This window comes from Emydura macquarii, unplaced genomic scaffold (assembly GCF_026122565.2).
Source record: "Emydura macquarii macquarii isolate MOO-44397 ecotype Brisbane River unplaced genomic scaffold, CSIRO-AGI_Emac_v2 contig_2129, whole genome shotgun sequence".
NCBI lineage: Eukaryota > Metazoa > Chordata > Testudines > Chelidae > Emydura > Emydura macquarii.
Genome location: NW_027132266.1, coordinates 27,712 through 99,800, shown reverse-complemented (window position 1 = coordinate 99,800; position 72,089 = coordinate 27,712). Strand labels below are relative to the sequence as shown.

At 46.4% G+C, this 72,089-nt stretch overlaps 1 protein-coding gene, 1 long non-coding RNA gene and 3 pseudogenes across 2 annotated transcripts in view; 3 read left to right on the top strand and 2 right to left on the bottom strand.

The window, feature by feature from the left end:
• LOC137160078 (olfactory receptor 11A1-like) overlaps positions 1–609 on the bottom strand; it is a 957-nt gene extending 348 nt beyond the window's left edge. Inside the window, exon 1 of the mRNA XM_067558532.1 lies at positions 1–609. This exon is cut by the window's left edge and continues 348 nt beyond it. Coding sequence (XP_067414633.1) covers positions 1–609 — 609 coding nt within the window.
• A 6,185-nt stretch (positions 610–6,794) lies between these two features.
• On the top strand, positions 6,795–7,521 carry LOC137160077 (uncharacterized). Its single transcript, XR_010921779.1, has 2 exons — positions 6,795–6,906; positions 7,003–7,521. It is a non-coding gene; the product is annotated as an uncharacterized lncRNA (long non-coding RNA).
• Positions 7,522–20,109: 12,588 nt separating this feature from the next.
• LOC137160090 (olfactory receptor 10A4-like) lies at positions 20,110–30,022 on the top strand (annotated as a pseudogene).
• Positions 30,023–33,890: 3,868 nt separating this feature from the next.
• On the bottom strand, positions 33,891–34,888 carry LOC137160089 (olfactory receptor 6B1-like; annotated as a pseudogene).
• Positions 34,889–57,147: 22,259 nt separating this feature from the next.
• On the top strand, positions 57,148–57,681 carry LOC137160088 (olfactory receptor 5AN6-like; annotated as a pseudogene).
• The last annotated feature ends 14,408 nt before the right edge of the window (positions 57,682–72,089 follow it).

The window sequence follows — 72,089 nt, the reverse complement described above, 5'->3', positions numbered from 1 at the left end:
AGCCGCTAAGGTGATCAGATGGGTGTCACTGCATGACAGCTTTACCAGTGGCATGAAGTCACAAAAGAAATGGTCGATTTCATTAGGGCCACAGAAATGTAGCCTGTAGATCCAGGCCATTATCACCGGGTTAAAGAGGAAGCCACCCAGCCAAGAGCAGGAAGCCAGCTCGATGCACACCCTCATGTTCATGAGGGCCGTGTAACGCAGTGGGTTGCATATCGCTAAGTAGCGATCGTATGCCATCACCGTTAGCAGTAAGATCTCGGTGGCTGCCTGGGAGCCGAAGATATAAAGCTGTGCAACGCAGCCGTTGAAGGAGATGGCCACGCCCTTCTCAGCCAGGAAGCCTTGCAGCATTTTGGGGACTATGTTGGACGTGTACCAGATATCCAAGAAGGACAAGTTCCCCAGGAAGAAATACATGGGGGTGTGAAGGCCACGGTCAACCAGCACTGTGACAATGATCAGGGTGTTCCCAGCCACGGTGGTGATGTACGTTAGCAGAACCAGCACAAATGGTCCCATCTGGAACGGGTGGAGGATCCTGAACCCGCGGAGGATGAATTCTGTAATGTCGCTTTGATTTCCCCTCTCAACATCTGCCATGTGCGCAGCGTCTAGGGAAAGCCCAGTGCACAAATCAAGCACAGTCAGACAATAAACCAGAAAGCTTCTGGGACTAGACCCAGCCTTTAAAGTGCAGTCCTACATCAATAAATGGCTTTCATCCCTATGGTAGCAAAACCTAACAGCACTGGAATGATGGAAGTATCTAAGGGAAGACAGCCCAAATGGAATGAAATGATAGCTACATGAGCGATTGCAGCTGTCACAGAAACGGTGGATGGGATTTTCCAAAGCTGCCCAGCGCATTTGGATACCAAATTCTCGTCAATGTTAATGGGAACTGAGCATCCAAATCTGTTAGGGAGCTTTGAATGTTCCCACCTGTATGTTTACCTGCTGTGGGCATATGGGAGTTTGTCATGCAACTTCCATTAAACTACAGAAGCCCCACCTGTAACTCATTGAGTATTATGATCCATACCGGCTCCGCTTTGCTGGTTCCCCAGACCTTTTAAGGCACCTGGGTGCTTTCGAAAATTTCAGTAGGCACCTACCTGCATCCTTAGGATCCTAAAAACATTAAAAAATATGGCCCTTAGTAACAAAATGTCATTCAGCTCTGCACAGGCATTCTTTGTAAATGACCCCTTTTCACACCCCAAATGAATCGAGGGGGATGAGGCTCTGTGCCGTGCTGACAAAGTCTCACTGAATTGAAACTGTTGCTGTGTTTAGCATTTCAGAGTCTGAGACATCACAGCCGCTGGGGTACAGGCCACCCAAGTGTGTATGTGGGGGCACAGATTTCAAATGAAGACGTATCGGAAGAGAGAAAGAGGTGACAGAGAGAGTGAGTCCAGCTGAAGTGGTGGGTTAAGAACTGGATAGTCGGAGGCAGAGAGAGAAAATTTTATCCAAACCTTTGATCTGATCCCTTGCTCCCTAAAGCTTTGGGAAGACAGGTGAAAATGCATACCGACATCCAAGGGCTACTCCAAATTCCACGGCTAAGGACGGTGGGCTGCCTGGCCCAAATTTGTCAGGGCACCCAAGACTTTTTATTTTTGTACCAATCAAATTAAATAGATAAGAAATGAATGCTGATGTTTCACCATTATTTAACACAGGGCAAGACCCCAAGCAGGTGAAAATCATACCAGTTTCACTGTGCTGTACCTGGAATTGTGTAGTTTTACACCAAATCTGTCTGATGGAAGAAGTCGGACTAGACACTCATCACGGTCCCAGCCGGCCTTTAAAAATCTACAAACGTATGAAAATCTCAAGAAAAAATTGGTGTATCTCTTCCTGCCCCTTTCCATGTCTGCAGGTGCTCTGCATGCAACACTTCGGTTCTGATCATTTTCCTTAATATAAAATAAAAAAGAAATAAGCCAGAGGGGAAGCTGGAGAAATGAAACCTAAGGAATTCAGGTGCCTAGACCAGTGGGATTTGGATGCCTAACTTTCTTTGTTTCCTTTGAAAATCCCTTCCCAAAACACTCCAATCAGTCATACCTCTGTCAACACTAACCTCTGAGTTAGGTACGTGGTGGAAAATCTGCTCTGGGTGAGACTGTGGCGCAGAAGCCGGGGCTGGTGGGGGGAAGATGTGGACTGTAAAGAGAGAAAAAATACAGTTGGATTAGAGACGATTGTCACTGGAGTTTGTGTTATCATCAGGTGCCTAAAGAGCGGGCGAAATATTCAAAAGAACTGAAAGGCTGGATTTTCAAAGGTATTAGGAGGCTGGAGGTGCAGAGAGACACCTCGGAACTTACAGCCCACAGCAATTATTTTGCATTCTCTCTTTGTGCTAAGATTAATGATGAGACAAAGTTCAAGGCAGTGGAGAATAGATAGTACAGATAAAACCAGATTTACGGTTCCACTCCTCAGCTGCGAGGTGGTGCTTCCAGGACAGTAGGAATCTTGTTCTATTTAACGTTATCCCAAGACTGACAGATTTCTGCCCATCATCCCCCCAGCAACTTGAATCAATATGTACCAGAAATAGCCACTCTTATTCTCTGTGATGAACCGAGATTTGGACTTTATATGCTCCACTGATGTCCATTACAGAACTCCCACTAACTTGAGCATGAGTAGGACTGGCCTTTTTTCCCCTCTAGAAAATACAGTTTAAGATAAAATGTTCTGTCCCTGATTCTGAGCTCACACCAGTGTAGCTACACAGATGTTGAAGGCGGTGGGATGACAGACAGCTAGAGCTAGCTAGGTAGATAGCAGAGGCGGGTCCGTAGCTGGTATAAATCAGTGTAGTTCTTGTGAAGTCAATGGATTTACACTGATTGACACCAGATGAGGACCTCACCACAGGAGTAACTCGTTTGGAATCTGCTGTTGTTATGTAATTACTATACCAATTGGGCTATGATAATATATGTAACAATATATAATAAGATACACTTCCTTCTTCTACGAAGAGTATTCCCCACCATGTGTTCGACACTTTCCAAACACTGAAGGACGACACCCCCTGCTTCGAGCAGCTCCCAATTTAAGTACAGACAAGTAGACAGAGGTCAGGTGAAGGGGAATAACCAGGGACAACATATGCACCATTTACCCTCAGTTCTGTAGTTACATCAACAAGATTCAGCAAAACCAGAATGGCAGGGCTGGGCGCTGAGCAAGGATTGACATGTGGGGAGGGCAGGAGGCGCTCAAGGAGGCTGGATTATGAGTAGGTGGCTGCATGGCAGATGGCACAGAGGTGACCAGGAGAGAATCTGACAAGAGTGGGTGAGATGGGATGCGTTAGTGGCAGGGGCTGGAGGCTTGACAAAGAGAAGTTCATGAAGGAGGGGCAGAGCGATGTGGAGCTAAGGTAGCGACAAGACACTTCAATGTGACACCATGTTGGTTGGAAAGCCAGCGGACAGGGGAGTTACAGGATCAAGGTGATGGGGAAGAAAGAGGAGTTCGGGGCAGCATTTTGTACAGACTGAAGGGGTCAGTGTGCGTGGCTGGGAGGGCAGAGAGGAAGGTGTCGCAGTGACCAAAAATGAAGTTATACTAACATAAAACGGGTGAAATGAAGATCAGAATCGGAGCCTGTTGTAAGTCAGTAAATGGGCTGTAGATTCATGTTTTCCAGGGGTGTCTCAGTCAGACAATTTCAGGTCAGATTGTGCAAAGCTGCCAGTGGAGTTACTCCACCTTAGCACTGGTCTACACCGGGGCATGCAAAGTTCAAGGAACCCCAAGGATAGGTTGTGACAAAGTGGAGATATTCTTAGGGTTTTCTCTGAATGTGTGTGTGTGTGCCTCAGTTTCCCTTAGAGTGTTACTCATATATTTCGGTGATGGGACCCGCGTGTGTGATCATTGCAGAGGCCTCAGGAGGGCAAATGAGCCTTCCACAGCCACAGGTAGGCAGACCTGGCCAGGACCCCATGAGCCGGCCCAACCAGTTGCAACAGGTTGGGGTAGGTGAAGACCAGGGGGAGTGGCCACCTAGCCCGGGAAGGAGACAAAGGACTGGGGAGGGGCTAGAAGACGGGTCTGGGGGTGGCTGTAGGAAAGAGGCCAGTCCCCCGTGAGGGGCCGCTGGGGAGGGAGCCCCGAGAATGGGGCTCTCCAGGTGGTCGCTGCTGTAATTCCTAATTAAGCTGCTAACAAAGTCCCTCTACGCTGTGATCCTGAGAACTAATAAACCCGTCTGATGCCAGGCTGGCTGTGAATCACCTTTGACTGCAAAGCGGGTCGCATGGTCCTTGGGGGGCATGGAGGAACTCGCCAGGACCTTTCCAAGGAAGGGGTCCCGCAGGGGGAGTTCCTGGCGGAGCAGCAGTGCTGAACACTGTGAGGCCAAATGGAGGAGGTGACTACGCGTTGTGGGGGGACACGGGGTGGCAGACCCCCTCCGAAGCACTAGTGTCCAGTCTGGCTGTGGCGGGAGGGGTCCAGAGCACGATCTCTGGGGACTCCCTCACAAAGGGCACTTTGGGAAATGGGCAGATTTTAATACTGTCACTTTTGCAGTAATTTCCTTCCTGCATCTCTCACACGGTGCAACAGAATAAAATAGCATGCACTGACCTGATCTGTCCCAGGCAGGTTTCAGGCTTCGCCATCAACTGAGTCACTTTCCCCTCCTATTTCATTCAAAAACAGAAAAACAAGAGAACAATTCATGTGTGAATCTCAGTAACCAATCTTTTCAGGAGATCTAATTTCACTGAGCCAAAAGATCCGGTTAAATCAGAGCTAGTTCCAGGTACTAGAAACAAAATGTATTCCAGACCTAGCGGAAGCTACTGTTCCCAGACCTACTGCCTGTGGGAGAGAGAGAAATCTAACACTCTGGTGTGCAGAAGGATCGCGTTATGATCACATGTATGGTTTGCAGGGTACGCTCTTTATACCTGAAATCACAGCATTTGAGGACAGAGTCCCTGAATCGCTCAGAGCTCTGAATCGCAGAAGGACTCATTAAATCACCTTTATATCTCACAGGAACCGGAAAGAATAATTTCTAATTGTATTGATGTCAAATGTTTTTTAAGAGCTTGTATGTTCTCTCTGTCTCTTTTCCAAGCCTTGTCCACACACAGAAATAGCACTGGGTTTAACGTACATTGTTGTTTTTAAACTGCGACCTTCTCTACACACAAATGTGCAGCGTTTTACTTAAACCAGTTTAGCCTGACTGGAGAAAACCCCAGTGTGGACACACTTATTGCAGGCTACGAGTGGCCTATCCATAAACCCATAGATTGTAAGGGCAGGAGGCCCCATTAGTAAATCAGCGCTGACCTCCTGAAGAGCTCAGGTCAATGACCTTGACCTAGTGACTCATGCATCAAGCCATACACTCTTGTACCAGCTAGAGCGTATCTTCTAGAAAGGCAGGAAATCAGCTTTGATTTCAAGACCCCAAGCGATGGAGAACTCATCACATTGCTAGATACGTTTTTCAATAATTAATTATGCTCATTGGCTAAAAAAAAAAAGCCTTCTAGTAAGACTCGTAGACTTTAAGGTCAGAGGGACCCTCATGATCATCAGGTCTGACCTCCTGCACATCGCAGGCCACAGAATCTCCCCCTATCCACTCCAATACTAGACTCCTCCCTCTTGAACTTGAACCAGCCTGCCAACAGCCCTCGGGAGGGCTCCAGCCGCTATCTGCTCCTCTGGGCTCCTGTTTGCTGTGTGAGCAGCATTACCAGAGCTGTGAGAACTGGCCGTGAAAAGTTGTGATTTTGCTGAGTTGGCATTTTATGACGGAGAAAAGTTTTGCAGAAAAATTCCTGCTCAGCTCTACTCCTAACCTTCTCTTGGCTAAACTAAATAGATGGCGCTGCTTAAATCTCTCACTTGGAAACATTCCCATAGCGCTTGTCTGCACACTTGTCACTTTCTCAACAGGGCGCTTAGGGCTGTGTAACTTACATCGCTCAGGGGGTGGCTTATTCACAACCCCGAGCAACATAAATTATACCGATGTAAGTGGTAGTGTAGACATGGTAAGAGTTAGACACCCAATTCCTGAGTCTTATTCACACTACCGACTTTTTGCACCGTTCTGGCAGCTAAAAAGAGCCGTTCAGTGAGTCTGACTGTAATTTGTGCCCACCTTAAGTGCCCACCCACCCAGCCCCGGGAAACCCTGCCTCTTTACAATGCCAGAATGAAAGTGTTTGTAAGTCTAACCTGTCCTTAAAAATCTCCAATGATGGAGATTCCACAACCTCTCTAGGCAATTTATTGCAGTGCTTAACTAATATATATATATATAGTGGCAGACAGCAGGCTTCACTCTAGTGGGTCTCACACTTCTGCCCCTTGTAGTGGGCCAAGGAGTCGCTGGTTACCCCATCTCCTCAGGGAAGTAGCTTGGTGTGTCTCCCTCCTGCCAGCTGGGGCCAAGGGTTTTCTCCTTCCCTGCTCCTCTGGCTGCAGAGAAGCCCGGTCTCCTAGCCTGGAGGAAGCTTCTCCTCCAGCTGCCACAAACCTTCTGGCAGCTTCTTCCTGCTTTGCTCCTCTCCCCTCCCCCACTTTAGGGCAGGCAGGGTTTAAGTACACCTGGAGTAGCCCTTCATTGGGTCCAGCTGTCTCTAATTGCCCTGCAGTAATCTCTCCTCTGCTTGCAGGATAAAGGGCTTTGGGCATTCTTGGGCTCACACCCGACCCTGGTATACCCTTTTGTGGCCATCTGGCCTGACTTTACCACAATATATAAACTTGGGGAACAGTAAAAACTTCCCACATGAACAGCGTTAGGTTTTGGACCTGAGATCTTCAGCTACACAGCACAAACCCATACAACCTGAGCTAAAAGCAGGATAATTTAGCTGATAGGACCAGGTAGCTGTTATTCTCTGGTAATCAATTCTTGGGTGATAGCGTAACCCACTACACTTGTATTACACAAGTACCCACTATAATTCCATTTGTTTGCAGGATTAGCGAGCAGATCCAGGCTGTTTTGACTGCAGAGCTCCCCCCTGTGGATAATAACACAGAAGATAAATATGTAGATTTGGACAGTTATGGATGCCTGGACACTGAGTTGCTCCAGTTTGAAATAAAGACTCTGCAACATAGTAGAGCTTCTCAGACTACAAAAAAAAAAAATCTTTCAGTTTATAAGAAAACAATTTGAGGGCTAAGGAAGACTCTACATAAATCTAAACAAGCTCTTATCATTACAGCAACCCAGCAAATATGAGACAAACAAAAATTATAGTATAAATCACACAGATTTGTTCAGTACCAAAAGGTGAACAGACCACAAGTCCTGTGCATTTCAGAACTGCACTTCTGATTTGTCATTTCTAGCATCATACAGTCTGAATGAGCAGCAAACACCCAGTTCTTTGAATAGGCTGCTCTTCTTCTCCTTGAGGCTATCTCCCTGCAGCAATAAGAGAAGCAGGACAGGGAGCCTCAGCCCTCAGGGGAGAGACCTTTGCACACAAACTTGGCAGTTTCAGTCTGAGAGACTGTGTAAATAATTGAAAGAGACAGGTTGTGAAGTGATGAGGCAGATGGTGGAGCAGGCTACCTCCGTTGGCACTGCCCTGGCCAGAGATTCCTGGACGTGTTCTCCAGGGGTTTTCTCTGGCTCCTGTGAGATCTCTTTGTGCTGCATGAAGAGAAAGAGAGAGCACTTGAACAGTCACTGGGCCAGAGAGAGAGATGATTCAATAGCCTGGTGCTTGAGTATGGGAGGTGGGAGAACCAAGTTTAAGTTTCTGGTCCAAGTGCTAGTTAATTATTTAACAAGGGGAAGTGTTTCAACAGGAGAGATTGAGACACACCCAGCCTTACCCCCAACTCCCTGGGCTCTGCTAACACCAAGTGGTTAGGGCATGTGTCTGAGAGATGGGAGTCCAAGGTCAGGCAGGGGGAGAAAGCTATTTTGTGAATGGCACCTCAGTCCCCGTGTGAGTCTATCCTGAAAACAAAACAAAAAAAGCATAAAACGGGGACTGAAACTACTCAGTGACTTCACTTCATTTTCAGGAATAGTTTTGAGTCGACCAAAACTGCATTCTTGTTGGTGAAAAAAACAAAATTTGGGCTGAAAATGTTTTGCCTAGCTCTAGACTGAAGGGAGAAAAAAAAGGCAGCCAACCCTTAGCCAAACACCTCCTGAAGAATGTAACCACCACGCAATAAAAGGAAATCAACATGGAGCGAACATGACATTTGCAAACCTGCCCTGTCACTGCATGTTACACCATTTCCCCACAGCCCACTGATTTATTGGACTCTTATCTACCTCACACACTTTAATGGATTTAGCCACACCACACCCCATGGCACAGAGCTGTGCTCTTGCTTCAGAGTAAGGAAACTGAGGCACAGTGAGATTAAAGGAAGGATGGCTGTAAATTCAGATGCTTGGAGCCAATTTATTTTGGATAAAATGAAAATGAGTGACTCTGATCTCCTCGGCTGCTCACTTTGAGATGAAGAGTAGGACTGACATATTGTTTAGAGTCGTAGGGCTGGATTTTTAAAGTGATTTAGGAACATAAAGGGATTTTCAAAAACATCCTTTGAGCTTTAGGCACCTGGGTGCTTTTGAACATCCCACTAGGCACACAACTACCTAAAAAAATCTGGCCCTTCAGTGACTTATGCAAGGTTTCCAGATGGATCTAGAGCAGAGCACTGAACCAAGTCCTGGTATCTGGCATTGTAGACTAGCATGCTAACCACATCCGCATCTGTCTGCTTAGATTGCAGGCTTTTTGGTGCAGGGATTTTTATGTTTGTGCAATGCCTGGCACAAAGGGGCCTCATTCTCAGTTGACTCTTGGGCATAATAAGAACTAGAATATGACTGTTAATTTTATTTTAAAATCCTGTTATGCAGTAATCCCATGTGTACAAAAATGCAAATGATAGGTAGGCTTGACAGAAGCTGATTTTTATTTTTCTTATAATTCCAATGAGGAATATTTTTATCTATTTATATTTTTACAGTTGTGCAAAATTATGGGTTTTAAGCATTATTTTTTGTGTATTTAAATTTTCACAGTGGGGGAAATTAGGTAGGGTTAAGACAATGGGGATCAGACAATAATTATTTGGTCACAGTTGCCATTCAGATTCAAAAAGTTAAAGCTTTATAACCATTAAAACATAAATGGTCGATATTACGTATCAAAATATATAGAGTAAATATCTTTCAATCAAACCATAGTAAATTCTCAAACAGAATTTTTTTTTCTGTGAGTATTTGTAAATTTCAGTTTTTCTGGATGGAAATATTTTTGTCAGATTGTGTGTGTGCAGTGAGATCAACGTTTACTGACTTTTCCTGATAAAAAATCTAATGCTTCCTAGCCTCACAATAATTAAATGCAATTTCAGGACAACATATCAGAGGCCGCTCCTGTGCCCTGAGGTCTCAATGAACGTTTTCAAGCACTCACACCCATCACAACAACAACAAAAACATTTTAATAAGATCATAGGGACTGGCACCCAGAGCTGGATTAACTCAGGGGTGTTAGGGACTGCAGCCCGGGGCCTCAGGCCAAGGGAGATCCTACAAAATAGCCCCAGGCCCACAGGAGAGTTAATCCGGCTATGCTGGCACCCCGGTCCTTACCACAGAACAACTATAAGTCCTCGAACTGAGTGAGTTTGGGCTGTCTCTCTAACCTCCTGATCCGGCCCTGATCACATTGTGTCTGACAGGCTCACGGTCTTTGATGTATTTAACCTCCCAACAGTGAGGTAGGGCCGTGATAATAATCCCACATTACAGATGGAGAACTGAGGCACACAGGATCAGGCTTAAAGAGGGATGTAGTTGACTAAAGATTCAGATAAGTGGCTAATGGGCTTTTAAAAAGCAAAGTGCCTGACTCCCACTGATTTCAGTGTCAGTTGGGGACTACATCCACAAAGGGACACAGGCCTGGTCTACACTTAAACATTAGATTGACCTAGCTATGTTGCACAGGGCTGAGAAAAATTTTGCTGCGCAGTTATGTTGACCTAACCTCTAATTTATTCGTGGAGAGGTCAATGGAAGAATTCCTCTGTCAACCTAGCTACCACCTCTTGGCAAGATGCATTAACCACAGAGGCAGAAAAAACCTTTCCATCTATGTAGGAAGCATCTACATAATGGCACTACAATGCCATAGCTGTGCTGCTGTAACAGTTGTAGCGTGGACATGCCCAGAGGCATCTAACTGCACCTTGATGTGCCAAAGTCCTACATTCAGGTGCCACTAAGGGTATGTGTCTATACTTCGCACTGAAGGTGCAATTCCCATCTTGAGGAGACAAACCTGCACTAGCTCTGGTTGTGCTAATATGCTAGAGAGAGAGTAGCAAAGGGACTACCTGTCCCTCCATCCAAGACAGGGGGTACATAGTCAGATGGCTCACTGCTGCCATAGCTGCATTCTATTTTTAGCATGCTACCTCAATCAGAGCTAGTGCTGGTATGTCTCCTCAAGCTGGGAATAATACACCCCACTCAGCTGCCCAGCACCCTAGTGCCCCATCTCTCACTTGCAAGCTTTATCCGGTAGGTGTTCTCAGAGCACACCTGAAGGCAGCTGGGGCTGAACAGTTTGGCAGAGAGGTGGGGTTCAATATTCACTGGGTTAGAGGGAAAAACAGAGCAATTGACTTTATAGCCCAGTGGACAGGGCATTCTCCTGGCATGTGGGAGACCCAACTTCAAATTCCTGCACCAAATCAGGCAGCGTGGGGATTTGAAAACAGGTCTTCTGCATCCCAGGTGAGTGCCCCAAGCCCTGGCTTAGTGGCTATGCTGCGTTTTCTCTCTCTGGTGCTCGGTTTTTGTGAGAAAGGGCTGACTTGTCTTGGGTGCCCTCTCCTGGGCACTTTTTATTGGCTAGTTTAAGCGGGTCCCAGTGCAGTGTGCTGGCTTCTGGGAATCCCTTTCCCATGTGCCATACAGTCCCCCTTGGATTGTATGGAGAGCCCAAATCAGGACTGAGGATTTCACTTGGCAGTATGAGGTCTACATTTTAGGTATTGTTCGGTTCCAATGCTGATAGCAGAGGACGAGGGAGGATTCCACTGCTGATGGCAGAGGATGCGGGACGGATAAAGCACAACAACCAATATGATTGCAAGCAGAATCGTTTATTCCATCTTGTTCTCCAGCTTATATACCTTTTTATCATCTTTGCATACATCTTTGCTGATTGGCTATTATATGATTTCACCTACTTCACACGGGAACAGCTTACATATTACTGGTAGCTTCTTAGCTCACACAACTATCTTGTTTACGACCTTGAATACTTTCTACTATCTAGTGGATGGCGGCCAAGTTCCGGGAACTCGCCGCCAGTGAGGCGCCTGAGTGAAAGTGGCCACCTTCCAGATCCCTGTAGGCAGCCTCACTTGACCCGGTGTCCAGCACCAGGCCTGCTGTAAGTGTCCACTAGGTAGCCATCAGGTCAGGGTACGAATGATACACTCCCACAAGGTATTGCCCCACTAAGCTGAGGGCCAGAATTTTAAAGGTATTTCAAAACTGAATGGGATTTTCAAAAGCACATAGGCCTCTAAACCTCATCGATCCATAAATTCCAAGGCCAGAAGGGACCTCTGTGTCCGCCCTCCTGTACAACACAGGACAGAGAACTGCCCCAAAATAATTACTAGAGCACAGCTTTCAGAAAGGCGTCTGATCTTGATTTAAAATTTACCAGGGATGGCAAATCCACCATAAGCCGTGGTAAGTTGTTCCTATGGTTCTCACAGTTAAAAATGTGCACCTTATTTTCAGGCGGAATTTGTTCAGCTTCAACTTTAAACCTCATCAATTTCAATGGGTGTGAGGCATCTGCCTGCTTTTAAAATCCTACTAGGTGCTTAAATTCCTTTAAAAACCTGACTCTAAGTGTAATTATTATCATTACCATTGATCCTTGTGGTGCCCAGTTTATTTATGGAAGGAAGGTACAAGTTCTTCTTCTTCATGGTAGATTACATATAGACCATCAGTTTCTTACTTTTTAAACTTATACTGCTAAAGGCCTCCCAACGTTTCTCAGATCCTCTTATTTTTAAGCAGAGGCACTCTAGTCTAGCCCTAGGGACCTACCTGCATCTTTGTGCACCTAAATACTTTAAAAATCTGGCTGAGAGAGACTGAATCCACGACCACACAGCACTTTGGGGAAAGCAAAGACCAGAACCCAGGGTAGCACCTCAACCACTGGACTGGTCTTCCTCTCCTTAGCTGTAGCTGTTAGTAACCTCAGTGCACCAACACTCTCTCCAAGGGAAATCAAATGGCCAACCTTAGGCTACCCAGAATTTGATGCTCTCTCTTATTCAGGCATGTCAGTTGACGCCTATTTCAGCAGAACCGAACGGAATGAGATCAGATTGTCTTAGCTCTTGCAGAAAGCTCTCAGATTACTGGCTGTCTTTCTCCTCAGGGCTTTGTGAACATCTTTGTTTCTTAGGCTGTAGATGAGGGGATTGACCAGAGGCGTCAGGACTGTGTAGAAGACTGAGAACACTTTGTTCAGGTCTCTCAGTGTATTGGTGTCTGGTAGCATGTACACAATAATTACGGTTCCATAGAAAATTATAACCACGGTGAGGTGAGAGGAGCAAGTGGAAAATGTCTTTTGCCTGCCCCTGGACGATGGGATTCTCAGGATAATGGAGATGATGCACACGCAGGACGTCAGGGTTAACTATCCCCTCCATAAATTTATCCCCTCCATAAATTTATCAAGCTCAGTTTTGAAGTTTTGAAGCCAGCTTTTGAAGCTTTTGAAGTTTTGAAGCCAGCTAGGTTTGAAGCCAGCTAGGTTTTTTGCCCCCACTGCTCCCCTTGGAAGCCCATTCCAGAACTTCACTCCTCTGATGGTTAGAAACTTGCATCTAATTTCAAGTCTAAACTTCCTGATGGCCAGTTTATATCCATTAGTTCTTGTGTCCACATTGCTTCTTCCCAGGCAAGGTGTCTCTGCTTGCTGCAACCTGTTACAACCTGTTGCAACTGGTTGACACAGGAGGGCAAAGGAGTCTGGGTATTGTCTGTGTACATGTGGCTGAAATGTTTTTTTGAAAAGTTTAGACACTGTTAAGAGAGTCAAACTCTTAACCTCAATGGGAAAGTAACGGCAAGAGGAGAATATCTAACCTCAAGAAAATATCTTCCTCTCACTCTATTTCTTTCTCTCTCTCACTATTCACGAATGATAATATGTTGAGACAAGTGGGTGACACACTAAACCCCATGTATACCCTTATGGTGTGATCGTGTATCATTTGTGTTCCCCCTTATAGTGTAACTGGGTATTGTTTAAAGCAAAGTATGTCATGTAGGGAGTTTTTGGAATGTTCATGACATACTGAACATTATTGTTATGGTAGTATGTTTCCTGCAATGTCATATGTATGGTTATGAAACTTTGCTATGTAATATTCCCAAATGTGTGTCTCACATGGCTTGAACCAAATCCAAGCAAACACTAAAAGCAGAGAGGTAATTCACTCCTCACTGAGGCATGCATAAAACAACCTGGCTTTTTCAGGAATAATGGGCATGCCTAAGCATCTGATAAAGTGATGCTCATTGACTCAGGATGTGGAGAAGACCATGCAGGGATACTGTTGGTCACCCGACCCAGAAGGGCAGAGGTGAGGCCCCAGAGGGGGCTCATGGACATTTGAAAAAGGAGGGACATTTTGTTCTCTCTCTCTCTCTCTTGCATCCTAGCTATAAATAACATCAAGCAACTGAAGCATTGACCATAGGGGAGAGCACTGAAATGGGTTACCTAGGGAGGTGGTTGAATCTCCATCCTTAGAGGCTTTTAAGGCCCTGCTTGATGAAGCCCTGGCTGGGATGATTTAGTTGGGGTTGGTCTTACTTTGAGCAGGAGGTTGGACTAGGTGACCCCTTGAAGTCCCTTCCACCCCTCATCTTCTATGAATCTATGATTATCACCACAGGAACATGCGGTTCCCTTAAGGAAATCTCTAAGTGTCTAGCAAGTGGCTGGCCGGGTGAGGGGTCTGGGAGTCCATGAGGTTGGGCTGCAGGGCTATAAAACGGCAGTGTAGATGTTGTGGCTCGCTTTGGAGCCTGGTCTGTGAGAGCCCATGATGGGGATGGTCCCTGGTTACCAACAGGCATCTTGCAGTGTGTAGTGCTTTTATAGCCATCATTATCCACACTCAGCAGTGATTTTCAAAACATCAGCAGAGCCCAAACAGAGACACAAACTCATCGGGTTTATTATTAACTAATTTTCTTACTTACTGATGCTAAATTGTCTTGATAATATAGCCGACTTATCCTAAAACCTAAAGACTAATTTGGCTAAGCCAGATATTTTACAGGCCTAAGGGTGCAGGTTTCTTGCATTTCAACTATCTTTTACCTACTGCCTATCAGGTGTTTGTCTCTTATATCCAGCACTTATAATAGATTCATTTATTAGTTACAAGCTGCTCCTGTACCAATAAGTATCCAGAGAGATGAAGAGAAAGACAGTGAAATAATTTTGTAGACAGACTCCAGATTATAAGAAAGCTTTTCTTGCTTAAAAAAAAAAGATTGGTCCCCTTAGCGGATGTGCATGAATGTTTAATATTGTAGAATGCTGAGGTATTGGGAATGATCAGCACATGTATTCTGGTGCAGGGCTTTGTTTGTTTGTTATGCTGGTCATTCTCAGACTGGACAGAACATTGTTCAGACCTGGCTAATATGGAAATGCAGTATGCCTAAAATAACAGATTTTAAGACCAAAAGGAACCTTGCTGATGATCTAATCTGATCTCCTGCATAACACAGACCAGGAAATTTCACCCCAAATCCCTGCATCTGGTTTTACAGCTTGTGTTTCAGTTAGAGTTTTTAAATCAAAATTGGACTTCTTTCTAGAGATATTCTCTAAGTGATGAAGAATTTAATCCCTTGGTAAATTGCCCCAATAACTGATAACTCTCACTGTTAAAAAACTGCCTCTTATTTCCAGTGTGAACTGCGCTGGCTGGAATTTACCATTGCCTCAGCAGCCAAAGCAGAAAAGGTGGTACAATTATCCGGTCCCTTTGAAAATCTGTGCACTGATTTGATTTCCTGGGAGAATTCACTCCCTCTACACTTGGAAATAAAGGAACAGCCGTCTAGCTCAGAGACAGAACACAAAGGGTGGGAGTAAACGGGCCATTTCCATCACTGGAAGTGAACCAATGGGCTGACACAAACCTCTGTACTAGATTGGTACCATATAGATTAGACAGGAGCTGTAAGATTTTCAGAGGAGATAGGGAGAGATTTCTAAAGGCATTTAGTCATCTTAAGAACCAGATAACTGAGATAAGCACCAGCTAGGATTTTCAAAAGCACCTAGGTGCCAAACTCTCATTGAAACCAACAGGAGTTCAGCATCCAGGTGCTTCTCCAAATCCCTCTAGGCACCAATCTGCTTCTTTAGGTGCCTGAATAGCTTTGAAATTCTGATCCATAGTCCCACTAAAATTCAAAACCCTCCTCCTCTAGGACTTTTGAAATTCCCAGCCCAGAAAAACAGGAAGGGCCCTGACAAAGCACACAGGGTAAAGGATGGTACAGAGAAGGGGGCGCTGCACAGACATGAAATGCACTAGATCTAAAATGGATGAGACAGAAATGATTTTTCACATGTAAGGCAGCAGCCCATCCAGTATAATTGTCCCGCTTTCCCCCCCCTGCCCTTTAAGGCAGTGTTAGCCCTGAGACTTACTACCACAAACAATCAGCTCACCCTGCAGAAAAAGACTGAGCATTTACATGGATAACTGGAGCAGCCAGAGTTACAGTATCCAGAATTCAAAGGCAAAACAAAGATAATATCCAGAGTTTTGGAAGGGGCCATAAATCCTCCTGCCTCAAAGGATGAGCCAAAGACTCATTAAACGTGGGGGTTGGGATAAAGTTGTTCTGTGCACCTCCCGCTCAACCAACTTGTGCATGCCACTGCTGGAGACAAGACAATGGGTTGACCAATGCCCTGATCCAACATAGCCATTTCTGTGGTTCTATAATATACTATTTCAGGCTGAGATCCTGAAAGGTAAAACCCAGCACTGAGCAAGGCAGATGGACATTATCATCTGCCAGGGCTTGTCCATCTGCAGTTCTGATTTAACTGAAAGGCGTAATGAAAGGGTTATTTTTACCTCTATACTGGGTCTGTTTCAATCTGGAATCATTCGCTGTCACCCTTTCTCTCAGCATTTCAGGGGCCAGGTGCAGGTTCTACAGTCCATCTTCTAACGCCATCTCACCATGTAGCTAATTTCCTTCAGCAAAGGGACTGGAACAAAGGGTGTCCTGATTCTGCTGCCCAGCTTGGTGTACATTGTGCCTTGTATAAAAGTGACTCTCTCTGTTGTCTTATAATTTATCCTCCATGAAGGAAGGTGAAATCTCCCTGGACATTTCTGCAGATAGGAATTTTCAATTAATGTCAAGGAAATGCTAAGCCATTGTTATGTGAGTCAAACTCCTAACCTCAAAGGGAAAGAAATAGAGTGAGGAGAATGTCTAATCTCAAGGGAAATCTCTTTTTTCCCCTTTCTGTTTGTTTCTCTCATTACCAGGTCTATATCAAGTGTGATACTGTATTAAAAGTGAAATAATAGCCCAAGGGATAAAGTTTAAACTCCTATATCTTTTGTGCAATTAATCCTGACTTCACCATCACAAGTGAACCCCTTCCCCATGTTACTAATCTCAGGTGTCAAGTGTACGCCACCTACCCAGGAAAAGAGCCAATGCATTGAAATATTTTGCCAATTTTAAATCAGCATTAACAAGATTTTTTTAGGCATTGGATTGGCACTGGAGTACAGGAGGATAAGGTTTTTCTAAAGAGTCCAAAGGAATTAGATACTCAGCTTACAATGAATTTAATGGAATTTGATCACCAAACTCCCATAGGCTCCTTTAAAAATCTCAGATCCAGGTTATACATTTTACAGCAATAGCATCCTCTGCCGGCCATGGACTCCCCGTTGGCTAGGGACACGGCAGATTCTCCATTACTAAACGACTTTCACTCACTATGGGATTTGTTTCGAATAGAACTGCTGAAGTGCAATGAGACGTTATGGGCTGGATGTGGCAATCAGTGGATGAAGTTCTCAGGCTTGTGTTACACACGAGGTTAGACTGAATGATCATAGTTAGGCTTGGCAAAAATCTGATTTTCTTTGATAATTTTGATAGATAATATCGATGTTTATTTGTAAACATTTTTTATTTTTATTGATTTAAATTTTCATCATTGTGGGAAATCAGACAATCATTTAAAGACCATAGACTTTGAGGTTCAAGGAGTTGCAGCTTTATAAACAGTTAAGGCACAAATTGTCAACATGTCAAAATACAAAAAGTAAATAGTTTTAGATTAACAAATCAGACCTGTTTTTACTATTTATTTGCTAGTCCATTTGCAACAATTCATATTTAGAAGCCTCAAACACTGGATTTTGACTCTAAGAAGTTCTTAGGCAGCATTTTTTTGACCTTGCCTATTCGTAAAGTTTGGCTATTACCGATGGAAATGTCTGTTTCTGTGTGTTCTGCAAAATCGACATTTTCTGATAAAAGTCTAAGCCTTCCAAACCTAATACTAATGTCCCGATTGGGTTTACAATCTATGAAAACATGCTAGCTAGTTTGAAGATGGTACTTGGTAAGTTTATGAACAGGACGTTATGATGGGTTTGCCTGTGGGAGAAGGGTCTGAAGTTGGTGACCTAAAAGATTCCAGATCTATGTTCTAAAACAAGAGGGCCTGCAGCTGTTGGTCAGATGCTGCCTGTATGGGGATGTAATCCAAAAGACACTGGGCAAGCCAGCTGCAGATGGGGTGATTTGGTAATAGAAGGAATATGGGCTCCTAAGTGTGCAAAAGGAATCTAAAAAAGGAAATAAGAGAAAGTGGGGGAAGGTGGGAAGAACCTCTATGTTCTCATGTTGTCACGGTTACCCAGCTGGGAAACTGGAAACCAGTAAAAACGTTCGAGAAGAGAAACAATAGTTAGGGGTGGAAGGGTAGTGTTTTCACCACTTCCCCACGTTTTTCCCAGTTGGCAAACAGGCCAAGCTCTGAAATGGTGCTGTTAGAGATCAAGTTTTTAGCAATTAACAGTGTTTCATGCATTTCTTGCTGTTTCCCAAATATTCCAGGTAAGAAAGTGAAGAAATGTGGGGAGGAGTGGGGGAAAGAGGACTGGAAACAGCAATTTAAGAGTGATTTTTTTCTAGTGTCTTTTAAGAAAAATATATCGGTGTGAAAATGTCAAGGTTCTGCCCAAAAGAAAATAAAACACAACAAAATGTGTCCATTTTGTTTCATTTCTATTAATTCTTAATGGGAATTGGGGCACCAGATGTCCCAGGCAACTTTATGTCAGCCTGAAAGCGCGCAGCTAGGCAGCACACCCTGACTACTTGAAAAGTGAAGACCAGGGCAGACACAGAACTGAGATCCTTCTTCTCCAAACATACGGGATTTTACCTGAGTGTTGTTAAGTGCTGAAGGCTGGACTGTTATTGCAGATTGCTTAAATATGTGAAGGAGACTAGTCTAAGTTGAAGACTGGCTCTAATATACGGACAGACCTTAATCTTTAAACACCTTAGCTTGCACTTTTAATTCCAAGTTTACCAACTATTATAAAACAGTATTTTCTATCTGAAATCACCAGTTTAATAATCATTACTGTCCGTTTGCCATGTCCTATGACCAGCTGTCACCTAGAGATCATTAGAAAGGATACATCAAACATTGGCCATATTAACATTGGCTGCCCCCTAGCAACCGTTATACAGTATAGTCACCCCTTCCCATCCTCCACCACAGCCCCAGGGAAAGCAACAGTCTCCCTTACAACCTTTCGCCCTGTGCTTAGTGCTCTCACCCCAGGAATGGGAGATGCAGGTTGAACTCTCCCTTCTGCAGACAAGGGATTACAACGTGGGTTTCACTCCTCACAGGCGGGTGCCCTAAATCACTTGACTATCATAGAGTCATAGAATCATAGAATATTAGAGTTGGAAGGGACCTCAGGAGGTCATCTAGTCCAACCCCCTGCTCAAAGCAGGACTAACCTCAGCTATATCATCCCAACCAGGGCCTAAAAGCTTAAAAACCTCTAAGGATGGAGATTCCACCACCTCCCTAGGTAACCCATTCCAGTGCTTCACCACCCTCCTAGTAAAAAACTTTTTCCTAATGTCCAACCTAGACCTCCCTCCCTGCAACTTGAGACCGTTGCTCCTTGTTCTGTCATCTGCCACCACCGAGAACAGCCTAGCCCCAGCCTCCCTGGAACCCCCTTTCAGACTATGAGATATTCCTGTATCAGGGGATGGGGGATGCTCTCAGGGTCTTCTGTTGAAGTAATTCATGCACTGGGCCAAAGGGAGAGAGGGAAGGACTGTGTAGCCCAGTGGGCAGAGCACCCAAGAGACGGGAGACCCCTCTTCAAACCCCTGCTCCACATAGGCAGAGGGGAAGTAGAACACTGTTCTCACGTCATCAGGGTGCATGCCTTGCTGGGGGGGTCACAACTGGGAACACTCCAACACTCTCCTCCCTCGGGTTTTGTGTTCCCTTCTATTAAATGAGTGGAATCTGCTGTGTGGTGAAGCACCGCAAAGCTCAGCATTGCCATGCCTAAACCCCTTCGTGTATTGAGAGGCAGATTTTAAAAAGTATTTAGTGTGATCCAAGCATAGCTAGATGCCAACTGGCTGAGGGATCCCATGGGTTCACCAAAAGGGGTCATGTAAGGAGTCTAGAGTGTTCATCATAATCACTGTGAGGAGTTAAGGATATGCTGGAAATTATGTTCTCTGGGCCTTGTAGTTAAAAGCAGGTCACTCAAAAGCAGCGTCCCTTGAGACAAACTTCTCCAGACTTTGGATGGGAGCCACTTATCTTCCTGGTGCACCACTGTGTATTGCGTATCCTACAAGAGAAGTCTATTAGCATACTGAGTCCAATGCCAATGAAGAGCTTGTGGAGACCGATGAAGTTTGCAGATGACACAAAAATTGGAGGAGTGGTAAAAAAGGAAGAGGACAGGTCACTGCTTCAGAGCGAACTGGATCACTTGGTAAACTGGAGACACGCAAACATATGTCTCAATGTAAACAAAGAATGTAGGCCATAGCTATAGGATGGGGGATCTATCCTGGGAAGCAATGACTCTGGAAGAAGATTTGGGGTCATGGTGGATAATGAGGTGAACATGAGTTTCCAATGTGAGATGATGGCCAAAGAACTAATGCAATCCTTGGATGCATAAAATCATAGAATAGTAGGACTGGAAGGGACTTGAGAAGTCTTCTAGTCCAGTACCCTGCACTCATGGCAGGACTAAGCATTATCTAGACCACCCCTGACAGGTGTTTGTCTAACCTGCTTTTAAAAATCTCCAATGATGAAGATTCCACAACCTCTCTAGACAATTTATTTTAGTGCTTAACTGCCCTGATCGTTAGGAAGTTTTCCCTAATGGCCAACTTAAACTGGTCTTGCTGCAATTTGAGCCCACTGCTTCTGATCCTATTCTCAGAGGTTAACGAGAACAATTTTTCTCCCTCCTCCTTTAAGAACCTTTTATGTAGTTGAAAACTGTTATCATGTCCCCTCTCAGTCTTCTCTTCTCCAGATTAAACAGACCCAATTTTTTCAATCTTCCCTCATCGGTCATGTTTTCTAGGCCTTTAATCCTTTTTGTTGCTCTTCTCTGGACTTTCTGCCATTAGTCCACGTCTTTCCTGAAATGCGGCACCCAGAACTGTACACAACACTCCAGTTGAGGCCTTGTCATTACTGAGTAGCGTAGAAGAATTACATCTCGTTTATTGCTTACAACACTCCTGCTAATACACCCCAGAATGATGTATGCTTTTATCGCAACAGTTTACACTTTTGACGCGTATTTAGCTTGTGATCCACTATGACCCCCAGATCTCTTTCTCCAATACTTGTTCCCAGTAAGTCATTTCCCATTTTGTTTGTGTGCAACTGATTGTTCCTTCCTAAGTGGAGTACTTTGCATTTGTCCTTATTGAATTTCATCCTATTTACTTCAGACCACTTCTCCAGTTTGTCCAGATCATTTGGAATTTTAATTCTATCCTCCAAATCAATTGCAACCCCTCCCAGCTTGTTATCGTCCACATACTTTATAAGTGTACTCTCTATGACATCATCCAAATCATTGATGAAGATATTGGACAGAACCAGAACCAGAACTGATCACTGCACCACTCAATGTGCCCTTCCAGCTTGACTGTGAACCACTGATAACTACTCTCTGGGAATGGTTTTTCAACCAGTTATGCACCCAGTAAAACATGAGTAGGAGTAGAGAGGCTATCTCTGTATTTTACACTGTTGTGATCACTGCTGAAATTTGACATTCAGTTCTGGTGTCTGCAATTCCAGAAAGAAGATACATTGGAGAGTTCAGAGAAGATCCATGGGAATGATTAAAGGATTGGAAAACATGTCTTATACTGATAGACTCAAAGAGCTCAATCTACTATTCAGTTAAGAAAGGTTTAGGAGTAACTTGTCCATACAGTCTGATATCTACATGAGGAACAAATATTTAATAATGGGCTCTTGAGGCTACCAGAGAAAGTCTAACATTGTCCAAATGTTGGAAGTTGAAGCAAGACAAATTCAGACCAGAAATAAGGCATAATTTTTTGACGGCGAGGGTAATTAACCATTGGAACAATTAACCAAGGGCCATGGTGGATTCTCCATCACTGACAATTATGAAATCAAGACTGGATTTTTTTTTAAAAAAAGATCCGCACTAGTGATTACTTTGGAGAAGTTCTATGGCCTCTTTTAGTTAGCAGCACAGACTGGATGATCACAATGGCTGCCTCTGGCCTTTGAATCTATGGCACTTCCGAAGGAAATTAACAGGAAGAGGTAAACAGCTGGGAGGATCCTGTTTTCAGGTGGAGATCCAAGGTCTGGTCTGCTGTATCCAGAGGTGCAGAGAGATGCTCTGTCATCCTTCACTCTGTGAAGACAAACTGTGTGTTGGCTTTGATCTTATGAAAGTGGGAATCTCAGACACCCTGGTTGAAAATGCTGGGCAAAGAACAGGGTGAGCTATCCTGTAGGAGTCAGGGAAATACCTTGTAAGTTAAGTTTAGTCTCTAAGAAGCATGTTATGATTTTGTTTTCTATGGTAACCATTTGTTTCCAATATTCTGACTTTCGAACCCCTGTTCATTGCTAATAAACCTATTCGTGTTTTCACTATGCAAAGATCTAAGTGCTGCATGTAAAGGAGAGTGGGGATCCTGAGCTGAATTTTGCACGCTACTGGGTACCATTCCTTTGGGAGTTGTGCATCTGAGAGGACTGTGAGTGTCCAGTGGAACAGGGCCTGGGCACTCCATAATGATGCTCAGAGGGCTCAAGGGTTGTTTTTTGCCTATAGGGATAGGATACAGAGTGACTTAGACAAATTGAAGGTTTGGGCCAAAAGAAACCTGATAAAGTTCAACAAGGACAAGTGCAGAGTCCTGCACTGAGGACGGAAGAATCCCATGCACTGCTACAGACTGGGGACTGACTGGCTAGGCAGCAGTTTTGCAGAATGGGACCTGGGGATTACAGTGGACAAGAAGCTGGATATGAGTCAACAGTGTGCTCTTATTGCCAATAAGGCTAACGGCATATTGGGCTGCATTAGTAGGAACAGCAGATTGAGGGGAGTGATTATTCCCCTCTATTTGGGACTGGTGAGGCTACATTTGGAGTATAGTGTCCAGTTTTGGGGCCACCACTACAGAAAGGATGTGGACAAATTAGAGAGTCCAGGGGAAGGCAACAAAAATGATTAGACGCTGGAGCACATGATTTACGAGGAGAGATTGAGGGAACTGTGCTTGTTTAGTCTGCAGAAGAGAAGAAGTAGGGGGTATTTGATAGCAGCCTTCAACTACCTGAAGGGGGGTTCCAGGGAGGATGGAGCTAGGCAGTTCTCAGTGGTGGATGACAGAACAAGGAGCAATGGTCTCAAGTTGCAGTGGGGGAGGTCTAGGTTGGATATTAGGAAAAAGTTTTTCACTAGGAGGGTGGTAAAGCACTGGAATGGGTTACCTAGGGAGGTGATGGGATCTCCATCCTTATTGGTTTTTAAGGCCCAGCTTGACAAAATCCTGGCTGGGATGATTTAGCTGAGGTTGGTCCTGCTTTGAGCATGGGGTAGGACTAGATACCTTCTGAGGTCCCTTCCAACCCTCATCTTCTATGATTCTATTGTTACCCTGTACAGAGAAAGCGGGGAAAGAGGATTGCTTGTGTTGCAAAGGCTGATGGAGTGAGGGAGCTGACCCCCTGCAGGCATACACAACTCCCTGATGCTAAGATTATGTGAGAGCAAGGTGCCTCATAACCCTGAATCCCCCAGGGAAGCATCATAGTTAGGCACCTAGTGGGGTTTTCAAAACCTAAAATTCACTGATTCCAATGCTTATGAAAATCAGGAGATTGGCTGAGAAATCACGTGTTTGTTTTTGTGTTAATTTTGTGTTCATTTGATTTCCTTCTGGTTTCTGAGCCTTGAAGGCTGCACTTGTGTCATGTTCTCAAGCTTTTCTTCAATGTCATGAGAGCTAGAAGCTTACTTTTAAAACAAAACAAGAAAAAAAAGATAAATAATAATAAAAAAGCTGAGATTCTCCTCTGACCTCCTGCCTCCACGAGCTGGGGCGATACATTCAACGTTAAAGCTGGTGAAGCTCATAACAGAATAGCAAGAGTTGGCAAAAGAGTGGTCACTGACCTCCCATTCCCCAGGAAAGCAGCTGAGACTCATTCACCCTTCCTTTCCTTAGCTCACACTCCTAACAGGACACTTCATGGGGATGAAGTGCAGAGACCCCTCTGCCAGGTAACCACGGAGAACTCTGTGGGGTTGAACCTCACTTCAGCAATGTACACTGCAATGCTCTGCCTGTCTCTGATACGCTGTTAAACTTTACAAGAATTTCAGGTCAAATTATTTGCAAATGTATGGTGACGGATCTAGCGCCTTCTCTAAATTCTCCTGGGAGAAATGTTACAGCGGACTTCCCTTTGTCCTTTCCTTTCCTTGCACCGCACACCACCAAGCCTGGGGTTTTCAGAAGAGCCAAGAGAGTTAGACACTCAGATTCCAGTCCCTTAGGCTGCTTTCTAAATCCGGACTGAAATGTCTAAGTTACAAATGCTGGACCAAGTGTACAACATTGCCTCACAATTCTACTGCCCCTCTACTACAGGCTACACTGTGAGAGCCCGGCCTGTCATACTTGGCTCATGTGACTACATCTTACTTGGGTATGTTGTGCCACTGAAGGGAATTTGACTCCTCAATGAGAAGGGAAGACGTGTCTGTTCTGGGACAGCAGGATCCAGCCCTAGATCACTGGAGCAGGACCTTTCAGTCATGCAACACAGTCATCCCATGGAGAGGGAAGAACTCCTCTGGGCCCGGCAGACTGGTTTTATCAGGTCTGTTGTTTGGGCCATGTGTGTTGCAAATGCAGCAGCAGCTCCCCCTACAGCAGAGAGAAATTCCCTCAGGCGTAGCATCAGGGGACACAACCCTCTCCTGCAGAGGATACAAATGTGAGGAGGTGAGGGCGCTGTCAACAGAGACGACAGGCTCCAAGGCCAATCTCGGCACCTGCTTGTCTCTTCGGGGGGGAAGCGGGTCTGCTTCCCGAAAACCCAACTGCTGGAGAGAAAAGAGAGAGAAGAACCTGAATCCTGCTCACCAAGCGCATCGACTTGAGGCAGACGATCCTGTGGTCTCAGGTACATGTTATCCCTCCTGCTGCTGCTGCTGCCATGTGCTGAGACAGAGACAGGGGGTGTATGGACCCCAGGCTCTTTCGGCCATTAAAGGGTTAATAGGAGCTGACTGGTGGCCTCTCAACAGCTGCGGAGGACTGGCAAGGTGGGCTGGTGGCCAGAGCCTGAGGGGCTGCTGAGAAGAGCTGTGGATGGGCCAGGAGCTGCCCCTGAAGTCAGACTTCCAGCGGAGAAGGACCAGAATGTGAGACTGGGAAATGCTTCCAGAAGCAGCCAGGCAGTGGGGGTAACTGGTTCCTGCTGCTCCAAGCAGGGCTGAAACCCAGCACAATGGACGGGCTTCGGTTCCCCTCCTGCCTCCAGCAGAGGAGGCAATGGGGACTTGAGAGCACAGAGGTCAAGACCCTGTGGGGGCCTGGAGCTGTTGACCCTTTTCTGGGGTCTTGGGATTTCTATTTCACCAGACTCTTTATTGCCCTAGAAGGGGGGAGTCTATTAGCCTCTGGCTGGCATCATAACCAGAATCTGCCACACAGAGCTCAATGGTTCTCATTGGGATGGAGTCAGAACTAGCTCCACACCCGGCCCCATGGCGAGAGATGGGCTGAAGGCAATCCCAGCTATGCACACAGCGCTATCAAAGGGCTGCGTGATTAGCAGTCAATGAGGAATCGCTTTCCCCCAGCGATGGCAGTCAGTGCCCTGTAACCATTGAAGAGACTGTGGCAGAGAGGGGAAACGTTTGGCTGTAGATCGTGTCATTTGTCTGTGCCGGGAGCTGGAACAGAATTATAGACACTAAGGACCAGAAAGAAAAACTCTGTCCCCTCCAGCCCCTCTCTGCCAGCACCGGAATGACCCCTGCTGTACACATCTTAGTGCTTGGTCCTCTTCCCCTTGCAGTAACCCCAACCATGAGACTCATAGGGATTGTTAGGCTGGACCAGACACAAGGTCCACCTTGCCCAGTCTCCTGTCTCTGAGAGTGGCTCACGCCAGATGCTGCAGACCCTGCAGTACAAAAAGTGGGACATTCTGCCCCCACGTTAGGTCCCATCCCAGTCTCTAATACTTAGAAATTGGTGCAAGCCCTGGATGATGAGGTTTAATATCCCGCCCGGAACTAGGGTTATCATGAACGGTGAGAACTCTGGGTGTTCTTGTGACATATAAATGTCCTGATCCTGTCTGAACTTCGCTTGGTTCTTGACTGAACAACTTCCTGCCACAGTGAGCTCCACTGTCTAACTCACAGGCTTGCAAGCAAAACAATTTCACAGACTGATACGTCTCGGTCACGCTGAAATTATCTCATCTCAATTTTCCCTTTCTTCATTTCATCCCTTTACTTCTGTATATAGGCTCTGTTAATTCTGTCAATTAATTCCTAGGACACTTGCTGACATTTGAAAGCTGTTTCTCTTAATCATGAAGAAATTTACACTTTTTCAAATTGTCGGTGATTGTTTTTAAACCCCTGGCTGCAGTAAAAGAAATAGTATAAATGCCTCTCACATTTTTTCACTTCTTTTTATTCCTTTTTCTTTTTGCCACTCAGCAACTTTCCAAATCTTCCGCAACATGTGAAACAGTGCAGACTTTAATTGTCCCTCTTACTTTTGCAATTCTTTCCAAGTTGTGGAAGGTCAGAGTGGGAAAAGGAAAAAAAGAGAAAATGGAAATGTGAAAAAAAAATCCAGACCCTTCGATGTGTTGGGTGGCATATTTTCAGAATCATGTAAGTTTATATCCCTTGTAAATGTACAACTATGCTCCTGTGGATGTTAATGGAGATGGTATTTCAGACTGTCACTCAGCAGTTTGAATCAATAGTATTCTTTGACCAAGAAACCCAAAAAATAATACATGATGGTCACAGCAGTATAAAAACTGATCTGCAAGGTACAGTTCAGTCAAACAATTGCCAGCCTAAAGGGGCATAGGAAGCACAGTTTTGAATTGGCAAAATCTCATTTGTGGAGTACTGAATTTTGTGTTGGGGTGAGAGAAGCTCTCAAAGTCCAAATCAAAGCAATGTTCAGGGTTTGCCACCTCAGCTGGCGACTCTGGTGTGCAGGGAATCCAGTTCTCTTACCGCTAGTTGCCAGACTCTTCAGGGGACCTGCATATCCATGGCAAACCACGAGCACCAGCTCTTTGGAGCAGATTCTGCAGAGCAAGGCTTACTGTATTGTTAATCAGATGCATTAGGGTCTTTACACAAACCTGCGTTTGGCTTAGCAGCACATTCGTGTTTCAGTTATGCTCAATTTTCATTAACAGGGCTGAGCAAATCAGTTGGGTTTTTTCAGTTCATGGGCAATTTTGAAAAATAGCATGTATCTATATTGTTTTGGCACAAGCCATAAAACACTTGTCAAATTGAAAAAGAAAAAGGAAGTTGAGCTGAGACAAATCGAAACGCTCCAGCATTACCGAAATGGAACATTTCCAGGGCAAAGGTTTCAGTAATGCTGAAACAAAAAGACTGTTTCATTTGTCCCAGCAAATTGTGTTTTGAGAGTCAGGAATTTTGACAAGAGCAAAGCAAAGGATTCCCAAAGAAGCAGAGGCGGTGGAAGTGGCTTTAGTCCAACAGGCAGAGCCTCACCTGCACGGTAGGAGACTCAGGTTCTGTTCACCCATCTGCCTCAGTAGAAGCAATTTCTAACATTGCAAGCAAATGTCCTACATAGTGATCTAAGGGGTGTTTTCAATCTCTCCTCTCAGAACTGTTCTGTTACATTGGAACAGGGACTCACCCATATCCTAGGTAAGTGCCCTGGGCTCTAGAGACATGCTGACCCTGACCCAATGACTATCCCTTGGCGTTCATAGTCTTTCATAATGACAACGAATAGTAATTTCTCCAGAGCAGGAGAGTAAAGGCTGGTCTACACGACAAAGCTCGGGCTGTGAAAAATGCCATGCACTGTACGATGTAGTGTTAGTAAATACAAACCTTTTCAGTACTCATTCTTCTATATTAAACTTATTTACATATTAACTGTTATCCCAAAATTGTTATGCTTTTAGGAAAGAGTGTTTGAATTCTTAGGCCCAGAACACTGGCTCTAAACATGTGAGTGACCTGTATTCAGGATTGTATATGATTGAGTGTTGGGCTGTATTTAGTTATTCTCAGCATCTTCGGATCTGTGGAAATCCAGGTGTTCAGGGAACAGAATCTCTAAACTACTAAAAATGTCTACGGAAGTATAAATAAGACTCTGTGGTAGATAGGGGATCCTGCTTATGGCAGTTATTTTCTGTAATGGACTAGGTGATCTAAAACGGAACATTTAGTACAGATGGGTTCTGTAAGGAATAAAACAACGACCTATTGAAAGATGGTTTTAACTTATTAAGAATTGTTGGGTTTCTCAATTGTCAGTAATAATGCTGGGATAGGATTCCCTGTAGCTTATCAATCATGTAACCTAACAATACCATGAAAGAAATTCCATATGTAATCAGGTAAAATGAAAATGTCAAAAACTGAACACACGGTGAAATTAACCATGGGAAAGTAATTTTCCCTCCAAAAAGGGGTTTCTTTGTGTTATAACCTGTAATAAGACAGAGGTGTCAGGAATTCAATGGGACGTACAAACTGCTGGCCTCCACGAGGTACAGAGGAGAGAGACACAGAGGTCAGTTCTTTACATTGCCACCTGTGGTGTAATTATTCTTTCTGTATTCTGTATAATGCTGTATTAATCTTTGATTAAATAATTCCACTGGAGCTGTCATGTGACAAACACGCAACAGACCCAAGTCCTGGTGTGGGCACTGCTAGGTCACTGGAAGAATTTTTCCATCAACCTGGCGACTTGCCTCTTGGAGAAGTGGATTTACAACAGCAACAGGAAAACACCTTCCATTGCTACAGGAAGTGTCTATGCTACAGCGGCAGCGCTGAACCATGTAGTGTTTCTAGTGTAGACGTAGCCTTGGAATGATTCCACAGCTGGGCAGTTCATCATCACGGTCCATGTATGGATGCCACTACCCCACTTTGTGTTTTGTAGCCAGTATTTGGGCTGGTGGACTGACGGACAGAGGGCCTTTGAACGTTAATGCTTTTAAATTGATAATGTTATTGAGTGTAACCCAGGCTGTATTTTCATTATAGTGTTGGGTTTGTTTTATTTCCCGCAGGTACAATCCATTGCAGACACAGAGTGGGGAAATCAAACGACCATCACTGAATTCATCCTCCTCGGATTTGGGCATCTCCCTGAATTGCAGTTTCTTCTCTTCCTGCTGTTTCTAGTAATCTACGTAGTGTCGGTGGTCGGGAACATCTTCATTGTTGAGCTCGTTGTGGCTGATCACCACCTTCACACCCCCATGTACTTCTTCCTGGGGAATTTGTCCTGCCTGGAGATCTGCTACACCTCCACCATCCTGCCGAGGATGCTGGCCAGTTTTCTGACTGGAGACAGAGCCATTTCTATCCATGGTTGTATGACACAATTTTATTTTGTTAGTTTCTTTGGTGCTACCGAGTGTTATCTCTTAGCTGCAATGTCTTATGACCAGTATTTAGCAATATGCAAACCGCTGCACTATGCAGCCTTATGAATGGCAGTTTATGCCTCCAGTTAGCAACTGGGTCTGGGATAAGTGGGTTCTTGGCTGGCACTATTTCAGTGTCCTTCATGTCACCATTACCTTTCTGTGGCCCCAGTAAATTTGATAATTTCTTCTGTGAATCTACGCAGATAATAAATCTCCACTGCAGTGACACCGACCCGCTAGAGGTTCTAATTACCATTGTGACTGCTATATTCACCCTGCCCCCATTTGCATTAACCCTGACTTCCTATGTTTATATCATCTCCACTGTCCTGAGAATCCCTTCCTCCACCGGGAAGCACAAGGCATTTTCCACATGCTCCTCTCACCTCCTTGTGGTGACCATCTTCTATGGGACCCTGATCATCGCGTATCTGCTACCAAAAAACCCGACACTGAGGGATTTGAACAAAGTCTTCACTATCTTCTACACAATTCTGACTCCTTTGGCCAATCCCTTCATATACAGCCTGAGGAACAAAGAGGTCAAGGAGGCCCTGAGAAAAATTGTCAGTAAATGACTTGATTTTATGAGAATTCAAAAATCTCACTCTCTTTTTGTTAGGCAAAATGGTGATGAGGACAGCTTATTTACTGTTTAATACTCAGCTGCTGCATCACCCTTATTTCTCGCTTGTTCTTTGGTGAGGTACACTTATAATATTTCAGGGTGTGCAAAGGTTTGAAACTGGAAGAGGAATGAGCATCAGAATATGCTTGACCAATATTTTACTTGCTGAATGTTGGTAGATAAAGATAGTTTGGTGAATTCCACACACTATAACCAATTTAGAATATAAAGTGAAATTATTATCTAGGGTTAGGTCCACAAAGGAGTTTAGGAACTGGAACACCTAAGTGCTAGTGTCTTGCCAGCCAGTGGAACCCTCGTTCTGTGATTCAGAATCCAGGCTCACTATGCAATGCTGCAATGGACAGGGAGACTGGGGCCTCGTCTGCATTATAGAGTGTTGTCGATGCAAGTTATGCTGTATAGTGTATAGTGTATAGTTCCTTGTATAATTGCATCTTTTTTTCTTTAAGTCTAATGATTCTGTAGGAAAAAACATTTAGCTCATGATTAAATACCAGCTGACATTTTTGAGAGATCCCTGTCCAAGGTGCTGCCATGAACTTGCACTTCCCCTCAATTAATTGTCCATATATGCTGCCATCTAATGGGCATTAAAGAAAATACCTGCCCATACGTCATGCTTACAATTGGCTGCCACCTACTGGGCATCTTGTCATATTGCTGCCTGTGACGTTCCCTCCCTGCAATCTGACTGGTGTGTAGCTGTGTCACCCCAATTCTTCAGTCTTGGGCCCCGACTTATCCTGCTTTGCTGTGTGAACTACCCATTCCTGAGTCGGCCCACACCCAGCCTCCTTCATGTAATTGGTCCCTCACCTAGTGAAGGAGCGCTTCTGGCCACCACTCATGGGATAAACCCCCAGCAAACACCCCCGCTCCCAGAAGCAACTCTGGGAACTGCCGTCTTGCAGGTTCAGTACTGCATCCTGCAAGATCATTTACGCTTGTCGGTCAATTTATCAAAGAACTTGATATGCACCAGCACTGTCATTCTAAGTGAGGTCTCTGCACACACTCAGTCCACATGCACTGCTTTAGATAAAACAAACAAATACATTTATTGATTTTAAGTGAATCTAAGTCAGAGTATTAATAAATCAAGGAGTTAATCACAATTAACTAAAAGATAGCTCACATCTTAACCTAAGAATAATATGTCAGTCTGTATTCAGCTTACCACACAGGCTGGTTGCGATGCCTCTTGCAACGAGGTCCCCCCCCTGTGGTTAGGTTCTCAGTCTTTGGTGTTGCTTAGAAGATGGATTCCAGGGGAGACAGAACCAAGAGACAAAGATGCCTCACCTTTTAACACGTTTCCCCAACACCCCCTGGGGTCGGGTGATCGGCCCTGTCCAGCAAGGGGCATGATTTCTTCCACTTGGCCAAAGTGCTCACAGGTGCTTAGGCTAGTCCATTTTTCCTGCATGCCTGCCTCTGTGGGGCACAGAAACACAGCTTTGTGTTTGTCTGCATCTATTCAAGCCACATAAGACTCACATTTGGGATATGATATAGCAGAATTTCATGTCTGTACACATGTATGACACTGCAGGAAACATGCCAGCACAACAATGATGTTCAGGATGCCACGAGCGTTCCAGGAACACCTCACCTGGCCCACTTTGCATCAGACAATGCACAAATCACACCGTAAGGGTGTACATGGGGTACAGCGTGTCACACTGCCCTTTTCCATTATTTCATTGGCTACAGGAATCTGTCGGTCACTGACCAGTATAGCTGACCTCCTCCCATTTACTCCACATGCTGGTGCCCTCTAGTGTCGATTTCTGTTACCCTGTTTGTATCCTTGACTCGCCTCAAGTGGATTCTTCTTTTCACTCCAGCTGCCTCCTTCCAATTCTTGACTCTCTTGTGCCATCAGGTGGCCATTATTGAGTGTAACTTCCCATTTCTCAGTCCTTAATGTCGACTACTATCCATAGTTATCCATAGCATAGGGGACCTTCTCTCTTCCATGCTCTTCCCTCACCACTTGTACACTGTTATACAGCTTCACCCCCTTCCACTGCCCTCTCTTGGTCCTTTGGCAGCATAACTCTTCCTTTCTGGCCCTTCCATTTCAGTGGCTCTACATCGGCCTTGAGGCAGCAGGGCCACACTTGTCCCATTCCTCTGCCCTCTAGTGACCCTAGGCAGCACAATCCCATCTTTCCTCATTTCTTACCCACTGCTGGGGGTGCGCTGGGCCAGATTAGAACCACTGGGAACAACCGCACACACCAGCCCAATGGTGACAGCAGACACTGCAGCAGCAGTGGCTCTGGAAGGTGAACAGGGGTCTCCCGTCAGTCCAGTGTAGGTCTGTGGCTGTGGGAGCTGTTTCCAATTGAAATGCACAGACTGGACCTAGAGTGACAGAAGCCCAGTGGCTCTCCAAGCTGAGATTCCAAGGGATTTGGGTGCCTGACTCCACTGGGCTCCTTGGGAAATCCCGTCCACAGAGTTGGAGCCCTTCAGTTCTCACTGGCGCCCAGCTCTCCCACCTCTCAACAAGCCCTGACGTGCTCTAGTCACTGAGCCAGCGCTGCCGTGTTTGACCCCACGGGAGTTCTGCCTCTTAGTAGAAGGTAGCCGCTTCCTCTGGCCATGGGTTGCCTCACTCCCTGAGGAGGGGGCCCTGCGTGGAGCAGAGCTGTCTAAGGCACCTGGGGCTGATGGTGTGGTGCCGCTCTGTGCAGTTGGCAGCAGCAGAGCAGTTTCCGCCCTGCAGTGCCACATGCTGAGTCCTTTCGTGGTGACCATTGACAGCCTTGGTGGGTTCTACATGTGTGCATCTCCTTGCACCCTGGCGAACCTGAGCTCTGCGTCTGCCCATGCCCTCTGCACCTGAAGGCCAAGTGGCCCCGGTGCTGCTGCTTTGCTGGAGCTGGTCCCAGCTGGGTTTAGCCCAGATCAGAGCTATAAAGCTGTTCTGGCGAAGGTCGTTGCTGGGGCCCGGCTGTTTACATCTGAACTGTGGGAATGTAGTGAAACTATCAGGTTTGCAGAGGGGATATGGTGGGGATGGCAAGAGGTACAATTTCAGGGGTGACAGATGTCCCAGGTTTACATCCCCGCACAGGCTGCACCAGGAGTTCGTATTTTTATTGTCAAAACCTTTGTTGTTATCAAAAATGAGAATAAAAAATTGCTGAAAATTTTGTCTCCCCTCTGACCAGTGCCTAGTTAAAAATTCCATGATGGGAAAATGGTTATGGTTGCCTCCCTCACTGCTCCGTCCTCTCTAGATAGACAACACTGACCCCAGCTCTGGCTGGATTCTCCTTTGTGTCCTTGGGGGCATAAGAAATGATTTGGAAAACAAACCTTACAAATCTGTCACCCATTGTGTTTTATTTGTAGCAGGTTATCGGAATTTGATTATCAGATTTTATTGTCCAACACAGAGAAATAATGAACAACAGGGGACATGCACAGGGATTTGCGTTAATAGTCAGTGGAGTTTGTGCCTTACACAACATCTCAACTCTGCACATTTTCACATGCAATACACACTCCTCATCCACAGTGAACGTTTAGAGATCGCAGAGAAAAACACCGTCATCCTCTATGTATCAGTGCTGAGAATGACAGGCTGTTAGCGCTGTCCACAACCTCACTTTCCTGTATGCTGTGTTACAAGGACCATGAACCCTCTGCCTCAGTAACTCCATGCAGATCATCACGACTGATTTTTCACATCAGTGCTGAGATATTCAATGGGCATTTTCAACTTAATTTCAGTGAAGGAATTTTGCCTAAATCACCCAGGCAGCTTTGAAAACCTCAGCCTAAGTTATGATCGAGGCATCTCTGCAATTTTTTGGGAACGCCACGTATTGGCTGACTGCTTTGCTCAAGGCTTCCCTGACCTCTCTGTTTCTCAGGCTGTAGATGAGGGGCTTAACCAGGGGGGTTAGGACCGTGTAGCAAACAGAGAGCAGTTTCTTCAGGCCTTTCAGTGTGTCGAGAGGCGGTAGCATGTAGTCACTCATTAGGGTCCCATAGAAAACTGTCACCACAGTGAGATGAGAGGAGCAGGTGGAAAAAGCCTTCTGCCTCCCGGTGGCGGAAGGGATTCTCAGGATGGTGATGATGATACAAGCGTAGGACGTCAGGGTTAGCAGGAATGGAGGCAGGGTGAATACACAGGCTAGGATGAAATCAAACACTACTATCAGGTGTGTGTCTACGCAGGAGAGTTTTATCAGTGTGATGGGGTCACAAAAGAAATGGTCAATTTCATTCGGACCACAGAATATGAACTGGGACATGTACAATATAAAGATGGTAATAGCCAAACAACCGTTTAACCATGACCCAGCAGCCAACTGGAGACAAAACCGGGTGTTCATAAGAGCTGAATAGTGCAGGGGTTTACATATGGCTAAATACCGGTCGTAAGACTTCGCTGCTAGGAGACAGCATTCCGTAGCTGCCAGAACGGCAAAGAAGTACAGTTGTGTCATGCAGCCATTAACGGAGATGGTTCTGTCCCCAGTCAGGAGACTGGCCAGCACCTTGGGCAGGATGGTGGAGCTGTAGCAGATCTCCAGGCAGGACAAGTTCCCCAGGAAGAAGTACATGGGGTGTGCAGGTGCCGGTCAGTCACAACTAGCACAATGATGAGGGTGTTCCTGGCCACAGTTGCGATGTAGCTCACTAGAAATATCAGGAAGAGAGAAATGTGCAGGTCAGGGAGATCCCCAAATCCCAGGAGGATGAATTCCATTATAGCTGTTTGGTTTCCCCAGTCCGTGTCAGCCATGGGTTGAATCTAGGAACAATAAAACAAACGGTGCTATCGAATCGGGAGGGGATAGAGCTGAAAGTTAATCAAGTGTTTCAAATTAATTCCATAAATGTTCATAAACTCCTCTCCCTCTCCTGGTCACCGGCTGAAATTGTAAGGCTAAATGTAGACTTCAGAGCACAGTGCCAGGATTTTCAGTCTGAGAACAGAGCAGTCATATCCCTGCAGACCACGTCTGTCGTATCAGAGCAATAAAGTTTTTTATTGAGTAAATATTTCAAAAAAATAACAAACAGGTAACCCATAGAGTTTAAAGGGGCAAAGTTATATAACGTCTAGGGACTATATTCAGGTTATCGGGAGGTGTGGGGAGTGGCTGAAAGCCTGGGGAGAATAACAAGGGATAATCTGCGGGGTCCTGGATGGGGGGGTGATGGTATGGGCGCTAAGAGATACAAGGGAATATATGGGAATGGGGGAACGTCACTAAGTGTGCTTATGGGTTACTTTTTGGGGGTTTTAACAAAATAGAGTAAATAAGTCCATACAAAAGTGGTGCGTCCCTCATTAAGTCCGATGCTTCAGCAGTCGCCGCGTCCATTGGTGTGTCCCGCACCGCGTCCGTTGGTGTGTCCCCCGCCGCATCCGTTGGTGTGTCCCCCGCCGCGTCTGCCGGTGCGTCCTCCGCCGCGTCTGTCGTGGTGGTCGTCGGTTGGGTCCGCCGGTCCGGAAGGAGGGTCCTGCGGTGGCGCTCCGTCCCTCTCCTCCTGGTACTGTCGGTGGCCGGTGACGTGCTCTATGTAGATGTCCCGAGACCACCGGATGGAGTCCGAGACCATGAGGCGCCGCATGAGCTTGGCGTAGCGCCGACCCACACCGCAGGCCCAGAGCACGGGCTCGTTGCGGGGGTCCCAGGCGCCCAGGGCCCCGACGATCAGGGCGTGGATCTGCACGTCATAGCCCTGCTCCCTCAGGGTGTCAGCGAGGGGGGCGTATTTCTCCTCCTTGCGGGCTCGGGCGGCGTGGAAGTCCGGGCTGCGGTTCTCGAACGGGACCGTGACGTCCACCATGACGATCTTTTTGTGCTCCTCGTTGGTGATGACGATGTCGGGTCTCAGTGGGCTGTCGGTCCCGGGGATGGCGGAGTTGATGGCCACCGTGCCCCGGTGGGCCGGGATGGCCTTCGCCAGACGGTCCTGGACCGCGTTGTGCCTCAGCTGCCAGGCTCGGGAGTGGGGCTTGCAGCTGCAGAGGACGTGGGGCAGGGTCTCGTTGACGTACCCGCACCTCCTGCAGCGCTTGTCCCGGTTCCCGTGGCTACATCTGTGGTAGCCCAAGTACTGACATGACAGATCAGACCACTTCTTTCTCTGCTATCATAGCCCTTCTAGTGACATAGTGGAGCTTAATAACAATGTTTCAAGGCAGCAGTCCATTTGTGGCAATGCCCAGTATCATGGCGTGTCTCGGGAATAATCTAAATCAATAAATATAGTAGCTAAAATCTTGGACTGAGATTTCGACTGAGTCTGGTATACTGAGGCACTGATCTTCTCTCAGAAGTCATGGAAAGTAATCTGATAACTGATGTTGGCATATTCAGCATTTTAGTGTCCTATAGGAAGAGGAATAATTACTATTGCCCTCTCACAAAGTGATCCGTTTATGTCATAAAATATGAAATGGAGTCAAACCTGCCCTAGTTCATGTGATAACAGTGATGAAGATGACATGTTGAGGGACTGGCAAAGCCTTTTCTGTTTCAGATGAGAATTCCTGAAACTAACTATGTAGCAGGGATAAAATACAGCTCTTCTGAGGGTGGATTTTAGAAAGAGGCAAAACCAGGCTTGATCTGCAACTCTAGCCATGGAGGGACCCTCTGAGCACCATCACAATTGTGAAAAACCAGGAAACAGACAGGCACTAGAGAAAAAAGATGTTGCCCCTGAACTCTGAGCCTCTAAGCTCCCTAGAGATTAGGACTCACCAGCACAAAGTGGCACCACACCCTGCCAGAACAGCAGAGGCAAACCGTGCTGACTTATCTCCACTGCTACAACAATTGACACCTCCCCCAATACACCACATGCCTATCACAGCTTGTGGGGTACCTCATCCAATGCCCAGTAACAACCGTGTGGGTGAAACCAGACAATCACGATGCCCTCAAATGAACGCACACAGGAAAAGGAAAAAAGACAGAAACACCCTATCACAAGTGGGTGCACACTTTTCACACAGCAATTGCTTTGTGTCAGACCCGTCCGTCCTTATCCTCAAAGGAAACCTGAGCAACGCTTTTGAAAGGCAAACCTGGGAGTTTAAATTCATAACTTTGGTAGGCACTAAAAACCAGGGTCTTAATAAAGACACTGCATTCATGGCTTATTACAACAATCTGTAACCCACTAAATGCCCCCTTTTATCCTCTGACTGTGGGTGTGTTAAAGGGCCACTTCATCTTGAATGGTCCCTTACAACACGTGCTAATTATTAATGCTAAACTCTCTGTTCATAGCTGTGAGGCTCTGAGTACCTATCGCCCGTGCTTACTTTGTGCCAGGGCTGAGCCCCGGCACCTATAGACTTGGCAGTTCATAGCCCCAGCTGCTCTGGGCTTGCCACATCAGCTATGAATGTAAAAAATATTGCTTGAACCCCGACATCTCTTTCATTACAAATTAAGTCTGTCCATTGCCGACCTGCAGTAGAGCTCTGTGTAGCTCTGTCACTTGTCTCTCTCACCAACAGAAGTTGGTCCGATAAAAGATATCACCTCCCCACCTTGTCTCGCTAATATTCACAAAGCACATTCATGTCCCTGTTTCAAAGGTGCTCTAGGAAGCTTACCCGGACAGCTCAATCTTGAAGTGATCAGCTCTTATTTCTCAGGGTTTGGTGACTAGGATTCAGGTTCCTCAGCTGCGGTTCTTGTTTCTCATCAGTCTTCAGCATCTGGATCTTCTCAGCAAGAAACCTGCATCTACCTGAATGGAAGAGCAGCTGCCACATTCTGTGTTCGAACATGCTCTTCCCCCTCCAACCACAAAGGGCAGAGGTATCCTTCTCCATGGCAGGCTGCATCTCCCTTTATTCTACCTCTGAAGGACTGAGCCTAGGGAGTTAGTGCTGTGTTTTCTGTGCAGACAGTACAAACTGCCCTGATGCAACCAACCTCCCACACCCAGAGGAATCGCCTTTCTGCTACCTGCTGTATGAGATCACTGCTCTGCAAAGTTAGAAAACATTTTCTAGGGTTTTGGGAAGGCGTAAATTTTCGGACACTTTTCTCCTCTTTTTCCTCAGGCTGTGTATGAGGGGGGTGACCATGGAGGTCAAGACTGTGTAGAAGACAGAGAACATCTTGTTCAGCTCCTGCAGTGCATTCATGTTTGGTAAGATATGGACAATCGTTATTGTCCCTCAAAATGCTGTAACCACAATGAAGCAAGAGGAGGAGGCGAAAATGCCATTTGCCTCCCATTGGTGGAAGAGGTTCTCTGGATGGTAGATATAATAAAACCATAGGAGATAAGGGTTAGCAGAAACAGGGGGAGTATGGATACAGAGCAGAGCATGAAACCCACAAGTTCCAACACCTGGCTGCCACTGCAAAACATGTTTACCTGTGGCGTGAAATCACAAAAGAAATGGTCATTTTCATAAAGAAGCTCATTGAACCCTTACTGGTACAATTATGCTAATTGCAACAAATCCACTTATCCCAAATCCAGCTGCTAGCTGGAGGCAAAATCTGCCATTCATAAATGATCCATAGTGTAGTGGTTTACACACTACTAAGTACTGATCATGAGCCATCACAGGAAGGAGATAACATTCCGCGGATGCTAGGGAACCAAAGAAGACAAATACATGATGCAGCCACTGACAGAAATAGTTCTGTCCCCGGCCAGGAAACTGGCCAGCAGCCTGGTAGGATGGTGGAGATGTAGCAGGCAGGGCTGGCCCTCAATTAAATGGCACCCTAAGCGAGGAGCGTCTTCAGCACCTCCCCCTCTTCAGCTGTTAAACTTCTGAATACCCTCTTGTTACTGGATTTGTAGCTCATTTCACAGCTTTGATGCACGATTTGCATGAAGGATCGATCCCTGTCTTCTAAGACAATACATTTGCACACTAGGATCTGTAAATCTATTTATTCGTGCCATGTATGTTAGCAATTAAAAATAGTTTCTTCTAAGTTTAGAGGAACTTTTTAAAGTTCAGAATAACTGAAATGTACAAACATCAAGAAACTGAACTGTGCACCCGACATTCAGTGGACCAGTATTAAAGAGTGTTACAGCAGGTGACAGCCTTCAGATGTTAACCCTAGTTCAAAAGGTCACTGTTCTTGCCTTTGCCCTTGTGAACTGAACACAGAGTCAGAGAAATCCAAAGACTGGCCAATGGCATTTTCAAGCATCTCTTGCTGGCCATCATCAGTCGAAGATATCTTCTAATGATAATAATAAGATATGTTCAAAACTTCCTTCCAGGATTAGACAAAAAGCCAGAGCAGGGGAGCATCCAGAACCAAGCAGCTGGTGCTCTGACACAGCTCAGTTTCATTCTGTTTGTTTTCCTTTAAAAAAATCCTTGGAACTTCTGGATGCTTGTGAAACCGTATATCTCCTGAGAGCTTTTCTCAGGGTCTCTTTGACCTCGCTGTTTCTCAGGCTGTAGATGAGGGGGTTGGCTATGGGAGTCAGGACTGTGTAGAAAACAGAGAAGAGTTTGTGTAGGTCTCTCAGTGTGTTGGCATCTGGCAACAGGCAAGAGAGGGCAATAAGCCCTAGTGGAGCAAACACTGGCCTGCTGGGTGACTTGAGCAAGCCTCTTCCCTTGGCTCTGCCTCAGGTTCCCATCTGTAAAATGGGGCTAATGACACCTGCTTTGCAGTGCAGTCTGAGACCTGCCGATGAAATGCACCCTAAGAGCTAGGGATTATTATTCTTAACTTAAAAATCTTTCTCCAAATACCCCCTGGATACATTCTATTACGATGGCTATGAGCATAGCGCAAGGAGCCGTGTCATGGACCAGCACCCCCTCAAAGGGAGCAGTGATGCTGAAGGTGAGTCAGGCCGCAGCTTTCCAAGGACTCAGTACATCGCTGGTATGTCCCTGGCATCCGGACGCAAACAGCGGCATGCGCTGGTGCAGGATGCAGGGGGAAAGGGGCTGCAGGGCTGGGTTCAAGTTTTCTGCCTGACCTGGCCAGTCAGGAGCCTGCCTGGCTATAACACCCTGGACTGGCCAACTCCACTGATTTCCCTGGAGCTCTAGGGCCAGTTTATAGCAAATCCCCTCTGCACACTTCGGTTCTGTCCTTGCCTCACCTCCTGGGCTGAGGTTAGCGGGTTTTACTGTCTCCTCTGCCTCACTCATCCTCTGCCCTGGCTATGTCCCCTGCCTCGTCTGAGGGCTCAGGCCCAGCTGGGCACCTCAGCTCTCCTGGTTCCCTGAGCACATGAGAGACACATTCACACTTTCTCCTCTTTAGCCCAGACCCACACTGGACACCACCCTGCTGCCCATCAGGGTGACCTGACGCAGCTACTGCAGCCTGGCCCAGCCTCAGCTGCCGCTGCAAAATGCCCTTGGAGATGGCTCTGGTTGGGGGTGACCTGACACAGCCCCCCACAGCACTGGCACAGCCCAGGGCCAAGCTGGCTGGAGTGGCTCATGAACATGGGTACCAACCTCTCAGCAGACAGATACCAGCCAGGGCACAAACCCCAACTGGCTGCATGACCTATAACTAGATTTCACCAACCAAGTACCAAGTGTGAACGCCTGAAGCACTATAACAACCTCAGCATGGGGTCACAGACAGTCCCTTGGGCACCCCGGCCTATCTTGCCACCCAGGCCAGCTTGCTTTTGTGATGGACAGTTCCTTACACCAAAAATCACACACTATTCAGGCTACTCCCAGTCCCAAACGACCAGTCACTTGCCCCAGGTCAACTGGAGCTTAGACCTCCCACCAAAGACAGCACTTCTAGCCAAACCTGTAATAAACTAAGTAAATGTTTATTAAAGAAGAAAAAGAAACGAGAGAATTATTTACAAGGTTAAAGAAGATAAACACACACTGACTAATGAGTCACATCCTAGGTTTCCAAAGCTGCTGCAATATGCCAGCTCTAGGTGTCCTTTAGGGCTAACCGATGCTGAGAAGCTTGGGGATCCCTTGCTTATGCTTAGAAACATTGCCCTCTCCAAATTCTAAGCAGCACAGTGATACAGTTCCTTCTTTTCAGGGGTTTTTATTCCCTTCTTCCAGAGGTCAGACTGATGGGACAAGTGTTTGCTGCCGTCGTCTCTCCACGGGTGTGTAGGGTTTATCAACAAAGTCTTTGTCCTTTGGGGTTTCACAGTGGCTAATCTGGTTTCAGTGTGTCTTCTTGTGCATGGGACAAGGAATTTGCTTCAATCAATGCTTCTTTCTTCTTTGGTGAGTTCCACAGTTACAGAAGTTTACAATGCAGACACTCACTATATCGTTCTACCATGGGAAACAGATGCTATAGGTGAGATTAATACATGCAGGGCCCTACAAGGATTTCATAGAATCATAGAATATTAGAGTTGGAAGGGACCTCAGGAGGTCATCTAGTCCAACCCCCTGCTCAAAGCAGGACTAACCTCAGCTATATCATCCCAGCCAGGGCTTTGTCAAGTCTCAGCATAAACACCTCTAAAGATGGAGATTCCACCACCTCCCTAGATAACCCATTCCAGTGCTTCACCACCCTCCTAGTGAAAAACTTTTTCCTAATGTCCAACCTAGACCTCCCCCACTGCAACTTGAGACCGTTGCTCCTTGTTCTGTCATCTGCCACCACCGAGAACAGCCTAGCCCCATCCTCCCTGGAACCCCCTTTCAGGTAGTTAAAGGCCGCTATCCAATCCCCCCTCATTCTTCTCTTTTGCAGACTAAACAAGCCCAGTTCCCTCAGCCTCTCCTCATAAGTCCTGTGCTCCAGCCCCCTAATCATTTTGGTTGCCCTCCGCTGGACTCTCTCCAAAATGTCCACATCCTTTTTGTAGTGGGGGGCCCAAAACTGGACACAATATTCTAAATGTGGCCTCACCAATGCCGAATAGATGGGAATAATCACTTCCCGTGACCTGCTGGCAATGCCCCTCCTAATGCAGCCCAATATGCTATTAGCCTTCTTGACAACCAGGGCACATTGCTGACTCTTATCCAGCTTTTTATCCACTGTTACCCCCAGGTCCTTTTCTGCAGAGCAGCTGCCTAGCTCGTCGGTCCCCAGTCTATAGCTGTGCATGGGATTCGTCCTTCCTAAGTGGAGGACTCTGCACTTTTATTTGTTGAACCTCATTAGATTTCTTTTGGCCCAATCCTCCAGTTTGTTTAGGTCACTCTGTATCCTATCCCTACCTTGCAAGGTATCTACCACCCCTCAGCTTAGTGTCATCCGCAAACTTGCTGAGGGTGCAATCTACCCCATCTTCCAGATCATTAATGAAGATGTTGAAAAAAACCGGCCCCAGGACCAACTCCTGGGGCACTCCGCTTGTGACCGGTTGCCAGCTAGACATGAAGCCATTGATCACTACTCGTTGAACACTATGCTCTAGCCAGTTCTCTATCCATTTTATAGTCCATTCATCCAACCCATACTTCTTTAACTTGCTGATAAGAATACTGTGAGAGACAGTATCAAAAGCTTTGCTAAAGTCAAGGTATATCATGTCCACTGCTTTCCCCACATCCACAGAGCCGGTCATCTCATCATAGAAAGCAATCAGGTTGGTGAGAGATGACTTGCCCTTGGTGAAGCCATGCTGATTGTTCCTGATCACCTTCCTCTCCACCCAGTGCTTCAAAATTGATTCCTTGAGGACCTGCTCCATGATTTTTCCAGGGACTGAGGTAAGGCTGGCTGGTCTGTTGTTTCAGTTGTAGATGGGTTGATCCAGAGGTCGGGGGCAGGAATGAAGACAAGATGGAGATGGTGCAGCTGCATTTTACAGTTTCTGCCATGAAGCTGGTACTTCCTTTGTCCCAAACACAGCCCCACACACAGCACATGGCATGGAAAAGCCTCAGAGTCCCCTGTCTAGAGGCATGTTGTTACATGTACTGGTGACTCATAAGGTGCAGCCCCTGGGACCATGACTCTTTCACCGGATTCATTGTATGTTTGAGTTCCCTTGATGGGGCATTTAGCAGGCTCAGTGCTGCTGCCCTCCTGTCTGGGGGTGTCACCCAGAAACACAGCACAAGTTTGCAATACAAATATACCAGCCATATTTAGAGCTCATAATACAAAATGGATACCTAAATATGAACAATATTATTATACTTAGCAAATTCTAACCTTTCCAATGGTACCTGGTACATCATATTTTGCAAGATGTGTTGCAATATTGATATTAATAATATTATAAATTATTACATATTCCATACAGCGTCACACCATCCTCCCAGAGTCAGCCGGTCAGAGCCACCCTCCTAGACCTCCCCACAATTGATAAGCACCTGCACTTTGCAAGACCTACAAAAACCTTATTTTGTTCTTTTCAAACTAATGTAACCCTTTATATACCTATGTAAACTTACAGGTCCTAGATATTTCAGTTAACAAATGTCTCCTGAAAAAAGAAAAGATTTTTTTCAATTTAAAAAAACATTGCAACCAGCCCTAACAAATATCATTTCCTCCTCTGCATTGTGCTGTGTCCTGATATTCAGACTCAGCGTAAGGGAACCGGGTAAGGAATTTCACTGAATTTGGGGCTGTGGTGGATTTTTCAGCAATGGCAATTTTTAAATTAAGGCAGCCAAAAGCCAGATGTCTGCTTGAAAGTGGTGGTGACATGCCATACTGCTACAAACACCCAGTGCAAATCCTGTTTACACAAATGTTCAGGAGAAGAGATCTAAGGAGGGCACAATGGATTTTCCTATACAATAAACTAATCTGTAAAACGAGGCTAATAACTTTGACCTGTGTAAAGTGCTTTGAAATTACTGATGAACAGTGCTGGGTAAGAGCTAGGTATTTTCATTTCTGTTATTGGAAAGAAAGAAAGAAAGAAAGAAAGAAAGAAAGAAGCCAATGATGTATTCCCACTTAGCATGTGTGTGCATGTGTTAGTTGAGTGGCAGTTTCCACGGAACTGAAAACATCCTGTTGCATACGGTTGAATACAATTTCTATTTTCAATAAAGAGGAACTTTTCAAGCTGAGAGTCAGGAAGATTCAATTCTCCACAGGTCTGAAGGAGCAGACCCTAGGCAATCAATCACTAATGCTGTGAGAGAGCTCATAGACTCATAGACTATAAGGTCAGAAGGGACCATTATGATCATCTAGTCTGACCTCCTGCACAACGCAGGCCACAGAACCTCACCCACCCACTCCTGTAATAGACCCCCAACTTCTGGCTGAGTTACTGAAGTCCTCAAATCATGATTTAAAAACTTCAAGGTACAGAGAATCCACCAGCAAGTGACTTGTGCCTCATGCTGCAGTGAAAGGCGAAAAACCTCCAGGGCCTATGCTGATCTCTCCTGGGGGAAAATTCCTTCCTGACCCCAAATATGGCAATCAGCTAAACCCTGAACATGTGAGCAAAACTCATCAGCCAGACACTCAGGAGATAATTCTCTGTAGTAACTCAGAACCCACCCCATCTAACATCCTGTCACAGGCCATTGGCCATATTTACCGTTAGTAGCCAAAGATCAGTCAATTCCTAAATTAGGCTGTCCCCTTCATACCATCCCCTCCATAAACTTATTCAGCTCAGTCTTGAAGCCAGCTAGGCTTTTTGCCCCCACTGCTCCCCTTGGAAAGCTGTTCCAGAACTTCACTCCTTTGGTTAGAAACCTTTGTCTAATTTCAAGTCTAAACTTCCTGATGGCCAGTTTATATCCATGGTTAACTACAGTCCTGGAGCCAGATAAACAGAGTTGGTTCAATTCTGTTTGGCAGGAAATTCAGAGAATTTTTTTTTTCCATTTTAGGATGAAAAGTAGAATTTGTGACATTTCCCATGGAAGGGATTGGGAGTTTTTTGGAAATACCTGAAATTTTTCATTTCCAAAATTTCATAATGAAATTGAGCCTGGGTGGCCCCGAATCTTTGCTAAGCAGGGGCATCTAGTTCTATGGCCGGGAGTCTGGAAGCTCTGAGTTACCTGCGTCAAGCTAAGGTTCTCAGGGCTTCTAGACTCCCTGCTGTGGACCAATACCTGACTGCTGCGAGGGGGTAGCCCCATTGTCACAGACCCTTGAAGCCTGGACAGCCTTGACTTGCTCCTTAGAAGTTCATGAAAACCAACACATCACCTGAATACATGTCGCCTAATCAAATCCTGGCCATTGCAGGCGCCTCGGTACCTCATACTCTCTGCCTGTGATTCACAAGAGCTCAGTATCTTGAGGGCTATAATACTTACGTCTGTTTTTGGTGTGCTGGGTGACACTGGTGAGATATCCTGAGATATGCAGGAGAACAAACTAGCTAATGTATATAATTACAAACTGGAGGATTGAGCCAAAAGAAATCTAATGAGGTTCAACAAAGAAAAGTGCAGAGTCCTCCACTTAGGAAGAAAGAATCCCATGCACAGCTATAGACTGGGGACCGACGAGCTGGGCAGCAGCTCTGCAGAAAAGGACCTGGGGGTAACGGTGGATAAAAAGCTGGATATGAGTCAGCAGTGTGCCCTGGTTGTCAAGAAGGCCAATGGCATATTGGGCTGCATTAGGAGGGGCATTGCTAGCAGGTCACGGGAAGTGATTATTCCCCTCTATTCGGCATTGGTGAGGCCGCATTTAGAATATTGTGTCCAGTTTTGGGCCCCCCAATACAAAAAGGATGTGGACAAGTTGGAGAGTCCAGTGGAGGGCAACAAAAATGATTAGGGGGCTGGAGCACAGGACTTATGAGGAGAGGCTGAGGGAACTGGGCTTGTTTAGTCTGCAAAAGAGAAGAGTGAGGGGGGATTTGATAGCGGCCTTTAACTACCTGAAAGGGGGTTCTAGGGAGGATGGGGCTAGGCTGTTCTCGGTGGTGGCAGATGACAGAACAAGGAGCAACGGTCTCAAGTTGCAGGGAGGGAGGTCTAGGTTGGACATTAGGAAAAAGTTTTTTACTAGGAGGGTGGTGAAGCACTGGAATGGGTTACCTAGGGAGGTGGTGGAATCTCCATCCTTAGAGGTTTTTAAGCTGCGGCTTGACAAAGCCCTGGTTGGGATGATATAGCAGAGGTTAGTCCTGCTTTGAGCAGGGGGTTGGACTAGATGACCTCCTGAGGTCCCTTCCAACTCTAATATTCTATGATTCTATGATTCTATCTCAAATAACTCATCAGGCTCAGAATACTGAGAGCATCGTAGACAACATAGCAAACACATTCCACTAAAGGAGCATTGTTCTTTGCGGACGTCTGCACCACTATGCATGTGCAGAATTCCTGTCCCTGACTGCAGAATATAGATTCTGCTGGAGAGGCAATGCCCACCAAGGCGTGCTGTGGCACCAGATGAGACAGCAGCCAGCCAGTGGAGCGGCTGCGTTCCTCACAGTGTGGCCAGGTGAGGATACATGGGATGGACAGAGCGGGGCACATGGGGCTGCTGGGGGGGTCACAGACTGGGGCATGGACTCAGGAACTACTGGGGTGACAGCATTGGGCCAGGGGCTGAATTGGTGGCGGGCCTCAGTGCCACATGCAGACGGGGCAGTGGGGGCATTGCCATTTAAATGAACTGTTACTGAAAGTTCTGTATTAATATGCCCAGTAAGGAATCGATGTGTCAAAAAATGTTTTCTGACACACTTGCTGACAGCTATTTTCAAATAAATGCCCAAAATAACTGAAAATGGTGTGATTTTATGACGTTATTTTGACAAATAAAACATGCAGAATTTTGCAGAATTCTGAGGCACACAATTTTTAACGTGTTGGCGCAGAATTCCCCAGCAGCACAGCACAGACTCAGGCTCTCGCTCCCTCCGACTGTTGCCAGGGTCAGCGCCAGTGACTGCATTGGAGTTACTCCCGGTTTACACTGGCAGGAGTGAGAGGAGAACAAGTGCCATTGACTTTAATGGCATTACTCCTGGTTTACCACAGAAGAAGTGAGAGCAAAATGAAACCTGTTCCAATGCGCTGAATTTCTAGCTCTGACTATCTGATTTATTGCTTTGGGAATCTCAGTGCACTTTCCAGCCCAGATGCAGCAGCAATTAACCCGGAGATCTCCAGCAGAGAAGGGATTTGGTGACTCCTCTGATATTAATTGAAAATAGTAGGCCAGGTGTCAGCTGATGTAAATCAGTGCAGTTCTATCGACTTTAGTGGAGATACACCGATTTACACCAGGTAAGTGTTTGGCCTGTAGTGTCTGTTGGCACCCTTTAGAACGAGGGACGTATCATCTTGTACGAATCCTTAGCAGGGTCTGCAAACATCAAAGGGGTTTTGTTTGCTTGCGTTTCGCCAATAAAGGAATGTTTGTTCATTCTCAACTCCCTAACTGAGGGGTCATGCGGATAAGATTTCAATCACAGGGGTTGTTAGAATTTGCACCATGTTTGATATTCATCCCAGGCACTGTTAAGTTTCCTTGTCTTGATCAGTATACGCCACCCAATTTGAACTGCAGTAGGCAAGGAAAAAAACACGATAGAGACAGGTTATTAGTATAGGGCCACTAAGCACTTTCCAGACACATATGGGTTCTGCTCTCTGTGCAACGCTGGAATAAGTCCAGTGGCTGTGGTGGATTTACTCCAGCTTTAAACTGAGGGCCATGGCTAGTCCATGTGTTTCAAAATGTGTCAGTTATCCATAAAACTGAGGAGCCCGATCCTGCGACCTTTAGTTCCTGCTCCCGTTCTGTTCTCACTAACATTGGCATAAATGAAAAGTTACAGGATTTGCCATGACATTAAATGGGCCATTAACTGGGTAGATCTGATTCTCCTCTCACACCTGGGTCTGTTGGGTTACGAGTGACTGTGTTGTCGTCATTGGAGTTGCACCATTGTAACCACGTGGTTAGATTCAGGTTTAACAAGTCTATTAAAAAATCAGGGTAGGGCAGCAACAGGTAGCCCAGCAGGGAAAGGATTGTGAGTCACCGCTGAGGCTAATTAAATACCACTACTCTCAGAATGACTCCAATAAAATCTGACCAAACTGGTGATATAGAATCTGAGAGAATGGCAGAGAAATAAGTGGGGGGAGGGGAACGTGCAAGAGACTGTGCTGTGTTTACTCTGTCACTTATTCCATGTTTTACATCTCTGTGACGTCACTGGCTTCCATGAAGTTACTTCGGATTTACGCCACCCCTCGTGAGATCAGGACTTAATGTCAAGTCTCTTGTCTGACTGACCACTCATTGGTTATTGAGCCATGCTGTCAATATCCGGACCGTCTGAAAGGGCCATATCCTGAGCTGGTCGAAATCTGGCCAACTCCTTTGACTTCAGTGGAACTACACCAGTTTATTCCAGCTGAGGAACTGGCTCAAGAGTCTTTTGGGAGTCTACTTAAAATCTTGTCAAGAAACACAGTCCTCAGATTATCAGTCAGTCAGAAATACCCCAGTGCATATACTTGTCCAGATATATGTGGTCCAAAAACTTACTCCCGGTAGTACTTCACGGGGGTGGATTCTAGACCTCAATGAGGAAACTCCAGATTTCAAAGTAGAGTCCAGATGATAATGTAGTGACTCTGGAGTGGTGTAAATAAAAGCACAAAAGTCCTTATATAGCTAAGGCTGGATCTGCATGGAGCCCCATGTGGCTTTTATAATATTGAGGGCTTGGTGTTATGAGTGGTATGTTGAACCATATTAACCTGTGCCAAAGATTCACGCTCCCTGTGGTACCAAAATGAACAGGTGAGACCCACTATTAGAAATATCGTTACGTCTGAAGACTCTCAAAGCAGATGTGGAATGATAGCAGTGACCACAACAACATTCACAAGTTGTCAATCTTCCCTTTCTTAAAAGCTTTAATACACAGATAACAAATGCAACAGTTATTGATCCATGAACGAAGATGGAGGAATACCGTAAAATGTCCAGCATCAATGTTTTCATACTGACATCCCCAAAGGTACCAGGGAGGTGGGTGGATCTCTCAACAGGTGGTCATCTGTGGAGGGTCTCCTCATGCGGTCTTCCTCACCAGTGCTGAATAGAGGGGAATAATCACTTCCCTCGATCTGCTGGCAATGCTCCTACTAATACAGCCCAATATGCCGTTAGCTTTCTTGGCAATAAGGCCCCGGTTGACTCATATCCAGCTTCTTGTCCAATGTAACCCACCGGTCCCTTTATGCCGAACTATTGCCTAGCCATTTGGTCCCCAGTCTGCAGCAGTGAATGTGATTCTTTTGTCCTAGGTGCAGGACTGTGTACTTGTCCTTGTTGAATCTCCAATTTATCTAGGTCACTCTGTATACTATCGCTACCTTCCAGCATATCATAGAATCATAGAATATTAGAGTTGGAAGGGACCTCAGGAGGTCATCTAGTCCAACCCCCTGCTCAAAGCAGGACTAACCTCAGCTATATCATCCCAACCAGGGCTTTGTCAAGCCTCAGCTTAAAAACCTCTAAGGATGGAGATTCCACCACCTCCCTAGGTAACCCATTCCAGTGCTTCACCACCCTCCTAGTAAAAACCTTTTTCCTAATGTCCAACCTAGACCTCTCGCCCTGCAACTTGAGACCGTTGCTCCTTGTTCTGTCATCTGCCATCACCGAGAACAGCCTAGCCCCATCCTCCCTGGCCGCTATCAAATCCCCCCTCACTCTTCTCTTTTGCAGACTAAACAAGCCCAGTTCCCTCAGCCTCTCCTCATAAGTCCTGTGCTCCAGCCCCCTAATCATTTTGGTTGCCCTCCGCTGCACTCTCTCTAACTTGTCCACATCCTTTTTGTAGTGGGGGGCCCAAAACTGGACACAATATTCTAAATGCGGCCTCACCAATACCGAATAGAGGGGAATAATCACTTCCCGTGACCTGCTGGCAATGCCCCTCCTAATGCAGCCCAATATGCTATTAGCCTTCTTGACAACCAGGGCACACTGCTGACTAATATGCAGCTTTTTATCCACTGTTACCCCCAGGTCCTTTTCTGCAGAGCTGCTGCCCAGCTCGTCGGTCCCCAGTCTATAGCTGTGCATGGGATTCTTCCTTCCTAAGTGGACGACTTTGCACTTTTCTTTGTTGAACCTCATTAGATTTCTTTGGGCCCAATCCTCCAGTTTGTTTAGGTCACTCTGTATCCTATCCCTACCTTCCAGGGTATCTACCACTCCCCTCAGCTTAGTGTCATCCGCAAACTTGCTGAGGGTGCAATCTACCCCATCCTCCAGATCATTAATAAAGATGTTGAACAAAACCGGCCCCAGGACCGACCCCTGGGAAACTCCGCTTGTGACCGGTTGCCAGCTAGACATGGAGCCATTGATCACTACTCGTTGAGCCCTATGCTCTAGCCAGTTCTCTATCCATTTTATAGTCCATTCATCCAACCCATACTTCTTTAACTTGCTGATAAGAATACTGTGTGAGACAGTAGCAAAAGCTTTGCTAAAGTCAAGGTATATCACATCCACCGCCTTCCCTACATCCACAGAGCCAGTCACCTCATCATAGAAAGCAATCAGGTTGGTCAGGCATGACTTTCCCTTAGTGAATCCGTGTTGATTGTTCCTGAGCACCTTCCTCTCCTCCAAGTGCCTTAAAATGGATTCCTTAAGGACCTGCTCCATGATTTTTCCAGGGATTGAGGTGAGGCTGACTGGTCTGTAGTTCCCTGGATCCTCTTTCCTCCCTTTTTTGAAGATGGGCAATAGATTTGCTCTTTTCCAGTCCTCAGGGACCTCCCCCTGTTGCCACGAGCTTTCAAAGATAATAGCCAATGGCTCTGAAATCACCTCAGCCAACTCCCTCAGCACCCTCGGGTGCATTGCATCCGGCCCCATGGACTTGTGAATGTCCAATCCTTCTAAATAGTCTTGGACCCATTCCTTCCGCACTGCGGGATGTTCGCCTCCTTCCCATTCTGTGCCACCCAGTGCAGCAGTCTGAGAGCTGATCTTGTCTGTGAAGACAGAGGCAAAAAAGACATTGAGTACCTCAGCTTTCTCCACATCCTCCATCACTAGGTCACCTCCCTCATTCTCTAAGGGGCCCACACTTTCTCTAATCTTCCTCTCGCCTGTAGAAACCCTTCTTGTTCCCCTTCACGTCCCTTGCTAGCTGCAACTCCAATTGTGCTTTGGCCTTCCTGATTTCATTCCTGCACGTTCGAGCAGTGTTTATATAATCCTCCCTAGTCATCTGACCAAGCTACCACTCCCCACAGCTTGATGTCATCCAGAAACTTTCAGAGGAAGAAGAAGTCCAAATTGAAGAAGAAGCCCAAATTATTATGAATGCTTCAAAGTGGTTTAAACAATTAAATAAATTCTCAAACAGTGAGGTAGGGGCAATAAGTAAACTATAAAAGGGTGAGCTCTTTAAATTGTTGTTAGTACCTGCCTTACTAAGTTGGAGCCAGTTAACATGGAGTTAGTTGGGTCTAGTCCTGGCTCTGGTCCTTTTGTATTTGACCACTGCCTACCTGCAGAAATTAAATTTGTTAGTCTTTAGAGTGCTACAAAACTCTCGTTGTTTTTGCTGTATACAGACTAACATGGCTACCCCTCTGGAACTTTTTACCTAAAATGTTTATTACTGGATGGGTGCAGTAACTGCTTATTATTTAGGTTCCTAGAAATGTTTAGAGCAATTGTACAAACATCATTTGGCCTCTGGATTTAATAAAGGAATCTGACTTAGTATCTGAGCGTACATGTGTATTACTAATAGCTATAACCATCATTCCAACCATACAGAAACAGAAAGAAATATTTCAACTCAGAAATGCTGCCACGGAGTTTCGTGGGAGATGAAGTGCTGGTGGCTCAAGCTCCCACTGCATGCTGCAGGCTGGGTTGTGGTCAGACTACATTTCCCATGATGCATCATAATTTCATTTCTTGGAGGGAGGATGTGGTGCATCATAGGATTTTAATTGCTGGTGATGAGAAAAACAACCCTACAGAAGAAGCAGGAAGCCCAACTCCAAGTGAGAGTGAGAAACTACCCATAACCCCAAAATGTGCTCTCTTCCTCCAGGATTAGACAATAAACCAGAGCAGGGGAGCATCCAGAACCAACCAGCTGGTGCTCTGAAACAACTCAGGTTCACTATGGTTTATTTTTTCTTTAAAAAAATGCTTTGAATGTCATAATTCTTGGGAAGCTTTAAATTTCCTGACAGTTTTTCTTAGAGCCTCCTTGAGCTCTCTGTTTCTCAGGCTGTAGATGAGGGGGTTAGCTATGGGACTCAGGACCATGTAGAACACAGAGAACAGTTTGTGTAGGTCTCGCAGTGTGTTGGCATCTGGCAGCATGTAGACAATGATCAGGGTACCATAGAAAATTGTCACCACAATGAGGTTAGAGGAGCAGGTGGAAAATGCTTTCTGCCTCCCAATGCTGGAATGGATTCCCAGGAGGGTGATCATGATATAAACATAGGACATCAGAGTTAATATAAAAGGAGGCAGTGTATATACAGAAGCCAGAATGAGAGCCAGAAGTTTCATTAAATGGGATTCACTGCAGGAGAGTCTTATAACAGGGGTGAAATCACAGAAGAAGTGATCGATTTCATTGGAACCACAAAAAGTTAATTGTGACATGAAAAATATCGTTACGGAGCTAGCGAGAAATCCACTGATCCATGATCCACCTGCTAGCTGGAGGCAAAACCTGCCATTCATAAGGGCAGGATGGTGGAGGTGTAGCACGTCTCCAAGCAGGACAAGTTCCCCAGGAAGAAGTACATGGGGGTGTGAAGGTGCGCATCGGCCACAAGTAGTGCAATGATGAGGATGTTCCCAGCCATGGTTGCGATGTAGATGGCTAGAAACAGCACAAAGAGAAGGGTCTGCTGCTCAGGGAGATTCCCGAAGCCCAGGAGGATGAATTCCATGACAGATGTTTGATTTCTCCACTCAGTGTCTGCCATGGGATGTATCTGGATAAACAAACAGTGCAATATAATGTGAGTGCCATAGTGTTCAACTTTAATATAATGTAGAAGAGTTCCAGAAGGGTAGCCGTGTTAGTCTGTATACAGCAAAAACAACGAGAGTTCTGTGACGAAGTGAGCTGAGCCTCACGAAAGCTTGTGCCTGCTAAAATTAAATTTGTTAGTCTTTAAAGTGCCACAGAACTCTCGTTTTTTTAATATAATGTGATCACCTGAGGCTGCAATTTCCAATGCATCCTAATGGACGTAGGCACCCAGGAAATGATTGGCAAAGGCTGATTTGTGCCCAAGTCCCAATCACAGGAACTAGGATGATCAGAGGAATGGAGAACCCAGTTTACAAGCAGAGTCTTAAGGATCTTGGCTTGGTTAGCCTAACCAAACGAAGGCTGAGGGGAGACATCAGGGGATAAATACCAGGGAGAGAGAACTGTTATTTAAATCAAGGGACAACGTTGGCACCAGAACAAATGGATGTAAACTGGCCATCAATAAATCAGTGAATTTCTGGAACAGCCTTGCAAGGGAAGGAGCGGGGGCAAAAATTCTAAATTGTTTCAAGACTGAATTTGCTAAGTTTATAGAAGAGATGGTATGATGAGACTGCCTACAATGGCATGTAACCCACAAGAGACTGCTATTTGCCATTATCCCCAACGGCTGGATACGGGACACTAGATGGGGAGGTCACTCACTTACTATGGAGAATTAGGGGGCAAGACTGCAGTGTGGACAGAAGGAGACAGGTCTGGAGTAGAGAGGTAGCTTTGTGAGTTATCAGTTGGCGAGGTTGCGATTAGAGAGTAGGAGAAGAACCAGGAGAGGACAGAGCCACAGAAACCAGGGCAGAACAGGGTTCAAAAAGAGCACAGTCTGTGCTTTCAAAAGTGGCTGACAGATGAAGGTGGCAGAGAATGGAGAATGGAGAACTGACTGTGAGATCTGGCTAGGAAGAGGCCATTTGAGACGTTGGTGAGAGGGGTTTCAGTGGAGTGCAAGGGATGGAAGCCAGATTGGAGAGGGACTAGGATAGTACTGGAAGACAGGAACTGCAGTCAGTGATTGCAGACAGCAGCACGTTCAATGAGCTCAAAGATGAAAGGGAGATGACGCAGTCATTTTACAGATGTGTAACTGACAACACATGTCAGAAAGCAGGGGAGAATCGAGCCGCGACTTCTAATGGATACAACAGTGAAAAGTGTTGCATAAGAACCCGTATAGAATAGCACATAGATTGTAATAAACTATTTAATGCAAAATGAGTTGGGGTTGAGACAAATTACAAACCTAAATCAATTTGAAAAAAAAACCCTAAAAACAATGGGTAGCCCTGACTGGAAGGAGTAAAAATAGTGCAAGGCAGGAACTGTCGGGGATAGAGCTTACCTGAAGCTCCAGAATGTTTGCAGTTGAAGTGATGCCCTCTTATTTCTCAGGGTTAGGTGACCAGGATTAAGGACCCACGGCTCAGTTTAATCAGAACGAGGATTCTCCCCATAAAGAGCCCAGGTATCTAGGGAGGGATGTTCACGTGCCGCAATCTCATCTGGAGCAACATGCTGCTGCTGAAGTGGGGATTTTTGTACCTTTTCAGTAGCAGGCTGTCTCCCCTGAACGCGCCTGTGAGGGACATTTAAATGACTGAGTCTGGGGAGTTCCTGCTGGGACTTTTGTGTCCATGGCCCAAACAACAGCTGTGACGCAGCCACCTTTCCAAACCCACCTGACATCTCTCTACTTCCACCTCCTCACTGGGGCTCGTCAAACGTTTTCTGTCAAAACCTTTTTTGGAAGGAAAATTGGGTTTTTGACACAGGACAAAGTTTACACTAATTGTCTGCTTTCCTCAGAAAGGTTCTTGGAAAAACTAAAAATGTGTCCAAAAATTGGTTTTTGCACTAATATTTTGCTTAAATTGCTTTCTTTCTTTCTTTCTTTCTTTCTTTCTTTCTTTCTTTCTTTCTTTCTTTCTTTCTTTCTTTCTTTCTCTAGTTTTTGTTTTGGTTTGTTTCCAAAATATTTTTACGTTTTCAGCAGAAAATGTTAGGTTTCCAGTTTCTGGTGGACACTCAGCATTTACATCAAAATTTAATTGAGGGAAAAAATCCTCTAACCAGTTTTCCTGCTTATATTATCAAGGTTATTTATTATTCGTGTTAGGGTAGCACATAGGAGCCCAGTTGTGGCCCAGGACCACGTTGTGCTTGGTGCTGTATAAACACAGGCTGAGCTGCTGGCTTTGAATGTCTGAAATGCAGCACTGAGTACTTTTAGCTCTCATTCCAAGCTATCCTTTTTCACTCAAGAAGTTCTTACTCACACCAGCACCTCCCCTGCATATCACGGGGCCCCTTTCCTGGACATGGCTTACTTACCAGAGTGAGGCCGCAGAAGATGTTTGTGCCGAATTTAGCACAGGCCGTGAATTGGAAAATTGCTTATTGTCCAACCTCTGTAAAGTTCCAAAGGGTCTCAGAAGCACATGGAGATTCACGCTGAGTATTGATAAAATGAGGAGCCCAGGAGGAACCACAGCCATCTCCATGAGAGTGGTGCTGGCAGATCAGGCATCAGCCCATGTCAGGGCCCATAGGGCTCACTGGAACACTGGAACCCAGCCTGGCTCACCTGTGGGTTAGCATTGCTAAAATCAGTATTAAAATGATAGAAATGTATTTAGTGTTTAGACTTTCTGAAATCCTTGTAAGTCCCTGCATGTATTAATTTCACCTATAGCATCTGTATCCCATGGTATAAAGTTATAGTGAGTGTCTGCTTTGTAAACTTCTGTAACTGTGGAACTCACCGAACAGGAAAGAAGCGTTGATTGAAGCAAAGTGCTGGTCCTGCACACAAGAAGACTTGCTGAAACTTAATGAGCCACTGTGAAACCCCAAAGGACAAAGACTTTGTTGATTCCCCATACACAGCCATAGAGAGGAGACAGGAGCAAGCACTTGTCCCATCAGTTTGAACTCCAGGAGAAGGAAATAAAGATCCCTGGCCAGAAGGAACGGTAGCAGTGTGCTGCTTGGAATTTGGAGAGGGCAATGTTTCTAAGCATAAGCAAGGGATCCCCAAGCTTCTCAGCATGGGTTAGCCCTATCGGACACACAGAGCTGGCATATTGCAGCAGCTTTGGAAACCTAGGATGTGACTCGTTTGTCAGTGTGTGTTTATCTGCTTTAACCTTGTAAATAACTCACTCATTCTTTTTCTTAGTTAATAAACATTTACTTAGTTTATTACAGGTTTGGCTAGAAGTGTTGTCTTTGGTGGGAGGTCTAAGCTCCAGTTGACCTGGGGCAAGTGACTGGTCCTTTGGGACTGGGAGTAGCCTGAATAGTGGTGTGATTTTTGGTGTAAGGGACCATCTATCACAAAAACAAGCGAGCCGGGTGGCAAGATAGGCCGGGGTGCCCAAGGGACTGTCTGTGACCCCATGCTGAGGCTGTTATAGTGCTTCAGGCATTTACACTTGGTACTTTGCTGGTGAAATCTAGATTTCTTGAAATTTAGAACATGCAGCCAGTTTGGGGTTTGTGCCATGGCTGGTAACCGTCTGCCCGGAGGTTGGTATCCATGTTCATGAGCCACTCCAGCCAGCTTGGCCCTGGGCTGGCCCAGTGCTGTGGGGGGCTGTCTCAGATCACCCCCAACCAGAGCCATCTCCAAGGGCATTTTGCAGAGGTAGCTGAGGCTGGGCCAGGCTCCAGGAGCTGCATCAGGTCACCTCGATGGGCAGAGGGGCAGTGTCCAGTAGGGGTCTGGGCTAAAGAGGAGAAAGTGTGAGCGTGTCTCTCTCATGCTCAGGGAACCAGGAGAGCTGAGGTGCCCAGCTGGGCCTGAGCCCTCAGACGAGGCAGGGGACAGAGCCAGGGCAGAAGCTCCTCTTCCTGCTCTTTTTAGTTATTTACATCATCACCCTGTGGGGGAACATGATGATCATGCTGGTGATAAGAGCTGATTCTGCCTTTGCACCCCCATGTACTTCTTCCTGCTCCATTTATCCTCGGTCAATATCTCCTATTCCTCAGCCATTGTCCCTCAGATATTGGTGATTCCCTAGAAGAGCACAAAACCATTTCTGGGAATGGCTGCATTGCCCGGAAATTCTTTTTTTCCTTGCAGCTAGTACAGAAATTTTCATTCTCTCGGCCATGGCTTGTGACCGCTACGCTGCCATCTGTGACCCATTACGTTACATGGAGACAATGAGAAAAGCGAGCTGTGTTGAGTTGGTGAGTGGTGCATGAACCATTGGATTTTTCTATGCCCTGTTTAACACAGTTTTTGCCCTCAGGTTGCATTTCTGTGGGCCCAATCAAATCAGCCATTTCAACTGTGAGCTCCCTGCTCTGCTACAACTGTCCTGCACTCAGACCCTCACCAAGCAAGTGGGTCTTTTTACTTCTATTATGGTACTGGGATCAAACGCCTTCCTCCTCACCCTGGTCTCCTACATTCACATCATCTCCTCCATCCTGAGGATTCGCTCAGCAGAGGGCAGGTGTAAAGCCTTCTCCGCCTGCAGCTCCCACTGGACTGTGGTGGGCTTATTCTACCTGACAGGTATTCTCCGGTACACAAAACCCAGCTCAGTCTCCTCTGTGGTGCTGGATGAAATGCTCTCCATCCAGTACATCATCTTCTCACCCATGCTAAACCCCATCATTTACAGCCTGAAAAACTAGGAAGTGAAAACAGCTCTAGGGAAAATACTGGTGCAATGCAAGTCTCTCAGCGAGTGGCGATGCTCTGATTTTGTTAAAACTGGAGAGCATTGAACTGTTGATAACTGATGTGTTGGACTGTCTCAGCTCAACGTAACCCCTAAACATAGTAGAACACAGCACTGGCATGCTGCACACAAGTGTAAATCACCCTTACTGACAGATCCCCAGCTGGTATACTAGCTGAGGATCTTGCCTCTGTGTCTAAAGATGTGCCTCAGAATGCAACGCTTGTAGTCAAAGTTTGGCTGAAAGAGGATGTGGACTGGGGTAAATGAGGGGTCAACCAATAGGCTGAGGTTTTCAAAGTGCCGACAGCAGTTAGGTGCCCAACTCCAATTCAATGAGAAAGTTTAAGTCCCAGAAACGTGCCCACGGCTCAGCCATAAAAGGCTGTGGAGAGCCGGACACCGGAGCTTGATCGGCCCAGTCCCAATCTAAAGTCTACAAGAACAATTCCATCTGTGTACCCACTGCTAGTGCCATATCTCTTCCCATGATCGGTTAGTGTTCATGGAATAACCCCTGTCCCAGATAACAATTCTCCCATTTTCACTGGCAGAATTTCTTCTTTCACACACAAAATGAATACAGCTGGTTGAAAAATGGGACTATTTTAAGGAGAAACCTGTCTCTCTTTCTCATCAATGTTCACAACTTCTACCCTCTCACCTCCTGCTTTCGCAGGCTGTCCTACGCCTCACTCTGTTGCACTGTAAATTCTTCATGCCAGGAGTCATGAGTGTTTTCATGTTTCTTAGTTCTGCTCAACAATTTTTTTTCCCCAATCTGAATATTTGGTTATATCTTGATAGAAATTTTCTGTGGGAAATCTGAATTTTGAAGAAAAAGTTGTGATTTTCCTTGGGATAAAAGAAGTAGAAATAGTAGTAGAAGAAGATTCCATTTCAACTTGTCCTCTCAACAGGAAATGTTTGTTTTTGTTTCAAAATATCAAATTGAAATCACAACTTTCATTTTGAATTGACGTTTTATCGCCAATTGAGAATGAAATGACTCATCTCCATGTCATTTTAAGTCAAAATATTCATTCCAAATGAAATGTTTCAAATGAAACGGACACTGGAAAAGGAAATGTTTGGTTTCAGTGAAAAATATCAAAATGATATGCTTTAGACCAGGGGTGTCAAACATCCGGCCCGTGGGCCGCATCCAGCCCGTGAACCTTTTTGATCCGGCCCGTGTTCGGCCAGTTTAAGTGAGTCATGCTGCCACCAAAAGTGCCACTTTAAGACATTTCTGTGTGTATGGCATTGCCACTTAAAGGGATTTGTCGGTGGAGGACATTGCCACTTTAAGAGAGTCTTAAAGCGGCAATACCTTCGTTCGCAAAACCCAGCCTCCAAAAAGGAGGTGGCAGTAAGATTTCTCGGCGGAGGGCATGGACCACTGGAAAAAAGGATTATTGGAATGTGGCCCGGCATTGCCAGCGAGTTTTGAACGCGGTGAGTTTTGACGGCAGCAGCCAAAGAAAAGGGGAAGACGCCCCGAATTTTTCAGCGGAGGGTATTGCTCCTAGGACATGGTCCTGCTGAAGTGCAGTTTATGAAAATGTGGCCCGCCACCATCAGTGAGTTTGACACCCCGCTTTAGACATTTCTGCAGCCAAACATTTTAGAGTTCTTTGTTTTGTAAAAATGTTCACATTTCTTCTTTTGGGTCTATTTTGGGATTTAAAACAAATACTGAAATATAGAATTTCCTGTCTGATGGAAAAAAATTTTCCTGGGGCCATCTCCAATGTTTGTACAGAACCAAATCACTAATTTTGGACTACTTTATCATCATCATCATCATCATCATCATCATCTCCAGTGTCTCTATCTGTTATATTAAGCACTTTGAGTCATAAATTGTCTTTAATTTCATTTTAAGCACAGAGACTAACATTTTGGTATTCTCATTTAATCTTTTTCCAAATGTTGCTCCATTTATTTGTCTTAGTGTCTCCCCTTGTTGGTAATGAACTCCATAGTCTAATTATATGTCTTCTTTGTGCCAGCCATCTAGATAGATAGATAGATAGGGCAATCAAATTATATTTTCTCTGCTTGAGAAAACGATAATTTCAAGGGGCCTTTACACATAACAGTCTGGAGCATTTATGGATCACCCAACTCCTGATTCTGTGCCTATACTTCACATTCTTGAGTGACATCAGAAATTTCGTGGGGTCTGATCATGTTCTATTTTTGTCTGTGTAGGTGTTGGTGCTGAAGTGTTTGAAAGTTGTGTTTCTTTTTTTTTTACTCCATTTGTTTTAATACAACATAAAATAAAAGCCCTGAAGAAAAGACAGAGACTTCATTGTTCCACTGTGGCTAGATGATAAGAGAGTTTTTTGGCCACAAGGAGAGAGAATGAAAGAGAGAAAGAAAATGAGAAAGCAGCTCTAGAGTCTGTTCACTAGAGCGAGGGGCCAGGTTGTCATGGAGGCAGGTGCTTGATGGAGTGGGGTGGGCGAACGGCCTGTCTGGAGGGGCTGAAAATCTGTCAGGGCAGGGGGATGGTCTGCAGGGGCTGGCCAGAGGTGGGGCTGAGAGGCCATCTGGGGCAGGCTGTCGGGAGGCAGGTCTGGCTGGAGGAGCTGGCTGGCGAGGGGGTGGCAGTAAGGAGCTCATCTGGAGGGGCTCACTAGAGGGGTAAAGAGACTGGCTCAAGGGGTGGACAGAGTGTGAGGGGTCTGAGCAGTCTGGCCTAGGTGGGGGGGTTGAGATGGGGCTGGTGGGAGTGGATGGCTGGTGGGGGGAGGGGATCAGGGGCCTGGTGGGAGGGGCTGGACAGAATATAAAAGAAATAAAAAGAAAATTAAAATAATTTTTAAAAAGTTTAAAAATGTAAAATAAAATTTGAAACTTGAAGTAAAGAGTAAAAAAAATTAAAAAAAAAAAAACAATAAAAAAAGTAAATTCTGAAATTAAACCAACACCTGCCGGGTGAGAGTCCAGATGACCAGTGCTTCCCCATCACATGTCAGGAGCTTCCTTTGCCTCTGCCCAGGCTGGGCAAGAAATCCCTCTGCCCATCCTGGAACAACCCCCTGGGGACTCGGGTCCCAGAGGGCAGTTCCAGGAGGGCAGAGGGATTTCCTGCCTGGCCTGGGCAGAGGCAGACGTGCCCTTTTCACTCCCCTCACTCTGAAGGCTGGGCCCGGAGCTGTGTCACAAGGCTGTGTGAGCTGGGTACACGCTGGGAAAAGCCCTGAGTGGGGGGACTCAGGCTGGTGCAGAGAGATGAGAGCTCGCAGGCCCCCAGCCTGGCTCTCTCTCTCCTTCCCCTCTCCACCTCTGGACCTTGTGTACCCAGCTGCAGCTGGGCTGAATCTCGCCCCGGGGGGCCCAGCCGAGGGACACCGTGTCTCTCTCTCGCTCTATCCGGGGTCTCTCCCGGGGTCAGGGTCACCCTCCACTGACGGAAGAGGTACCTGGAGGTTGCGCAGAGTCTCGCTTGCTCAAGTGGGGATGGCTCCGTCAAAGACAGAGTCGCGCCTGCCGACATTCTCCGCTCCCGCGGGGTCTGTCCGCCAGCTACCTCATCCCTGGAGCGCGGGGTGTCCCTCTGCCCCACACGGAGGGAGCCCTCATTGCTCATTGTACAACAGGGGGGTCACCTAGCCTCCTGCACAACAAGAGCAAGAGCCTTGTGTCCGGCAAGTATAAATGGGCGTGGTTCCCCCCGGGCTTTGTCTGTGGGTCTGGGAGCCCAGGAGGGGGCCACCCCTCATTCCCAGGCTGGGGTGGCCGCATGGCCGGAGTGAGACTGCTGTTAGCCCTGCCCTGGGGGGCAGAGAGATGGGGGCAGTCGGAAGCTCCTGACGTGTGATGAGGGAGCTCGTGTTCCCTTGACTCTCACCTGTCAGCTGTTGGTTCAATTTCAGATTTTACTTTTCTTTAACTCTTTATTTTGAGTTTTAAATCTTATTTTTCATATTTTTCAACTTTTATTTACTTTGTTTCTTTTATGTTCTGGTCAGTCCATCCAACCAGCCGGCCCCGTCTGCACCCCCTCCCTCTGACCACCCGACCTGCCAGCCCCGTCTGCACCCGCTCCCTCTGACCACCTCTTGAACCTCTCTGCTTTGTCACAAGGACTTATACCTGAAACTGAAAATGTTTTTAAACATCTGGCTTCACCTGCTGATCCGTCTATTCAGCAATTATCTTTGCTTAAGTCAGCTTCTTCTCAGCATGGGGAAATTTAACATCAAGGTTTTTAGCTAAGCAGTGTCACTTGAATGAATCAGATGTAGAGAAAATAACTGACCATCTTTTCGTGACTTCCAGGGGCAAGTTCAAAATTCCAAACTGGGACATTTTCCTCTGTACCGAGGGACCAAATAGTTTTATTTTAGCACTTACAACTTATAAATCTCCACTCGTTTTAGAAAGTTGAGTCAGAATTACTACCATGTTATGGAATCAGAGGCATGGAGAAATGAAGTGGTTTGTCTCAGCAAAAACAGCAAGTCAACTGACAGAGCTAGAACCTAATTCATATCCCAAGACACCCATTTTCTTTCGTTACCGAGGAGAACAGAGATTTTTCAAGTTATAGCAGGAACTTGGAGAAGCAAAATTAATGCCAGTTGGGGATACAATTCTTGTAGGCAGCCTTAAAAATTCTAGCCAAGATTATATCAGATTTAGAACCCACGACTCCTCAATCAAAGTACTATTGTCTTAAAAATGAGGAAACACTCATGTCATGGAGACAGTAATAGAAGGCAGGAGTCCTGGCTTTTGGCACCCACCGCTGCTCTAACCACTGGAACCCACTCCCCACCCAGAACTGGGATACAACCCAGAAGTCCTGACTCCCCAGGCCTGCTGCTCTAAGCACTTGACGCCACTCACGAGGCCCCAAAACAGCAGCCAGTGCCATCTCCTCCCAGCAAGTTCTCCATGCCAGCAGGATTGAGTCAGAAACTTTTAAAGACTCCACAAACTTTTGAACAATTCCTCTTATGACTTGTCCATATGAAGAACCAATGTAGCCCTAGATTTTCAAAGGTATCTACTGGAACCAAACACCCCATTCACACTGACGTTAGTGGAATTATGGGTTTCAAAATCCTGTAGGATTCTTTGAAAATCTGAGCCTCCCTTGGGAGACAGGATGCGAGAATGTGTATACTGTCGCTGACACGTCTACTCACAGCAAAGCTCTCCCAATTGCACCATGCAGAAGAAATGATTTAACCAGTACAACTGGGTGTTTCCACTAAGCTCCAAGGGAGTTAGGCACAATAATGTCAATAGGTTTTTGGACCCTAAGCCTCTGTGATTTCTACAAATCTTGTGAATTGTGTTTGACAAGATTTGTGAATACTCACCGAAAGTCAGTTCTGGATTTCATAAATGTTCTCATGTGCCTCAGAATCTCAAGCAGTGCAGTCAGAGGGGAGGTATTATGCCAGGTTGATGTATCTCACTGGATCAGGGAATTGCATGATACCTAACTAGGCAGTCCAACCAACAGGGGAGTTGGAATTCTGTACACTTTCTAAAATTGCCTTGCTTGTAAAAATCCTGATTCACTCCTGATTGTGTTGGTCCACTGATTTCACTGGAATTACACTTGGGTGAAAATGTAGTGATGCAGACAATGGGCTTCTAAGAAGTTGGGATCATTTCAGACAGACTGAGTTTTCAAAGGTCAAGTTTGCCCTTCTATAGGCACCTTTAAAAATCTCAAGTATAATCAAACTTCAGGCTGGGATTGTTTTTCTATTCTGTGTTTTGTGCAGCATCTAGCACAAGGATGTCCTGGTTCATGAACGGGGCTCCTAGGTGCTGCTACTACTAATATAATATAATATAATAGTGATTCAAGATGTATTAATGGAACACACAAACAATGTCACAATGTGAGGAGTGGGCGTAGTTGCAAATATTTTATTTTTTTGTCTTTGCAAAATGAACCAAAAGAAAATCTTGGATATTTTTACTCAAGAAGCATGTTTTCATTTAAAAAAACCCCAACAATTTTAAAAAAATGAAAATTCTGCAGGATTTCAGTCAGATGGGCTGGTGTTTGGTTTTTTTTGGTTTGTTTTTTCCCGCAAATTGTAGTACAAAAAAAAAAAAATTCAAAATAGATGTCTCCCTAAGGAATGTCCTGGTTGTTGAAAGAGCCATTTTTCATGAAGAAATGATGGAGAAATCAAGAAATCTTTTCAACATCAAGAAGTGTTTTGAATTTTAAAAAAATCACATCCAGCGTCTAAGTTATTTAGTATAAATTAGTTGCCTGGGCCGTGCTGTCTTGCTTTTATTGAATTGAAAGCAGTAGATTAACATTTCTAGCTGTCAAACACACAGAATTTGCTTGTTTGTTTAAATAGATAGATAGATAGTCATTATGTCTTAGGGAATTTTCTTCTTTTATGTGGTATTTCTCTACATTTTGTATTGATAATAAAAAACAAAGACAAACAAATATAATTTTCATCCTTTTATATAATTTTATAGTAAATATCCAAAACACTGCAGCTTGTAATAGGGATACTGCAATAATTTTGACCATTGCTATTCAACAGAGAATTCAGCCCTATTTCCTAATACTGTATATTTAGCTTCCCATACCTCCTTTTCACCTTTCCATATTGATATATACCAAGACCACAGCACTCTCTGGAATCTCTGCTGGGGAGTAAACCTCTGTCAACTACATCCGCTTGAAAGTTTACCAACATAAGAGTTTTCCATCTGAAAATGATGATTAATAAAAAAAAGTGAGTGTACCAATTTTGTCATATTTTTGACTGAAAATTATAATATAATATAATATAATATAATATAATATAATATAAAGTGTTGAAATGGTAAAGTCAAAATAAGGGGCTTTAAACTTAAAAAATGAAACACATTGACCTGATTGATTTGAAATGTTTTGGTAAGGTCATTTCAATATTTCTAAATGGAGGGAATTTTTGGTTTCAAAAAGTCAGAATTTCCTGTGGAATAGATGCTAGGATGCCTATGCTACTAGGCAAGTAACCCTCATTGCCCAGCTGTGTGCATTCTGTCCCACTCCATCCATCCATTGCCTGTTGTTATCTCCCCAAGCATCTTGACTTGCCATGATCATCTGTGTCAATAGGCTCTGAGGAGCAAGAATCACATCTTTACTCCCAATGTAAAGCACCGTACACCCTGCATAGCTCTCAATACACAGCTTAAAGAACAACGTGAGAAAATACCACGATCAATTCTCTAATAAAATGAAGAAAGTCTCTCACCGTGAGGGCGAAGGGCTTTTGTTCAGTGGCTCATCAGGCTGCTATAAGTATGAGCTGCAGAACGTGTTGAGGGACATCACCTCTACGGGTGATCTCACCGGTGTCAGGAAACAACTGCAGCCTTCCCATGGCACAGTTCCTAGCTCTGTTTGCCAGACGCTGGGAATGGGTGACAGGGAACAGCTCACTTGACAATCACCTGTCCTGTTCATTCCCTCGCAAGCACCTGGCATTGCTCATTGTCAGAAGACAGGACACTGGGCTAGATGGACCATTTGTCTGACCCAGTATGGCCGTTCTTATGAACATATAGTGTAGACGGGCACTAGCTGGGTTCCAGCTAGGGCACTAAAAATAGCAGCATGGAGATTGCAGAAACTCAGAGTGAGCTGCAATATCCACTGACTCACACAGGTATTAGTTACTCGTGCAAGTGCTTATAGCACAGCCGGCGTGGTCACTTGAGTGAGTCATGGTTATTCATGTAGAGAGTGGCAGGGTCTGGCCCACACAGTGCAGGATTAGGCCCACGTCAATAACACTGAATGAACTCGGAGCTGAGCGCGGCTTGTCCAGCCATCAGGAGCACAAAGCTTGCGTTGCTTCTCACACAAACAACTCTATGGAATAGTGTAATGCAGTCCTCTGTACTGGACCAACTTGTCACCTGCAAAGGGCTGCATTCAGTAGAATGAAAACAGTGTGATTCGTGCAAGCCTTATGCACCCAAGTGGTCAAGTTCTCATGGATTGATCTGAATCAGAATAAAACCAAATTTAAAAAAAACCTAAATTTCCCCCAAACCAGACACAGAATCATAGAATCATAGAAGATGAGGTTTGGAAGGGACCTCAGGAGGCCACCCAGTCCAACCCCCTGCTCAAAGCAGGACCAACCTCAACTAAACCATCCCAGCCAGGACATCCTGGGTTTCAGCCAGCTTTAGCTAAAATCGCATCTGCACAGAGGCCCAGGAGGGACAGATACATTCTCCCACAATCCACTGCACAACAATTTACAGAGCAGCACAGCTTAGTGCAGAACCATGGGATGTGCCCCAGAAATCCAAGTGCTTCACCCCATTATTACAGTGCCAATGTGGACATGGCTAGATGGGCATGACTTAAGTGAGGCTTAGAGGTGTGGACACTCACCCCTGGGACAAATTGACCTGGGTTCCATACCTGGGTGCCTGGACCCAGGTTAACTGTGCAAAGAAAATCTAACCTGTGTCTGAGACTTATTTCCCCATCTGCGCAATGTGGATAACATCACTGACCCGCCCGATATAGGTGTTGTGAGAATAAATGTATTAAAGATTGTGAAGTTATCCTCTACTCAAGTAGTTGTGGGACTCTGAAAAATTTTTACAAAACACTGAATTTTTTTACAAAAGTGCTTTCCATCTCCAGGTTTTCATTAAGAATTACGAATTATCCACCAGATTGTAATTATTATCCCCATTTATCAGACGATAAATTGAAGAATGATGAGGTGAAGTGACTGACCAAAGTCAGAGGAATAGTTGGGATTGGAACTTGAGATGTTCTGGCCCCCTAGCCCTTTAATCATCATCATCAACATATCTTAGAATCAGGGAAATGTCACAGTTACAACATAAGGAAGTTGAAGAAGTGAAGAAAGAATGTTAGAGATGAAGAAGAACAATTCTAAGGACAAAACTCGACAAAAAGAATTTGATCCACGCCTATGTGGGCGATACCGGTAACATGGCGCAATGCCTGAGTGATCATGTGGAATCAAAAGGAGAAGAACAAAAAGTTATCTAAACAAGAAAGATCTTGGTGATGCACAGTGTACTTAATATCAGTCAAGACATGGATGGGGTGTAAATCCAGCGATGTGATGAAGAAACAAGTCTGCTATCTCTGGAAGAAGCAATAGATAATGAAGAATATAACATCAAAAGACAGGAGGAGTCAGCCAAAGTAAAAGATCATCCCAGCCCAAGAAATCATAAAAGAAGGAGAAAGCAAATCAACAAAGAAAGATCTACACAGAAGTCCAGGCATGAACAGGGGTGGACAGAGATCGAGCCCATTAGTGGTTGAAGATTAACAGACTCATTTGAAATCAAATTCACTGACAGTACTTCTCCCCAGACTGCAGAAAGTCTTCCACAAAGGAAGAGACAATGAAGCATGTGTTGAGCAACTGCAGGAGCCTGGCTGAAGTCACCAAGTGCCTGCGTGGGAGCTTCTGTGGATTGAAACAAGCCATTGGGCGTTGGTGTTGCAACCACTGAATCAAAAGTGCTCCAGAGAATAAAGAGGCCGTGATTTTATGGGCTTTGGCAATTGTTCCAGACCAAGCGGTGGAGGCAAATAGACTGGACATAGTTGTTGTAGACCAGCAGGTCCCAAACTGTGGTACACGTTCCACCAGTGGGACACAGGCCATTCTATAGGAGGTCTGTAGGAAGGCGCAGTGGCCTTCCTCTGAGCCTGGGCCCGCGGAGGGGCCGCAGGCGCCCAATCAGACCCTAGACTTGCCGGCAGCCCAGTCTGCCCGGCAACCAGACTACTGGGCCCCGATAGGTCCTGCCGGGCGGCCAACCCGACAGCAGGGGGGCGGAGCCTTAGAGAGGACTGCAGCCATAAAAAGTAGGCCCTGCAGCTCAGAAGACAGAAGGCTGCCGGCGGAGACAGACGTGCTGCCTCGCCGGCTGCGGCAAGGGGCTGAACCACACCAGCCTACGGCCGCAGGTAAACCCCCCGGCCTTGCGGCCGAGGCAACCCGCCTCTAAGGCCTGGGTTGGGCCTCCGGGCCCTCTGGACTGGCCGAGGTCTCCAGGCCCGAGGCGCCGGGTCCAGCCACAGGCCCGCAGCGGCTGGGACGAGCCCCCGGGACCAGAGAGCTGGGAGTTCTGCCCCGAAGCTGGTCCGGACCTGGAGGAGCTGCCAGACGCCCAACCCCTGGAGGCAGGATCCGACCTGGATGAGCTACCGGAGGCTGAACCGTACCCCCAACCCAGCGATCTGGAGGAGCTGCCCCTTGCCGAGGAGCTCCCGGTCTACTCCCCGTGGATGCCGAAGGACTGACTGGCCTACCCCGGGCGGTATACCCCGACGACCCCGAGGAGCTGGCGGACACAGGTACTGGGGAACTCGGGGAGGAAGGAGCCCAGGGACAGCCAGAGGCATGGCTGTACTAGGGGTGACGCCCAGTCGGCGTGTTGCAGCAGGAGCCCCGCCGACTGAGTGGCAACACCCGTGCCACTGCTAGGGCCCTGGGCTGGGACGCAGTGGAGTTGGGTGGGCCTGCGTCCCCCTCCCCTCCCCCCTGATCTTTGCCAACCCTCAGAAGGGAATAGCCTCTGCCGCCCGCTAAACTCGAGCCACTGCTCCTTTGCTCGCCCGCCCTGCCTGAGGGCCGGGGCGAAAGACTCCTTTGCTCGCCCGCCCTGCCTGAGGGCCGGGGCGAAAGACTCCTTTGCTCGCCCGCCCTGCCTGAGGGCCGGGGCGAAAGACTCCTTTGCTCGCCCGCCCTGCCTGAGGGCCGGGGCGAAAGACTCCTTTGCTCGCCCGCCCTGCCTGAGGGCCGGGGCGAAAGACTCCTTTGCTCGCCCGCCCTGCCTGAGGGCCGGGGCAAAAGACTCAAAGAACAACATTCCCCTGTTGTGTAGGAAGGCGCAGTGGCCTTCCTCTGAGCCTGGGCCCGCGGAGGGGCCGCCAGGACTGGACCGGGCAGGAGCCCGTCCTACACGTGGTGGAGAATGCAGGCAGGCGTCCCCCCCTGACAAAAGGGGGACTGCCTGGACCGACTCTTCCTAGGGGTGGAGACGTCGATCGACCCGAGCAGCATGGATGCTGAAAAACTGATCAAGTGGTGGACCGAGGCACAGCAGCAGCAACAGACGGCCCACCTACAACAGCAACAACAGCTCCTCCAGACCCTCGGCTCCCAGCAACAGCAACTGTTGCGAGACCTGGGGGCCCAGCAGCAGGAGCTCCAGCGGCAACTCATGCAGCAGCTGAGTGGCCGTACAAGGCTGACCAGCCCCGGGCAGGACGAGGCGTCTGGCCGAAGCTCGCCCGTCACCTGGCTCCAGCCCCGCCTCACAAAAATGGGACCCGCAGATGACCCAGAGGCCTTCCTCGTGACCTTTGAACGAGTGGCCAAGGCCGCGGGTTGGGACACAGCCCAGTTGGCAATCCTCCTGGCCCCATACTTGACTGGGGCCTCCCAGGCAGCCTATTGGGCCCTGGGCAGCGAAGAGGCGCAGGACTACGCGGCGGTGAGGGCTGCGATTATGGACGCCCTCGAGATTAGTCCCGAGACCTACAGAAGGCGGTTTCGGGAGAAGACTTTTCCCCCCGGAGCCCGACCCCAGGCCGTGGCCCAGGAGCTCCGGGACGCCGGCTGGCGCTGGCTCCAACCCGAACAGAACACGGCCTCCGCTGTGGCCGAGCAAGTAATTTTAGAACAATTTTTACATATCTTGCCAACCCAGGGGAGGACCTGGGTAATCAGGCACCGCCCCACCACCCTGACGGGGGCGGTCCGCCTGATGGAGGACTATCTGGCTGCGGAGAGACCCCTGGGACCCATGGCTACAGGTCCTGGGCGGGCCGGGCCTGTTGGGGCAGGGAAGCCCCCATCTGGGCCGAACCCCTGACCGCCCAAGAGTTTGGAGCCCAGTCGCAGCCGGCCCCCGAATCGACCCCCTCAGGGGCCTGGGGACCCCGGCCCCTGCTACGCATGTGGCCATCGGGGGCACTTGCGTCGGCAGTGCCCGACCCTAAGTTGCACCTATGGGATGGTCTACGCCGGAGAAGGGCGGGCTCGGGGCCCCTCTGGCCCGAAGACGACCACCCCGGTGGACCTGGCCGGAAGACGGGTTGAGGCCCTCGTCGACATGGGGTGCGGGCAGACCCTGATCCTGCGGGGTCTGGTCCCCGAGGATGGGAAGCCGCTGGGCCAGGTTGGCCTACGTTGTATCCACGGGGACCTGCGATACTATCCCACAATGTCTATCCCACAGTCCCTCGGGCGGGACTGGCCTGACTTGGTAGGGGTCCTACAACGAACCAGTAACCCCGAAGACCCAGATGCCGGGGCCCCCGAGGCCTGAGGGCCGGGGCGAAAGACTCCTTTGCTCGCCCGCCCTGCCTGAGGGCCGGGGCGAAAGACTCCTTTGCTCGCCCGCCCTGCCTGAGGGCCGGGGCGAAAGACTCCTTTGCTCGCCCTGCCTGAGGGCCGGGGCGAAAGACTCCTTGCTAGCCCGCCCTGCCTGAGGGCCGGGGCAAAAGACTCAAAGAACAACATTCCCCTGTTGTGTAGGAAGGCGCAGTGGCCTTCCTCTGAGCCTTGGCCCGCGGAGGGGCCGCCAGGACTGGACCGGGCAGGAGCCCGTCCTACAAGGTCGAACTAGATCATTCTGGAGTCCCTTCTGGCCTTGAATCTATGAATCTATGAAATTAAACAAAACAAAACTCATTATTATTATTATTATTATTATTATTATTATTAATAGTAATAATAATAAACATGCCCATGATTTATTAATTAATAATGAATGAATAATAAATAAATAATGAAATAATAAATGAATAATAAACATTCCCATTACCCCAATATTTAGGGATAATAATAAAAACGTGTATGATAGTTGCCCCTGAAGAAATGCCAGGAATGCTAACACAGAAAATCCCAACTCTGCATGTTTTCAGCATGAGCCCACTGTGCCTTTAAGTGTGAGCATCTTATAAAATGTTTAGATGTTATTGATTTTCCTCACCTATTAGGCGCGTGGGTTGGGGTGGGGGGTGGAGGGACAGATACCGACACACTGGGTGTCGAAAGTTTATGGGTTTAGACATACGGAATCATTTACCTTGGCAAAAGAGATTTTGTGTGTCATTTGTATTACCCTGGCCCCTGCAGGTCCCTTTCTCCTGGATGTGGCACAAACACATAGTGAGAGGGACAGTCTGTGTCACACAGAATTTGTAATCTAAACAACGGTTCCCAACCTGGGGTGTGGGACCCCCTTGGGGGGTGGGGGCAAAGATTACAGGGGGTCCATGAGGCTTCAGTAATATTGAGGTCATTTAGCCCTCCTAGCTCCGCGCCAGGTTCACACAGCAGGTCAGTGGCAGAGTCTCAAATAGATGCCAAGTCTCATGAATACCAGTCCTGTGCCCCTAGCCATTGGATCGGCCTTGCTGCTCTATGCCCTACAGACTCCTTGTGATTGTGATGATTTGAGTTTCTGGGAACGTTCAGGAAAATACGGTGCAGTAAGACTGGCCTCTGCTCCTGTGCTGTGCAGGGCTCCAGGGAGCGAGTGCCTGAAAGCCCTTAGGCAGAGACGTGGATAAATATCCTTCCAACAGCACCAGAGTTAGCCACACACCACTCGTCTGCAGAGAGCATCAGGTTTTAGTATATTTCCAGCATGTCAGCCTCAGTGCTAGATAGATAGATAGATAGATAGTGGGTGTGTATGGGAATAGATACATAGTCAGATAGCCAAAAGGAGTCTAGGGTTGGAGGAGAGGAGTTTAGAGGATTCCACACACACCGGCACAGTAAGTTTGCTGTTTCAATTAAATATATGTGGGGTTTACAGAGGCGCCCTTAAAGGGAAAGAAATGTAAATGGACAATATGTATTTTTTTCAGACTTTCTGTCTTGTTTCAATTTGGCCACGAAAAACTGAAGCAACCCAAACCAGGGATGACATTTAGAAAAGATGATAAAATGTTTGTGCCTCTGCTTTCTCCCATGGAAAGGGGAGGAATTAAGCAAAATGACTCACACATTTTTAAACTGGATTGAAAAGCCTAAGTGAAAATTGTCTGTAACCATTCACGGGGAATATTACGGGGCCTATGTAGCAGTGACTCAGGAAAAAGTAAGGGGAAGAGGGAACAATTCCAACATATGGAAAGCAGGACAGAAATACAAACAAATGGAGAATCTCTCTCACACTCTCTTTCTTTATCTCTCTGTTTAACAGGGCCAAGTGAAAAACAAATATAGAATCTATCTATAGATTGGGGTTGGTCCTGCTTTGAGCAGGGGCTTGGACTAGATACCTCCTGAGGTCCCTTCCAACCTGCATCTTCTATGGTTCTATGAT